This window comes from Citrus clementina, unplaced genomic scaffold, assembly GCF_000493195.1.
Source record: "Citrus clementina cultivar Clemenules unplaced genomic scaffold, Citrus_clementina_v1.0 scaffold_7, whole genome shotgun sequence".
NCBI lineage: Eukaryota > Viridiplantae > Streptophyta > Magnoliopsida > Sapindales > Rutaceae > Citrus > Citrus x clementina.
Window position 1 is genome coordinate 20712207 of NW_006262075.1, and position 72089 is coordinate 20784295.

Genomic DNA, 72089 nt, shown 5'->3' on the forward strand with positions numbered 1-72089 from the left:
CAGGATCTGCTCGACCACGAGAAGGCGAGCAGAATCCCAATCCTTGAAGAATTAAAGGCACGCAAAGGCTCGTCAAGTCTAAAAGCCTGTTTATGGCGAGACCAGAAGCCAAGCGTGCCAGGATCTGCTCGACCACGAGAAGACGAGCAGAGTCCAAAGCATTCGAAAAAATCTTCTAAGGCATGCAAAGGCTCACCAAGTCTCAAAGCCTGTCTTATGGCGAGACCCGAAGCCAAGCATGCCAGGATCTGCTCGACCAAGCGAAGGCGAGCAGAATCCCAAGCATTGAAGAATTTTCAAAGGCATGTGGCAAAACCATGTGCCAAGCCAGAACCTGCTCGACCAGACAAAGACGAGCAGATTCTCAAACGAAAAATAACTCATGATTACAACACAAGAAAGTAATCAAAAACATTTCTATTAATTTGTTAATAATTAACAAAGCAGATGATCTTCACAAACATTGTTCGTTACAATACAAGAAACATGTTTAAGAAGACAGTGGGTCCGCAAGCCGCGCAGCCTTAGTCAGCTGGTCCACCTCAGGTGCTGGGGGAGTATCTCCAGTTGCGTCTGGGGGGGTACTCGCCTCACCAGCATCAGCAGGGATCACACGGGGAGGAGAGTTTTCCTCCTCTATCACCATTGGCGCCACCTCTTCGGCATCCTCCTTTGCAGCCTCCTCGTTCATATGTTCGGCGACACCGGCTGCAAGGTCGTCCATCTTTAGATCAGGATGCTGCTTCCCGAGGACGGCCATGATGCAACGATAGGAATGCCGAAATCCCTGGTCGTACTGGTTGTCAGCCTCCTTCTCCAAGTTCTCGACCTGAACCCGATGGGAATCGCGGAGGGATTCGAGCTGAGCCTCGTACATAGCCTTCTGCCTTTGAAGATCCTCCTTGACCTTGGTCAGCTCCTCCTCGAGGCCTTTTCCAGTCTCACGCGACTAAGAACTGCTAAGTTTCTACTGCTGGTCCATTACATTACCCAACACCCGAAACTGGGGGACCGGTGTTTGGGAGAAATACGTCGACGAGACCAAGCATGATGAGCAGATATCTGATGGCAGAGTTCTGCGAACCGGTGTGTCCCGTAAGAGCCTGGTATCCTGGGGAGCAGGAGCAGAAATACCCTGCTCATCCACGAGCACGTCAGCCGCGAGTCCAATCTCCTGTAAGAAGCATAAAGCCATTCCTGCTGTATTCCTGCTAAGGGTTGATTCGAGGAGACCCGGTCAACGACAGTTGGCGAGGCATGCTCTCCAGCCCGAGAATCTAGGCACGAAGGCCACGCAACCACCCACGACTACGGAAATGGGGAATCCACGTTCGAGAGGTGGGAGGATAACAGACGTAGACTGCGGAAAACTGGGATTCAGAGGAAGCCTATGAAAAGGTAGCCAACGAAGGTAAAATGGTTAGCAATTTTGATTCTAAAAGAGAGAAAACAACCTAACAACCATAAGATTTGTGGCAAGCGTTCCCCGAACCTTCATATCTGACTTGAGCGTCGGAGGGTTTGCGCTGGGAAAACAACCGGCGTACTCTGACCTGTCTGTGTGCGCAGGAACCTCTGGAGAAGAAGCTTTACGAGGAGAGATCCTGGTCGTGGTGAAGTTGATCGAGCAAAGACCCTGGTCGTAGAACGAGGAGAACCAGAATCTCGCATCAACAGATAGAATGATCTAAAATCTAATTTTTTTAAGAAAAAATAATGAACTATTAAATAGGGTTTTTGTTTTAATCAATGCTAGAAGAAGGCATGTCTTGAAATTTAGGAAAAAAAGATACCTGAACTCTCAAAATCGATCTATGTACACATAAATCACAACATTTTAGGATGGATAAATAAATTTTATTGCTCACCATCGAATAAATAGTAGATTCTGCTTTTTTGAAATGTTTACTTTTGTGAAGCAAGCAAGACAATAAATTATTAGGACAAATTGATTTTTGAGACCTAAAATCCTGAGTAATGTCCCTTTCCCTAAAATTTATCCCAATGGAAAGACATTGATGGAAAATTACTAGACATTAAATAAGAGTGTACTAACCTAGAGATGATGAACTCAAAGATCTTGCAGCAGCCACTCTCTTTCCAACAAAATTGGGACAAAAACACCAGTACTACACTTTCTCTTGAGACAAAAACACTTTCTCCAATATTAACCAATCAGAAACCTCCACGTATCAAAACTCCCAAGATCTCTTATTGGCGCCACCCTTAAAATATTCCATATTCCATATCCCAAGTCACAACAGAGAATCAAAAGCAGAGCAGCTACATCAAATCCTCTGTTTTCTTCGGGAAAACAGAGGATTTTGACTTCGATTTTGATCTAGAGATAAACAAACAAAATGAAGTCAGAAAATTTAACGATGGCTCTAGTGAATCTTGCAGGAATAATGGAGAGAGCTGATGTGTCGTTGCTACCAGGAGTGTACAAAGAAGTTGGTGCTGCTTTGCATACAGACCCCATAGGCTTGGACTCACTCACTTTGTTTAGATCCATTGTGCAATCCTCTTGTTACCCTTTGGCTGCTTACTTGTTTGTGCATCACAATCGTGCCCATGTCATTGCTCTTGGTGCTTTTCTCTGGGCTACCGCCACCTTTCTTGTTGCTATTTCCATTAATTTCTTTCAGATCTTTTTTCTTTTTTTTTTTGGTACTTTTCAAAAGATTACTCTTGATTAAATGGGGTTCCTTATGTTTCCGCGTGGCGTTATTTATATTTTGAATTGGCTATGTGGGTTATGATTGACAGATCTGAACTTGTTGGCTTGTTTTGGGGGTTACATTACATATATAGAGTGTTAAGCAAATAAAAGCACCAGGTCGGCCATGCTACTATTTCCACCCCAGCATGAATCACCTCAGCCAAATGGTACGAGCAGAACAGGGGTAACATGAGCTGATCAGAGACGAATATCGACTAGAATCAAATACCGAGCCGGTACCCGTCCCCCGAAAAGCGGAAACACAATCCCACAGAATCCCGTTAGTTGCGCTTTTCCCAGAACCGTTGAAGGACACGCGAGATCCACGTTTGCCCACAATGTAACAGTTAGAGTCCCATGAGGGGCTGCCACTACCCGAAAAAAGATGGAATGAATGGCAAACGGAAACGTGGGGACAGCGGCTATAAAAGAAGAAGAAATCGATAAAGAAGAAGAAATCGATGAAGAAAGAGAGAGAAAAATCGGAGAGAGGGAAAACACTGCCAAATTGAAATCAGGCAATTTTATTACAAACTTCGAGCAAATTAGAACCACTCTTGAATCAAAATTTAACTGTTTTCCCGTAAACACCTTGTGCTAACTTAGGCATCGGAGGGTTTATGCCGGCAAAACCACCGGCGTCTCTGATATGTTTTTGGTGAACGCAGGTCTAGTAAGGAAGAGGAGAGCGATTCCAACCCCAGTGGTTCGAGCAACAATCGATAACATAAACGTTGGTGACAGAATCTGGTCGGTCCAAGGGCGAGCAGATTTCAGCATCAACATTTTGACGCCGTCTGTGGGGAGCTGGATAAAAAGCTACCACCGAATTAGTAGTTACCGGAGAAACATCGAACGATTAGACATGGATTTGTCAAGGAAAGACGCTTTGAGGGAGGATAACGAATCGGGGGAGACAGTCACCCTTCAGGAAATTGCAAATGAAGCCCGAGAGAGGGTAATGCAAGATCGATTGGAGCGGATGGAGAAACAAATGGAGACTCTCACAGCCATATTGTTTGAGCTGAGGGACGAGCGGAGAAGGGATTGTGAAACCCCCGTGGGAAGAGACGAAGTTGGAGCAGAACTCAGCATCCGGGGACGTAGAGTCGAGGAAATCCCTCCGCCCCCAGATCAACCTAATGGGGTGCATCCCCATAGAAGTACTGGTCAGGTCCCAGGGGAACACGTGGATGAAGGGAGAGACCAACCTCGCCCCGGACGGATACTGGGAATTAATGGCCGAGGAGCCAGTGTTGATGAAGGAGAGCTCAGACAGCGGTTGCAGAACGTCGAGCAGGAGCAAGACCAGATAGCTACACGTGATCCTGATCGTGCTATAGAATTGGAGGGGGAGGTGCGCAGATTGGCGCAGGTGATAGAGGAGATGCAGGGCAAGAGAAAGCCCCCGAGCTAGAGGATAATGCTAGATGAAGAATCTCCGTTATCAACTGAGATCATGAGTACCATAATCCCAAGAGATTTCCGCTTCCCCGACCTCAAATACTCCGGGCGAAGTGATCCGCTGGTGCACATTGAGCGTTTCAACGACATGACGGGTGTGCAGGGGCTGACACCAGCTCAGAGGTGCATGGTGTTCCTGTTGACATTAGAGGGACGAGCCCGAGAATGGTACCGCAAGCTGCCCCGAAGAAGTATAAAAGGGTATGAGCAGATGTGCCAGGAGTTGGCCGAGCAGTTCCGAGGGGCAGTGGCCCCAGAGGACGATATGATGGAACTGATGGGGATGAAACAGGAGGAGCATGAATCTCTTTGAGATTTTGTAAAAAGATATCACTGAGCCGTGCTGGATCTGGGAGCTTTTAATCACCCGTAGGCGTTGAGGGGATTAAAAGAAGGTGTAAGAATCGGCCAGCTGTGGTATAACTTAAGAAGCCCCCTTGTACAGAATTACTCGTCGGGGTATGAGCAGGCGAGGCGAGATATAGAAATTGAAGAGGAGAAATCGGCAAGAATAAAAAGTGAACAGCTGGACGAGCTGAGGCGAAAGGAACGGAGAGCCCCGACATGGAGCGGGTCGGGAAAACGAGCTGGAGAATCTTCAGTGATGGGCGGAATATCGGCTCGGTCCCGCCCTTACCCCATAGCTCCGAGATCACAGCAGTTCCAGCACAACCGGGCTCAACCTCCGCGTCCCCCATTTCCGGATCGGCAACGAGAATTCCGGCGGATGGCCGCCCACCCCTATCACAACACTCCCAGAGCATCACATGCAACCAATTTCAGGGCTAGTCGACCAGATCAGTTAGCGATTGTGCCAGCCCGAGGTGACATTCATGATAACCGAGCAGTTCAGCTGATAGACCAGAGCTTGGCGTATAGACTGTACACTCTGTTAAAGATCTCCATAGAGGAATTGTATGAGAGGATCGAGGGACAAGGTTTACTGTACCCTCCAGCCCCAATAACAAAACTGACTCACCGACGGGATAAGAGCAGATTCTGCAAGTTCCACGATACTCACGGTCACACTATCAGCCAATGTCGGGACCTGAAGATTCTGGTGGAGGATTTGGTGAGGAACCGATACTTGGACGAGTATGTAGATGGAGTGTCCCCTGTCATGGAATCACAATATACACGGGATGAAGGGGTTGAGAGGGATTTGGAACGTGAACAGCCGACCATTCATGTAATAGCAGGAGGGCTAACATTGGCCGGGGATTCGAACAGGGCACGGAAGAACTATGGGAGATATGCCCTGACTAGCAAAGAAGTGCTTTTCAATTTACCGGCAACCAAGAAGGCAAAAGTGCGGCAAGTTCCCATTATGTGGACAGATGACGATGAAGAGGGTATCTTATATCCACATGAGGATGCATTGGTGATCAAGGCAATGGTGGCCGGTACAAAATTGCGACGAATACTAGTAGACACAGGCAGCTCGGTTGACATCCTGTTTAAGTCGGCTCTAGATGATATGAGGATCGCAGACTTGAAATTAGAGCAGACAAATACATCCTTAAAGGGATTTGGAGGGGGACGGTTAACTCTCATGGGGATCATCGAACTCCCAATTACTATGGGGACAAAGCCATTTGAAAGAACAATGATGCTGGATTTTGTCGTGGTAGAGGAAAGAAGCCCTTACCAGATGATATTGGGGAGACCATTCATGAGGATAAGCCAATGCGTTGTATCCACGCATTACTTGGCACTGAAATACAGAGTAAATGGGGTGGTTGGCGTAGTAAAAGGCGACTAGAGGATGACAAGGAGTTGTTATGCTACAGCGGCCAAGGAGACGTTGCAGGTTATCTCTCTAGATAATCGAGGAGACTCTAAAAAGGGCCGCCAAGAGCCTGTTGAGAAACTGGAGGAAGTTGCGGTAAGCAAAATACTCTACTAAATCTTCAATTTGATAAGTTATATTTGTCAAATGCATGGTGGCTTGGTGCACATGCATATATTTTGTATTTTTGTAACGCATTCAAATTTCAATAAAGATGAATTCAGTATGGAATCCCCCGGCTAATAAGCCCACAAAAATCTTACTAAGGCAAGTAAGTGCCTACTTCTGCTCGGTCAACGAAAGACCAGCAGCTAAATTTACGAAGATTCTACTAAGGCAAGTAAGTGCCTACTTCTGCTCGGTCAAACGAAAGACTAGCAGCTAATCTACTAAAGCGAGTAAGTGCCTACTTCTACTCGGTCAACGAAAGACCAGCAGCTAAATTTACGAATATTCTACTAAGGCAAGTAAGTGCCTACTTCTGCTCGGTCAACGAAAGACCAGCAACTAAATTTACGAAGATTCTACTAAGGCAAGTAAGTGCCTACTTCTGCTCGGTCAAACGAAAGACTAGCAGCTAATCTACTAAAGCGAGTAAGTGCCTACTTCTACTCGGTCAACGAAAGACCAGCAGCTAAATTTACGAATATTCTACTAAGGCAAGTAAGTGCCTACTTCTGCTCGGTCAACGAAAGACCAGCAGCTAAATTTACGAATATTATACTAAAGCGAGTAAGTACCTACTTCTGCTCGGTCAACGAAAGACCAGCAGCTAATCTAGTAAGGCAAGAAAGTGCCCGATTCTGCTCGGTAAAACGAATGACCAGCAGCTAATCTACTAAAGCGAGTAAGTGTCTGCTTCTGCTCGGTCAAACGAAAGACCAGCAGCTAATCTAGTAAGGCAAAAAAGTGCCCGCTTCTGCTCGGTCAAACGAAAGACCAGCAGCTAATCTACTAAAGCGAGTAAGTGCCTGCTTCTGCTCGGTCAAACGAAAGACCAGCAACTAATCTAGTAAAGCAAGAAAGTTCCTGCTTCTGCTCGGTCACCAAAAGACCAGCAGCTAATTTATGAAAATTTTACTAAGGCAAGAAAGTGCCTACTTCTGCTCGGACAACGAAGGGCCAGCAGCTAAATTTATGAGACTTTTACTAAGGCAAATATGTGTCTGCTCCTGCTCAGTCACCAAAGACCAGCAGACGATTTTAAGAAAATTTTTACCAAGGCAAACAGATGCCTATTCCTGTTCGATGCACTAAAGAACCAACAGGCGAAACCAGATAAGAAAGCCAATAGAGAACATTTAAGAAATTTTTTATATAAACGTTCAAATGTTTACAGGGCAAATGAAAAACTACAGTCTTCACAAAAATAGACCTAAGGATTAGGAGGATCAACGGCCTCAGCAGGTGAAGGGTCAGCTACCTCGGGAGGTGGAAGATCAGCAACATCGGGAGGAGGAGGCATGGACCCCTGCCCCACTTCAAAAGCACGCTGCCCAGCTTCACCCTCCTGCTCCCCATTCAAAGGAACCTCCGCCTGCTCCTGCTCATCCTGCTCCTTATCTCCCTGGCCGGCCCCAGTCATATACCTCTCCACCCCAGATTCCAGCTTGCTCATGTCGAGCTCGGGGTATTCTTCCTTGAGTACAGACATGATGCACTTATAGCTGAAAGCAACCCCGGAGTTATACTCAGCATCCAACCGATCATCCACATCAGCGGATTTACCTTTCTCTTCAGCCAGCTGGTCACTCAGGGATTTGATCTCTCCCTCAAGGGCGGTCCTCAGAGTATCTCTTTCACTTTGAGTAGCTTGAAGATCGGATTTCAGATCACCCAGCTCACCCTCAAGCTTGGAGGAAGTAGACTCAGCAATCGCAACTTTCTCCTCAAGCTCCGTAAGCTGCTTGTTCAGCTCGGCCAGCTTCTCCTTGGACCGATCAGCAGATTCGGCTTTCTTTTTCAACTCCTGGTTATCAGCTTGGAGCTTCCTCTCATGACGCGCGGACCCGGTCTTGTAACACGAAACCATTGTGGCCAGTCTGAAGGAGACTCTTTGAACAGAAGCAGCTAACTCGGAGAGGTCCATGCTCTCGATGTCCTTCACCATCTTAGGCCCAACCGATCTTTTGTAATCTTTCTGATATGAGCTCAGGTAGTCACCTTGATCCCGAGATGGAAGAGGAGAAGATCGGTCTCCAGACTGCAAGCTGACCTCAGGACTCTTGTCGGAGGTTTTCTCCCCACCACTCTTACGGGGTGGGGGAGGGGGCAGAGCAGGGACATGAGCCTTGGAGGGACCGACGCTGCTTTTCTTTGGAGGAGGGGGAAGGTTGCTGGAGCTACTCGGAGCCCGACCACGCTTCCTGCTCATCGCGCTGAGGATCTTGTTATCCATTCCAGCTGCTATGTCTACTAGGCCCGAACCGACCAGGTTTGTTGGCGACAGGAGGTCTTGGCAGGTAGACGCGTTCAACAGAGCAGTTTCCACCTGAAGCAAAGGTCGGTCTTCAAGCCCCTTTATCAAACCCCACGACTCTGAAAGAACAGACAAGGTTAAAGAACCCAATAAGTAACACGTCGAGAAAGAGTATAGGCAAAAAATGAACGACCTGGGGTGACAAAATGTGTTGGAAGGTAAATATCACCACCCAACGAACGAGCTGCTGGACACTAAGCTCCTCCAGCAAAGAAGAATTTGTTCTTTCAATTTTTGCACGAGGAGGGGAAACCAGTGATTGACTTTCTCTTTGCGGAACTGGACATGAAGTAATACCAGCCCGCCTCCCTTGGGCTGCTCCGCAGCTGATACAGATGTTTCACTTCAACAAGGGAAGGTTCCTCCGACCCGCACCTCTCCCACAACACAAACATTGCCGAGAGAACCCTCCACCCGTTCGGGTGTAGCTGACCTGGGGTCAGGTGCATACCCCCCAATATTTTGACAAAATAACGCTGAAGGGGCAGCCGAGCTCCTAGTTTGAAACTCTCTAGGTGCATTGTCACATACCCCCGTGGAGGCCGACTAGGAACATCACCCTTCCCAGGAACTACAAGGAAAACCTCCTCAGGAATGTCGTAGAGGTTCCTAAGCTTGAATAAGTCAGTTTGGGTGGTGGCACAGGCTATGTAATCAATAGGGTAGGAATCAGCCTCCACCCTATGGCCAAGATTCCTTTTCTTAGCAGGACCGCTCGGTCCGGAACTGCTCCCCTCACCATCGCCAACTCCTTCAGGGATCCCAACCCCACCAGAGCTGTGGTTCTCACCAGATCCCGACGCAGGTCCACCTCTATTCCCTAAAAGCTCTAGTTCGGGAGAGGAAGAAACAACCAAGGGGCATGGGTACTCAAGGGTATTCCTGCCATGGGAAGGACCTACATTACTGGAGGGACCTAAGAAATCGGTGGGTATTGACACGTTGAGGCCTGAATCCCCTGATTCTTCATCATCCTCATCAACAATTAATTTTCTTTTTCGGTTTGACATATCGGAACCTCAAAAGAAACAAAGAAAACTCGAGTATATGGACACAAAAAGGGCAACACAGAACCCAATCAACAACAACCAGAGGAGAAGTTAAAGGCAATACCTGGATTGAACTGGCACTGATGGCGCGACCGTGATAGAGAAAAAATCCAGCGAGTGGATACTCCAGACACGAGAAGTGTAAGCAAAGTTCAGAGAGGGAGTTAGTTAACGACGAAGAGATGAATAACAAAGCGATGAAGATATAAGTCTAGGGATTTGAAACGAAAAGGGGGAAATGAAAGCATTTAAGTGATAGAGACGCCAGCTCACTCACCGTACATCAAGGACAGATAGCCCGTCGTTTCAAATTTCAAATACGAAGAGTCGGGAGATGCCACGTCACCAATCGTTATAAGAGGTCAGGCTAGATGCAAGCCCAGATACGCAATGGACATACTCATTTAGGCCCATGATCAGGTCAAAATCTCCCCTGAAGAAAAATGATACCTCAGGTCCAACCCGGTAGACGGAAGACCAGATGAGAAGCCCCCGGATTGGTAAGATTTGACTATCAATTTCTACTCTTGACTCATTTCACTCACAAGACCAGAAACTGGGGGACTGGTGTTAAGCAAATAAAAGCACCAGGTCGGCCATGCTACTATTTCCACCCCAGCATGAATCACCTCAGCCAAATGGTACGAGCAGAACAGGGGTAACATGAGCTGATCAGAGACGAATACCGACCAGAATCAAATACCGAGCCGGTACCCGTCCCCCGAAAAGCGGAAACACGATCCCACAGAATCGCGGTAGTTGCGCTTTTCCCAGAACCGTTGAAGGACACGCGAGATCCACGTTTGCCCACAATGTAACAGTTAGAGTCCCATGAGGGGCTGCCACTACCCGAAAAAGGTGGGATGAATGGCAAACGGAAACGTGGGGACAGCGGCTATAAAAGAAGAAGAAATTGATGAAGAAAGAGAGAGAAAAATCGGAGAGAGGGAAAACGCTGCCAAATTGAAACCAGTCAATTTTATTACAAACTTCGAGCAAATTAGAACCACTCTTGAATCAAAATTTAACTGTTTTCCCGTAAACACCTTGTACTAACTTAGGCATCGGAGGGTTTACGCCGGCAAAACCACCGGCGTCTCTGATCTGTTTTTGGTGAACGCAGGTCTAGTAAGGAAGAGGAGAGCGATTCCAACCCCAATGGTTCGAGCAACAGTCGATAACATAAACGTTGGTGACAGAATCTGGTCGGTCCAAGGGCGAGCAAATTTCAGCATCAACATAGAGTGAATTAATTTTTACAGAACAAAAAAATACTATACAATGTAAAGTCTGCCTGCTTGTTTAGTTTAAATCTTTGCATTTTCTAGAACAAACGAATGCTGTAAGAATCTACGTTTTCCTTGGCTTGACAGAATGCATATTTGATTTTTGGTTCATTAGGTGGCAGTCTCAAGAGGTTTGAATGGTGTAGGACTTGCCATTGTCACACCAGCCATTCAGTCTCTTGTTGCTGATTCCACTGATGAAAGCAACCGCGGTATGGCCTTTGGATGGTTACAACTAACAGCAAACGTTGGCTCCATCATTGGTGGACTATGCTCAGTACTAACAGCTTCAACATCATTCATGGGAATTCCCGGTTGGAGAATTGCTTTTCATCTGGTAGGACTGATAAGTGTTATAGTTGGCATATTAGTCCATCTATTTGCTAAAGATCCTCGCTGCTCAGATGGTGAGAGTAGAGCTGAAGATCAAAAACCGCATAAGCCCTTTTTATCAGATATGAAGGACTTAATCAAAGAAGCGAAGATGGTTATTAATATCCCGTCTTTCCAAATAATTGTGGCTCAAGGTGTATCTGGATCATTTCCTTGGTCAGCTTTGTCATTTGCGCCTATGTGGTTAGAACTCAGTGGTTTCGCCCATGGATCAACAGCATTTCTGCTGACCCTCTTTACAATTGCTGGTTCTCTTGGGGGTCTATTTGGTGGATGGATGGGGGATACTCTTGCCAAACGGTTACCAAATTCTGGGAGAATTATTCTCTCTCAAATCAGTTCTGGCTCTGCCATTCCTATAGCAGCTGTTTTGCTATTGGTTTTGCCTGATGATCCATCCACTGGATTCATGCATGGTCTGGTCTTGGTCATCATGGGATTGTGCATATCCTGGAATGCTCCCGCGGCAAACAAGTACGTATGCTTGACCACATTGTTATTATTCCCGTTGTCCTAGTACTAACTAGAACCAGGTTTTTTGTTTTAGGGTTGGGTGTGGAAGATAATGAAGAGCAACAAACCATTCTTCATCATTTATCATGGCAGAAAAGTTTATGAAATATCCATAGGCCAGAACAAAACTCCAATAGTTTCACTCTAAGTTATCTTAATCATCTTCTAACACAGTGCTTAACAGTAGATGTCCACTAAAACACAACCAAACCAAACAATGGTTGAGGTTTCTCTTTGAAGGAGTAAATGGTGCAGTGGCTGCAAAAGCATCGTTTCAACAGAACGTAGCTTCGACAATTCCCCCTAACTTGCACACTTTTTAAGCTGGGAAACTTTGATCCACTCTAGGTCATATACTCATATAAATGCTTATTAAATCACCGTGATCACCAGGTCTGGGATAACCATTTTGCTGAAATGTGAGTTTTTAAATTTCTAAAGAAACGCAAAAGGTTCAAAACTTATTTCAGAACCTGAAGGTATATTAGTCTTGAGTTTGCAAGTGAGTATGTTGGGCGGAGTCTTAGTAGAACTGGTAACATTTTCGATAAGCACCGTATGACAGCAAGAAAATCAGACACATGGACTGCATCAAATTGTCAACAACACAAGACAATAAACACGCTATTACAAGGGAAGAACTAAATAGGCATGGTTCATGGATTATTTTAGTTTTTTTTTGTTTCGCAAAAATAAGCAATCTTCAATTCACTAGACTTCTTTGCTTGACTAAGAAGTGTCGACATTCGATCATAATTGTTAAGACTTCTTCATCAGGTAACACATCCTAGGAAAGATCTGGATGGTGATTCCTTTCCTTTCTATAGGAGTCCTGTCTGAAAATCATTGTGATATTATATATGTTGTTTAATGTTATTCCATAGCATTTAACCACTGCCTATAGTCCAATTTTTGCAGAGATAGTTCCTGAGAGATCTCGAACAACCATCTACGCATTGGACAGATCATTCGAGTCCATACTAGCATCATTTGCTCCCCCTGTGGTTGGACTTCTGGGTCAGCATGTTTATGGCTATAAACCAGTTCCCAAAGCAGCATCAAACTCTGCGGAGGTTGAAACAGATAGAGAGAATGCAGCATCACTAGCCAAGGCACTCTACACTGCAATTGGCATTCCAATGGCTATATGTTGCTTCATCTACTCCTTCCTATATTGCACGTACCCAAGAGACCGTGAGAGAGCGAGGATGGATGCATTGATAGAATCTGAAATGCAAAAGTTAGAAGCAGATAACGTTCCTTCACTGGGGAATTACTATCAACGTCGGTTTTCAGAATCAAAAGAGCTTAGTGAAAAGGAAGTAATCGATATTGACATAGAATATGAAGGAGAGGAGAGCACTGATTTGGATGATAATGATAAGAAGTCTTTGCTTCCCCATCAAGCAGCACTCTCAAACTTACAACACAGATGAGTTTCTCTGGCAGAGCTGAATTTTGTGAATAAAATAAAGCAGATGCTGTAAAAAACTTCAACAACAGTATTTACCGAATTGATATACTATTTTGTGGAACTTTTATTAAGTTTATGAACTCGAGAGAAATTTTGAAAACTTACGCACCCGGTTAACTTGTTTTCTTGTTATGATGTTAATCCCTTGATTATTCATTTTGCAATTCAAGCGTGTTAATTCCGGTCCAAACCTCTAAGCTTGAATAACAATTTATGATGTTATAAAGCATCATAAATGATCTGGTGAATACTGCACCGCACAACTGAAGCAATTTATGAATTGTTTTTGGATTTACCAAAGCAACAGCACAGGGGATCCTAATAGAGTCTAGTGCAATAAAACATTTATACTTCTTTGGGTCCAAACTTTCGGCGGGGTGATGGCGCAGTTGGCTAGCGCGTAGGTCTCATAGCTTTCTGAGTAATCCTGAGGTCGAGAGTTCGAGCCTCTCTCACCCCATAAATGTTTTTTTGGGTTTGTTTTTCATTTGAGGAAATTTAACTGTTCTTTTCATTACATGAAGTAACATGAAAGCCTTAAATTAATTGACCATTTTGTTATAAATTTATTTATTGCTTGAGATTTCTGAATTCCGATGTTCTCCATAAACTTGCCTTGAGAGCAATGAAAAAAACATAGTAGCACTTCAATTTTCAGTCAGCCATGCTGCATAAATTAATGTCATTTCTCGGCTGTATTCACTTCTTAGTTAGGAATAACGCGGCTTTCATATTGAGAGATTGTTACCTAGTGGCTTTCATTTGCATATATATGCTAGGAAAAGTTAAGAAGAATGCACCTATCATAGGTACACACATTTGCACATAATTGCATTCAAATCGGGGAGGTAAAGATTAAAGAGGGACCAGATCCCGAAACATTACTAATTTATTGCTTTATCAAAAAGAAGTTGAAAAATGGCTCTGATATTATCCTCATGCATGGCCTTAATTATTAACAATCCTCTACTCTTTCTTCATGTTCATACCAAATGCTGGGTTCGCTGTAAAGCCAAACATCTATCTTATACCTTTGCTCGGTTTACTTTGAAACCAAAATGTTATCTGGTCAATCAGCAAAAATGATCACATTTACAACAAATGGCAATCAAGTTTATCTTAGCTTATAGACAACTCAACAATCAAAAGGTGCACTTTGCCTGATCACCATCAATACTACCTAAGCATAAATTAGTGAACTTGAGCCCATTGCCTGGGAATCTCAATTCCTCAGTCATAAAACATGGGAGACGAGCGGGATCCAAGTGTACGGGACCTACCAAAATGGGATATTTTAGTAATCTCCTATACGGGAAAGAATAATAAAAATAAAGTGCCAAATTTCAGTGCACATAAATCAAACTATTGGTCTCTCATGGTCACATTGGTGATTATTAATTCTATTACTGGGATAATGATCTATATAGTTCTAGTTCTGGATATCCCCACAACACTAACATTTGCCTTTTATAAGGTAGAAAAATGATTTAAAAATAATGATTGGCATCTCAAATTTTAAATTTCATCTCAAATGATTTATTATTTATTGAATGGTTGGTATTTTTTTTTTAATAAAATATAAGTGAAAATTTAATTGTCTCAATGATCAATTGATAAATACCATTTCATTTGAGATATTTTTTTGAGATGTGTTGCACTAGTCATGATTTAATATTGTGGACCCTTGTAACGTAGAAAATTGATGAATAGTCAAGTAAAGTTAAATGAAGTCAACTTTATTAACTGAAACCGTTAAGGCTCCGTTTGGTACAACTTTTCAAGTAGAGATTATTTAAATAGAATTTTTGTTAGTGGAACTTTTATAAATAGAACTTTTGCTAATAAAATTTTAGTTGTTTGGTTGTCAATAAGATATTTAATTAAAAAATTTATGAAAGTACTTTAATAGGCAATCTTTTTAAAGTTATGTTATAAAAAAATAAAATAAAATAGCCAAATAATTAGAATATATTTTTGATATTTTAACATTTAAAAATAAATTTTCAACCTTTACTCTAAAAAACTCAAAATTTAAGCTTTTACTAGTAGAGACAAAATAACTTATTTAGAGCATCACCAAAAAAACTCTTCAAATAAGATTTTATTACTTATTTAAAGAACCACATCAATATTTAAGACTCCAAAAGACACTTTTATTAAAATTCATCAAATAAAAAATTCTTTAAATTTGGAGAGTTGCTTTCTCCCGCTTCAATTTATATTTTATTACTTTTCATTGAAGAAAGAGAGAGAAATGCTTTAATTGATATTGGCTTTTCCTTTAAAAAAATAATTATTTGATTAAAATAATATTAATTTATTTCTATTTGAAGAGTCTTTTAGAGAATAACATATTTGTTCACACTTCTATTTGCTACATAGGTAAGCAAATAGATATTTGAAGAGTAAGATTTATAGAGGCTTTTGGATATGCTCTTAAACTTCAAAAATTCTATTAGAAAAATAACCAAACAACCACAAAAATTATTATAAGATCTTATAAGATTAAATAAATACTTATGATCATTAAATAAGTAATTACAAACATGCACTAAACCCATTCCAACTTTTCCTACTTAAGACCATCTCCAATGTGACACCAAAATTAACACCAAATCATCTTTTACATCATTTTTGATGTAAAATGCTTCTCCAATGTAACACCAAAATGGTGTTATCGGAAAAAAAGTCTCAAATATCCTTACTATTTTTTCTTATTTACATATATGTCCTATTCTATATAATATTTTAAGTTATTATTATTTTTTTGTTATTATTTTTATTTCATTTTTTAATTTTTGAATATTATACTAATATTTTAAATTAAAAAATTCAACACAAAAATTAATAATAAAAATAAAATGCCAATAACATTAATTACTAGCTTACATATTACAAAATTAAAAATACAAAATTAAATTAACACAAATTAAAAAAGCTACTACTATTAGCATAAATTAGAACAATTATTTAACAATCTGGGAGATCATTATTAGATCCTCTAATATCATTAAAATATTGGCCAATATTATTGGAAGTATTTTGAGATACTTGGCCTTACTGAGATCTTCTCTGCAAAATCTTAATTTGTTCATTTTGAAAATATTGATGTAAGCTCGGATCACTTATCGATTTTAAATCTTTAAGTAAAATTTTGTTTTCTTCACGATATGTGACCATCTCCGAAATGCACTAATTGATCATTTATGGGATGAATTTAGTAATTTGAATAACTACAATATTATTATTGTTATTGTATTTTTCTATATTAATGTAATTGTTAGAGTGCAATTTATGCACTAGTTTTGCATTGTTTACTTCCCTTAATATCTATGTTTTGCACTTAATAATAATGATTTACTTGTGTTTTACTTTTGTAGGTGCAATTCTATTGATTGGTGATAAAATTGAGCTAAAAGATGATGTTTAAGGATGATTGTTCTCTTGGAGAAATTATGAGCGTCAGAAGAACTTTGTTGATAAGGCGTGGGCGCGTGCTGTCAACTGCGGACCTGCAGTTTTTAGTTTAACGTGTTTTGTATTTTTGGTTATTTTTGTAATTACGAATTTAATATTCAGATATTAGTATTTTATTTTAAATAGAATTCTAAAAGAGAAGAGAGAGAGAGTATTTAAGGGAGGAATCTATTGTGAAAAGGGGGGGATTTTTGGATTGGAGAAAAAAAAGAGAAACCCTAGATTTAATTTTTCTCTCCTCTCTATGAAGAACTAAACCTATTTTTCTGGTTGAAGGATAACGAAGCTTTGATTCATCACTACTGTGAGATCTTTCTTGTGCTTTAATTGTTTTATTGCTTTTTGGGTATTTGTTTATTCTCTGAATTAGTTTCATGATTATGTTTGTTAATTAGGTAATTGGCCACTATTTAATTATCAACTTAATCTATTGTCAATTAAAGGATTCATCGTATGAAGAATTTAATGCTTGTGACAAATAACATAGCAGAGAGTTGTGTTGTGAGAATAAACAATCTAATTTAAATGAATTATCATATGTGTTGATTAGGATTTGGGTCTCTCTGGTTTTTCAGGCCGTCAATTGATTAAATTCTATGATCGTATCTAGGGTTGTCTATTGATTAGGGAAATAACCAACGGTCGTACCTTGGTTATCGACTAGTTAAGGAGAGATTGGCTATTAGAGGGTCTCAGTAGCTATAACCGGTCTATTCATGAGTAATAATAATCTATATTTGAATCAATGATCAGTAGTCGAATCAAGCTGAGTTAATTCCTTCAACCAGAGCTTTCTCCAATTTGAATTACAACTTTAATTTGCATTCTTGTTATTTTAATTTGATTTTTATTATTGTCAACAATTCCCCCATTTTACGTTTTACGTTTCAAAAGGATTTAATTAATTACCGATCTCTGTGGACACGACCCTGCTCAATCACTATACACAATTTATTTAGAGTAGGAATTTATTTTTGTTGGCTTCGACACCCATCAAATTTTGGCGCCGTTGCCGGGGATTGGTGTCATTTATTTAATCCTTTTTATGTTTTACTTGGTGTATGGTTCGTTTTTCTCGTACAGGTACACTTTCGTTTGATCCTGAAATTGAGAAGACAGCTCGCCAGGTGAGACAGCAGACGAAGCGAGCTAAGCAACGATCCTCGTCGCCTTTGCTTTCTGAAACAGATACAGTGCCTGATTTAGTTGAATCATCTAGCAATTCAGAAGAACAAGTGATGGATAGACCTGCACCTGTAGAAAGAACTCTTAGAGAGTTAGCTGAACCAGACTTGAATCAGCAACCACTCTGCATTCAATATGTAGATTTGGAGGTAAATTTTGAATTAAAGTCTGGTCTTATTCATTTATTACCCAAGTTTCATGGTTTTGCAGGTGAAGATCCTCATAAACATCTTAAGGAGTTTCATGTTGTGTGCTCAAGTATGAGGCCACAAGGCGTGACTGAAGAGCAGATTAAGCTGCGTGCTTTTTCGTTCTCTGTAGATGGGCTAGCTAAAGATTGGTTGTACTACTTGCCTCCTGGATCGATTACAACGTGAAATGGTTTGAAGAAGCAGTTCCTTGAGAAGTACTTTCCTGCTTCAAGAGCTGCCAACATCAGAAAAGATATTGTGGGATCAGACAACTTCCTGGGGAGACTTTGTATGAGTATTGTGAGCGATTCAAACAATTGTGTGCCAGCTATCCTCAGCATCAGATTTCTGATCAACTTTTTATTCAATATTTTTACGAAGGACTATCATTGATGGATAGAAGTATGATAGATGCTGCTAGTGGAGGCGTGTTGGTGAACAAGACCCCTACTCAAGCAAGGGAGCTGATATCAAATATGGCTGCCAACGCACAACAATTTGGCAGCAGACAAGATGCCACTTCAAGAACGGTGAATGAGGTAAATATTTCTTCTGTTGAACAACGTTTAGATAAACTTACTTCTCTTGTGGAAAAGTTTGTTGTAGGCAATGTGCAACAGGTGAAGACTTGTGGCATTTGTTACAATATGGGTCATTCAACTGATATGTGTCCTACACTCCAAGAAGAACCCGTTGAACAAGCCAATGCAGTTGGAGGATTTCCAGGCATGCCTCAGAGGAGGTATGATCCTTATGCACAAACATACAATCCGGGATGGAAGGATCATCCCAACTTCAGCTATGGAGTTAGGCCGTCAGGATTCCCACAACAGTATCCACCAAGACAACCAGCACCTCCACAATCAAACTCCAAGTTAGGTATATCTCTTGAAGAAATTGTTAAATCACTTGCGACTAACACTCAACAATTTCAGCAGGCAACTACAGCAAGCATTCAGAACTTGGAGAACCAAATGAGTCAATTGGCAACTACAGTGAGCCGTCTGGAGTCTCAAGTATTAGGGAGATTGCCTTCACAATCTGAGGTGAATCCAAAGCAAAACGTTAGTGCTGTCATCCTTAGAAGTGGGACGGAGTTGCAAGAGCCTAGTAAGAAAGTGACAAAGCATGTAGAAGATGAGCTTGAGAAGAATGAATTGATGCCTCAATCTCAAGATGCACAACCCACCAGAGCGAAACCCCTACCTATTGTGATACCTCCTCCTTTTCCAAGCCGGTTTGCAAAATCCAAGAAGGAGGAACAAGATAAAGACATCCTTGAGACATTTCGCAAGGTTGAGGTAAATATTCCTTTGTTAGATGCTATAAAATAAATACCTCGATATGCTAAAGTCCTTAAGGAACTGTGCACCTCCAAGAGAAAATTAAGAGGAGATAAAAAAGTTCACATGGGGGAGAATGTTTCAGCAGTTTTCCAAAAGAAACTACTTCCTAAGTGCAAGGATCCAGGTATGTTTACTATCCCTTGTAAAATTGGTAGTGTTAGAGTTGAAAAGGCTATGTTAGATCTAGGAGCTTCTATTAATGTCATGCCTCGTTCCATTTATTCATCTTTGAATGTTGGTCCATTAAAAGAAACTGGCGTGATAATTCAACTAGCTGATAGGTCTAATGCATATCCTGATGGGTTATTAGAAGATGTCTTAGTACAAGTTAATGAGTTGGTTTTTCCTGCTGATTTTTATGTACTTGATATGGAAGATGATAACTCCTCTAATTCTGTCCCAATTTTGCTAGGAAGACCTTTTCTTAAGACTGCTAGGACTAAAATGGATATACATAAAGGGACTCTCACTATGGAGTTTGATGGAGAGGTTATAGAATTCAATATGAATGATACCATGAAATATCCTAGTGAGGAACATTCGGTATTTTCTGTGGATGTTATTAACCCTATAGCGCAGGAAGTTTTTTACAAGGAAAAGACGAAGACATTTCATGATAGAATGATTTTGAGAAAGGAGTTCTCTGTTGGTCAAAAAGTTCTTCTTTTTCATTCTAAGCTTAAACTTTTTCCGGGTAAATTACGATCTTGCTGGGTTGGACCTTTTATTGTTACTAATGTTTTTCCTCATGGTGCAGTTGAGATTCGGAGTCCGACCTCTGACAAAGTTTTTAAGGTTAATGGTCATCGCTTAAAACCTTTTTATGAAGGTTTTTCGGTGAATATTGTGGAGAATGTGGCTCTCGAGAGTCCCAATTATGGAGATTGATGCATAAATGTGTCTAGCCAAAGACATAAAACAAAGGCGCTTTTTTGGGAGGCAACCCAAATGATTTTATTTGTTTTGGTTTTTGTTATATCTTCTTTTAATTTTGATTAAAAAAAAAAACTTTTGCTTATTTTGGTCAGAAGAAAATTTTTGATAAGGCGTGCCCACGTCTTAGCTAATAAGTACTTCTGTAATTTTTAAAGTAACATAGTTTTAAGGCGTGCCCACGTACTTAATAGAAAAGTACTTCTGAAATTTAATGCGTTTGCTTATTTTGGTTAGAAGAAAATTTTTTATAAGGCGTGCCCACGTACTTATTAGAAAAGTATTTCTGAAATTTTTAGTGTCTCAAAGTGATTCATCACTAAAAAAAAAAAAAAAATTATTTATTTATTTATTTTTCGTTCCTTTCTTTCTTTTTATTTATTTATTTATTTAAAAAAAAACCAAAAATCGAAAATCACTGTTCACTATTCACTGTTCACAAAATCCCTAATTTTCCAGAACTTGTTTTCTTCTCCAGCCGCTTGCAGCACACCAGCAGCAAACCAGCCCGCCGGAAAACGCACCATCTCGTGAGCGCAACACCAGCATCCCGTGTCTCGCAGCCCAGCAGCGCGCAACGAAGTCCCACCAGCGAAAGCAGCCGCGTGCAACGCAGCAAGCCCCAGCCATCACCATTGTGCGAAATCAGCAGCAACCGTGCACGCAACACATCCCGCGAAGCAGCAGCAGTAACGCCTAGCAACGCAGATCCTCAGCTCCAGCTCGCGCGCACAGCGCAAATCAATCCAGCAATCACCCTCGCGCAGTACATCAGTCCCGCGCGCGCAACGCAACGCAGCACCAGCGTCAGCCCAGCTCTCGCGCACAACACAGACCACACAGCGCGCAGATCCAGCAGCCCCAGCGCGCGCGCGCAACACAATCAGTGCCATCCCGCGTCCATCAAGCAAGCTCCAGCCGAGCAGCAATCGCAACACAACCAGCCTACGACCTGCATTCCAGGCGCGTGAATCGAAATCCGTGACAAGATGGAGCAGAATTTGGCCGCATACTTCAAGAGTGTGGGATTTATCCCACCATTCCCGCCAAGCCCATAGACGTTATGAGGATCAAAGCTCACAATTCAGGGAAGTTTTTGCCCTTAATCTTTTATCCTTACGCTTTAATTTTTATGTGAGCTTTGATTATCTTACATTGGGGACAATGTCAGTTCTTGGTGTGGGGGAGCGATTTTTGCATTATTGATGTCTGGAATTATTGTTTTCACTCTACTCATCCTTAAATGATTTTGGAGTTAGTATGCTTCATATATTATTAATTTTCTTTTCCTCTCTCTCTCACTACTCTTTTCCCATCTATCTCAAATTATTTACATCTATTTTTATTCTATCATACTCTTTCATCACTCACATTTTATCTTTCACTTTTCATATTACTACATACATCTTTCTCACTTCTTATCATTTTTACCTTTTCTTTTATATATCACTCATACCTTCTTCTCATTCTACACCACTATTGATGGTTGATTCATTTGAAGAGTGTACATGATTTGATGGCAAATTTATCAACTTTGTGAGGATTTGAGCCTATGAGCAACCACTTTGCTCTAATATTTTTGTTGTGTGAATATCAATCTTAGTTTGTTTATTCTAGAACTTGCTTTGTTATGCATGTTGCAGCCGCATTACGGGATTTTATGCATTAAAATGATAAGGGCAAACCCTTTTCCATTTTTCTATTCTCGCATTTTTTTTTTCTCTACCCGAAGACCTTTATTTGCTATCTTTGTTTGAGCCTTAACCATTACCCATCTAATTTTCTCCGTCTACTTAACCATTTTTCTTCTTTTTGAGCCTTAATTTAAGGAGATTTTTGGACTCATTGTGTGGATATATTTTGTTGCTTTTTCTACCTTGTAATAAAGTTTCTCAATTAGATCAACAAGCATTATGCTTGAATTAAATTGTGCAAGGTTCGTTTCTTTTGTTTGATTCAAAAACAAAAAAAAAAGAAAAAAAACAACAAAAAAAAGAGAAAAAAAAAAAGAAAAAAATGTTTACATTCTTGGTGACTTGAGTAGAAATAAGCATTTTGATATCATAAGTTCATTCAATGAGTTCATTCTTCTCATTTTGATCTCTTTTTCTTTCGTAAACCTTTCTTTTTCATTCAACCTATTTAACCCCATTACAACCCTTTTAAGACCCTTAGATTTTTGCATTTTATTCATGTTTTGTGGATTGAGATGTGATATATGAGCAAGCTTATGGTAATAGCATTCTTTGATTTGATTTGAGTGAATAAATGACACCCTAAACACTTTGAGTACATGGAGTGAAGTTATTGAGAGGGCTATTAAATCTTGTTGCACTTGAATTTTGAATGGATCTTCTTGGTGGTTGAATGTTCTTATTCTATCTTATGAAGTTCTATGCTTTAAAATCCTTGTCTCTCGAATGTTGATCGACTTAATTTCTTGAGGTATGCTTACTTAAAATTGTTTTTGGATGAGTTGAGATAAGAATTGAGTGGAGATTTGAGATTAATCTTGAGTTATATGCTTGAGGACAAGCATCATCTTGGTGTGGGGGAATTTGTTAGAGTGCAATTTATGCACTAGTTTTGCATTGTTTACTTCCCTTAATATCTATGTTTTGCACTTAATAATAATGATTTACTTGTGTTTTACTTTTGTAGGTGCAATTCTATTGATTGGTGATAAAATTGAGCTAAAAGATGATGTTTAAGGATGATTGTTCTCTTGGAGAAATTATGAGCGTCAGAAGAACTTTGTTGATAAGGCGTGGGCGCGTGCTGTCAACTGCGGACCTGCAGTTTTTAGTTTAACGTGTTTTGTATTTTTGGTTATTTTTGTAATTACGAATTTAATATTCAGATATTAGTATTTTATTTTAAATAGAATTCTAAAAGAGAAGAGAGAGAGAGTATTTAAGGGAGGAATCTATTGTGAAAAGGGGGGGATTTTTGGATTGGAGAAAAAAAAGAGAAACCCTAGATTTAATTTTTCTCTCCTCTCTATGAAGAACTAAACCTATTTTTCTGGTTGAAGGATAACGAAGCTTTGATTCATCACTACTGTGAGATCTTTCTTGTGCTTTAATTGTTTTATTGCTTTTTGGGTATTTGTTTATTCTCTGAATTAGTTTCATGATTATGTTTGTTAATTAGGTAATTGGCCACTATTTAATTATCAACTTAATCTATTGTCAATTAAAGGATTCATCGTATGAAGAATTTAATGCTTGTGACAAATAACATAGCAGAGAGTTGTGTTTTGAGAATAAACAATCTAATTTAAATGAATTATCATATGTGTTGATTAAGATTTGGGTCTCTCTGGTTTTTCAGGCTGTCAATTGATTAAATTCTATGATCGTATCTAGGGTTGTCTATTGATTAGGGAAATAACCAACGGTCGTACCTTGGTTATCGACTAGTTAAGGAGAGATTGGCTATTAGAGGGTCTCAGTAGCTATAACCGGTCTATTCATGAGTAATAATAATCTATATTTGAATCAATGATCAGTAGTCGAATCAAGCTGAGTTAATTCCTTCAACCAGAGCTTTCTCCAATTTGAATTACAACTTTAATTTGCATTCTTGTTATTTTAATTTGATTTTTATTATTGTCAACAATTCCCCCATTTTACGTTTTACGTTTCAAAAGGATTTAATTAATTACCGATCTCTGTGGACACGACCCTGCTCAATCACTATACACAATTTATTTAGAGTAGGAATTTATTTTTGTTGGCTTCGACACCCATCAGTAATGTTTAATTTTCATAATGTACTAATTTAGTTAATTAAATGCACATTTAATAATTTTCTATATTTTTTTGTTAATCGATAGAAAATTACTTATTACTTAATTATCTATATTAATAATAATATTTATTGTGTTAATTGAATTAATTCTTGAGAATTAAAAGAATAAAAAGAAGAATATTTTTTTTGGTGTAAAATTTGGTGTAAATGGGTTGGAAATGAAATAGTAATTTGGTGTGAAAAAGATACATTTTTTGTGTTGGTGTTACACCAAAATGATGTTAAGCATTGGAGATGCCCTATAAGGCATTGCATGGCTTGTGTATTTATAGAAAAACTCCAAAAAGTCTCTTTGATTTTCAATAAAGTCCTAACTTCAGTTTTTGACATTATCAACAAGGCTTTCATGAGTATCAATATGAAATTTTATGTAAAATTATGTTACATTAGTCCAATCTAAAGCTAAAACATTTTTCAATAAATTAAAAAGCTTTAATGAGTATAATATTTTTCACACTTACTCCTTAAGAGAATGCAAGAATTTGAAATCAATTAACTTGCTGCCCATTCATTTAATTAAGTGGGTATTTTTTTAATCTCGAAACGTTATTTTAAAATTAAAAAAATAGTTAAATACGACAAAAAAATTGTTAGGACAAATTTATTTTTGAGACCTAAAATCTCGGTTATGTCCCTTTGCCTAAAATTTATCCAAATGAAAAGAAACCGATGAAAAATTACTAGACATTAAATAAGAGTGTACTAACCTAAAGATAATGAATCCCAAAGTTCTTGCAGCAGCCACTGCCACTTTCTTTCCAACAAAGTTGAGACAAGAACACAACTACTGCACTCTCGCAGTCTCCAATATTAACCAATCAGAAACCTCCACGTATCCAAGCTCACAAGCTCTCTTATTGGCCGGCCCCACCCTAAAATATTCCATATTCCAAGTCAAAACTGAGAATCAAAAACAGAGCAACTACATCAAATCCTCTGTTTTCTTCGGGAAAACAGAGGATTAACAAGATGAAATCAGAAACTTTAACGATGGTTCTAGTGAATCTTGCAGGAATAATGGAGAGAGCTGATGAGTCATTGCTACCGGGAGTTTACAAAGAGGTTGGTGCTGCTTTGCGTACAGACCCCACAGGCTTGGGCTCACTCACTTTGTTTAGATCCATTGTGCAGTCCTCTTGTTACCCTTTGGCTGCTTACTTGTCTGTGCATCACAACCGTGCCCATGTCATTGCTCTTGGTGCTTTTCTCTGGGCTGCTGCCACCTTTCTTGTTGCCATCTCCACCACTTTTTTTCAGGTCTTTCCTCTTTTCTATTTCTTTTTCCTTCTCAAAAAATTATTTTTGATTAAATGGGGTTCCTTATTATATGTTTCTTGTTGACGTTATTTAGATTTTGAATTGGCTTTGTGGGTTATGATTGACAGATCTGGAACTTGTTGGCTTGTTTTGGGGGTTACATTACATATATAAAGTGAATTCATTTGTACAGGAAAAAAAAAATACTATACAATATAAAGCCTGCCTGTTTGTTTGAGTTTAAATCTTTCCAAGTTCTAGAACAAACGAACACTGTAAGAATCTATGTTTTCCTTGGCTTGACAAAATACATATTTCATTTTGGTTCATTAGGTGGCAGTCTCAAGAGGTTTGAATGGTATAGGACTTGCCATTGTCACACCATCTATTCAGTCTCTTGTTGCTGATTCAACTGATGAAAGCAACCGCGGTATGGCCTTTGGATGGCTACAACTAACAGGAAACTTTGGCTCCATCATTGGCGGACTATGTTCAGTACTAATAGCTTCAACGTCATTCATGGGAATTCCCGGTTGGAGAATTGCTTTTCATCTGGTAGGACTTATAAGTGTTATAGTTGGCATATTAGTCCATCTATTTGCTAAAGATCCTCGCTGCTCCGATGGTAAGAGTAGAGCTAAAGATCAGAAACCGCATACGGCCTTTTGGTCAGAAATGAAGGACTTAATCAAAGAAGCGAAGATGGTTATAAATATCCCGTCTTTCCAAATAATTGTGGCTCAAGGTGTATCTGGATCATTTCCTTGGTCAGCTTTGTCATTTGCGCCTATGTGGTTAGAACTCATTGGTTTCTCACATGGGTTAACAGCATTTCTCATGACCCTATTTACAATTGCTGGTTCTCTTGGGGGTCTATTTGGTGGATGGATGGGGGATACTCTTGCCAAACGGTTACCAAATTCTGGGAGAATTATTCTCTCTCAAATCAGTTCTGGCTCTGCCATTCCTATAGCAGCTGTTTTGCTATTGGTTTTGCCTGATGATCCATCCACTGGATTCATGCATGGTCTGGTCTTGGTCATCATGGGATTGTGCATATCCTGGAACGCTCCCGCGACAAACAAGTACGTATGCTTGACCACATGGTTATTATTCCCGTTGTCCTAGTACTAACTAGAACCCAGTTTTTTGTTTTAGGGTTGGGTGTGGAAGATAATGAAGAGCAATAAACCATTGCTTCATCATTTATCATGGCAGAAAAGTTTATGAATATCCGTAGTCCAGAACAAAACTCCAATAGTTTCACTCTAAGTTATCTTGATCATCTTCTAACACAGTGTTAACAGTAAATGTCCACTAAAACACAACCAAACCAAACAATGGTCTGGGTTTCTCTTTGAAGGAGTAAATGGCGCAATGGCTGCAATAGCATTGTTTAAACAGAGCATAACTTGCACCCTTTTTGAGGTGGGAAACTTTGATCTACTCTAGGTCATATGCTCATATAAATGCTTATTGGAATATAAATCACCATGATCACTAGGTCTAGGATACCATTCTGCTGAAATGTGAGTTTTTAGTCCGAAATTTCTAAAGAAACTCAAAGGTTCAAATCTTATTTTGATCATTTCAGAACCTGAAGATATATTACTCATGAGTTTTCAAATAAGTATGTTGGGAACTGGTAACATTTTCAATAAGCACCATATAACAGCAAGAAATCAGACTAATGGACTGCATCAAATTGTCAACACCCTATTACAAGGACAGAACTATGTAGACATGATTCATGAATTATTCTAGTTTTTTTCCCGAAAAATAAGCAATCTTCAATTCACTATACTTCTTTGCTTGACTAAGAAGTGTCGACATTCGATCATAATTGTTAAGACTTCTTCTTCAGGTAACACATCCAAGGAAAGATCTGAATGGTGGTTACCTTGCAGCATTATGTTCTTTCCTTTCTATAGGAATACTGTCTGAAAATCATTGTGATATTATATATGTTGTTTAATGTTATTTCATAGCATTTAACCATTGCCTACAGTCCAATATTTGCAGAAATAGTTCCTGAGAGATCTCGAACTAGCATCTATGCATTGGACAGATCATTCGAGTCCATACTAGCATCATTTGCTCCCCCTGTTGTTGGACTTCTGGCTCAGAATGTTTATGGCTATAAACCAGTTCCCAAAGGAGCATCAAACTCTGTGGAGCTTGAAACAGATAGAGAGAATGCAGCATCACTTGCCAAGGCACTATACACTGCAATTGGCATTCCAATGACTATATGTTGCTTCATCTACTCCTTCCTATATCACACGTACCCAAGAGACCGTGAGAGAGCGAGGATGGATGCATTGATAGAATCTGAAATGCAAAAGTTAGAAGCGGACAACGCTCCTTCATCGGAGAAATACTCTCAACGTCAGTTTTCAGAATCAAAAGAGCTTAATGAAAAGAAAGTAACTGATATTGACATAGAACATGGAGGAGAGGAAAGCACTGATATCGATGATAATGATAAGAAGTCTTTGCTTCCCCATCAAGTAACATTCTCAAACTTACAACACTGATGACTTTCTCTGGCAAAAGTTGGACCTTGTGAATAAAATAGAGCAGATGATGGAAAAGCTTCAACAATAGGATTTAGCGAAATTGATATACCATTTTAATGGCAAAAGTTGGATCATTTTGAAAACTTATGCACGCGGTTAATTTGTTTTCTTGTTATGATGTTAATCCCTTGATTGTTCATTCTGCAATTCAAGCATGTTAATTCCGGTCCAAACTTCTAGCTTGAATAACAATTCACGATGTTATAAACCATCATAAATGATCTGGTGAATATTGCAACTGCACAACTGATATATTTCTGAAACAATTTATAAATTATTTTTGGATTAACCAGAGCCACAGCCCGGGGAATTGTATTGCTCAGCCTAATACAAATTTCATTCGAAAAAAACATCGGTGGGGTGGTGGCGCAGTTGGCTAGCGCGTAGGTCTCATAGCTTTCAGAGTAATCCTGAGGTCGAGAGTTCGAGCCTCTCTCACCCCACAAATAGGTTTTTGGTTTGGTTTTCATTTGAGGAAATTAACTGTTTTTTTCATTACACGAATTCACGTGAAAGCCGTAAATTAATTGACAATTTTGTTATCAATTTATTTATTGCTTGAGATTTCTGAATTCCGATGTTCTTTATAAACTTGCCTTGAGAGCAATAAAAAAACATAGGAGCACTTCAATTTTCAGTCAGCCATGATGCATAAATTAATGTCATTTTTCGGTTGCATTCACTTCTTAGTTAGGGATAACGCGGCTTTCATTATTGAGAGATTGTTGCCTAGTGGCTTTCATTTGCATATACTAGGAAAAGTTCAGAAGAATGCAACTATCATAGGTACACACATTTGCATATATAATTGCATTTAAATCGGGGAGGTAAAGATTAAAGAGGGACCAGATCCTGAACCATTACAAATTTATTGCATTATAAAAAAGAAGCTGAAAAATGGCTCTAATATTATCCTCGTGCATGGCCTTAATTATTAACAATCTCTACTCTTTCTTCATGCTCATACCAAATGCTGGGCTCGCTGCAAAGCCAAACGTCTATCTTATCCTTTTGGTCGGTTTACTTTGTAACCAAAATGTTGTCTGGCCAATAAGCAAAAATGATCCCATTCACAACGAATGGCAATCAAGTTTATCTTAATTAGCTTTTAAACAACTCAACAATCAGAAGGTGGAATTTGCCCGATCACCATCACTACTACCAGAGCACAAATTAGTGAACTTGAACTGTTAGTGAATCGAATGAAGCTGGAGCAGAGCATGATGTTGCTGTGTAGCTAACTGTAGCAGATCAATTCACTAAGCTGACCCGGTAGAGTTAGTTAGCTGGTTGAGCTGAAGTGCAAAATTAATTATGCAGCAAATGGTTATGTGATGTAACAAACTCGTGTGTGTTGAGCAAATTGTAGCTTAATATAAATATCAGTCTATATTCATTAAGCTGTAATGCTTGAGTAATATGAAACGCATATTATGCAACCCAAGAGAGGGGTGAATTGAGATTTTAAAATTTATGCAATACAATTCGCACAACAATTTAATCTATTGCCTTAATAAAATAAAAAATAATAAATTCAATCAAACACAATATTAAAAGAGTAAGGGAAGAGAAAACAAACACAATGATTTTTACTTGGTTCGGCTATCCCCGCCTACGTCCACGCCTCCAAGCTCGCCCGGCTTGAGGATTTCACTATCCAAGCCTCCGAAGGCTTCAAATGTTTACAATTGACTTTCAAGGTGTCAATGGACTTTTACAACAAGAGATTATCTCCCCAATCTCTTCACCCCAAGTGTTTCTCACACTTGTACACTTACAATTTGATGAGAAATGAAAATCACAATAATGAAACTCTCTTTAAGAGTGGATAACAAATTATAGCTCAATGATGATTCAATAAATGATGATTTGCGAAATAGAAGCTCAATATATGTTATATGATCTTATTTATGCTTGCATTTATTCTTAAAATGAAGTTGGAGTTCAGTTTTTATAGTTAAAGCCCGAAAATTAACCGTTATAGGTAAATTCTCGCGCCCAAGCGGTTAGCTGCTTGATTTATCCGGCTAGCCGCTCATGAACAGTGATATTATCGTTATTTTTGAATTTTGCTACAGTAATATTGTTCACTAAAATTACACTTTTAGCCCAAAACTTTCTATAATTATACTACGGCCTAAAACGTCATAAAACTTTACAAATGAATCCAATTTCAGAATTTCCTAACAATAGTTGTCTTTCCAAAACTTTTTGAAATTATGATATGGCCCCAAAGATATTATTATTTCGTAAAAAGGTCATTTTCAACATAATACCCATATTTTTTAAAGTTCTCAAAATCTTTCACTTTAGTCCAAAATGTTCATAAATTATAGTATGACCCAAAACATTTCAAATGTTTGTAAAAACGTCCAACTCCGAAATTTAATAATAATACTTATTAAAATCAAAGATTTCAAAACTTAGTATTTAAGTCCAAGTTACTCAAATCCACAAAATACTTTACTTTAAAAAAATAAACCTTTTAGTTTATGAAAATTATTTAATTAAATTAATCTCTTGAGTTTCTCAACTGCTAAATCATGCATTAATTAAATCATACCGGCTTTACAAGAATTTATCGCACTAATTTGTTCGTTGAGCTCTAAACTTTATTCTTGATTTCGCGGTTGTCCGTTGAGTGTCTTGAGCTTGATTTCACTTGATTCACTTGCATAAATATTACCCTTAAAAAACTAGTGAAAATGTGAAATACAATATTTATTAAATCACTTAATACATATGTTTGTTATCATCAAAATTACAATATGTGTAGCCTTTTAGGCTAACATAATAAAGGTTCTACAAACTTCTTTACAGAACTTTCTTTTATTTTCTTTCATTTTCTAACTTGCCAAACAATACAAAACACCTTTTCTTTCATGGTATCAGAGCCATAAATGGCAAATACAATTCAAAATAACAACTCCTTTAGTTTTGTTACGCCTGTAAAGCTAGATCAAAACAACTTCATTTTATGGCGCACACAAATTTTAGCATTGATAAAAGGAAACGGTTTGGAAGGGTTTATCAATGGTGATCGAGAATGTCCTAAGCAGTTTCTTTCTTCTGGAAACAACAATGGAGCTGAAATTTCAACTGAATATGGATCCAGATCTATTAATCCAGAGTTCATAGCTTGGATGAAGACTGATCAACTTCTGCTGAGTTGGATGATGTCGTTGATATAACAAAATCTACCTGCTATTGTGATTGACTCCACAACCTCAAAACAACTTTGGGAGACACTTACTAGTATGTTTATCTCTCAATCACAAGTTAGAATTCAAACACTTAGAATGCAGATTCAAACTATTAAGAAAGGTGCAATGCATATGTCTGATTACTTTGCAAAAGTAAAATGTATAGCTGATACTTTAGCTCTAACTGGAAAACCTGTTGAGTTAAGTGATCTTGTGATGCATGTATTAACTGGTCTTGATTCATTAGATTATAAATCTTTAGTCACAGCTGTTTTAGCTCGAGGTGAAAATATAACATTAGATGAACTATATTCTTTGCTATTAAATCATAAAAATAGAGTTGAGCAAAAGAAAGGAAAAATTGCTGGTGATGTGATGCACAATATGACAACAAATATTGCTTAGAAGAACTCATATGCTGGAAATAATTCTGGATATGGAAGTTTTAATGGATATAGATATGGTCAGTTTAATAATGGTGGTAATTCCTCTGAAATTGTTTGTCAAATCTACTTCATACCTAGTCATGTAGCAAATAGATGCAAAAATAGGTACAATTAATCTTTTATTCCACGGAGAAACTGTGGCAGAGGTAATATGAATGGTGGCAGAGGTTTTAATCAAGGGCAATATGGTAGAGGAAGAGCTTTTAATGGTAATGGTGGCTGAGGTTTTGGAGGTTTTGGTTCAAATGTTGGTTTTGGACAAAATACTGGTTTTGGCTATGCACCCAGGGGTTTTGGTTATCAAGGAAATATAGTGTATCCAGATAGTAATCCTTCTGCTTATTACTCATGCACTCCTGGACCATTTAATTTTGTTTCTGGTCAAGGAAATAATAATCTTGGACAGTTAAGTGCTTAATCTTCCTCAGCTATGCCTTCTTTACTTCCACTAGAACACATTGAAGATCCTTCATGGTATATTGATAGTGGAGCAACAAATCACATTACAAATGATCTAGGTAAACTTCTGGATTCACAAGTTTATACTGGTATTGAAAAATTGTTTGTTGGAGATGGAAATGCATTAGCTATTACACATGTAGGATCAATTGTGCTAAATACTTCAACTTCTAAACCTTTATTTCTTAACCATGTTCTTCATGTCCCTGCTATTACTAAGAATTTGCTTAGTATTTCAAAATTATTGGCAGACAATTCAGTTACTGTTGAATTTCTTGGTGATTTGTGTTTTATAAAGGCCAGGAACATAGGGAAAATTTTACTTGAAGGTGTTGTTAAAGGTGGCTTGTATAGAGTCTCTTCACATGCTGCTGTTCATTCAGTCTTTCTCAGTTCAGTTGGTCAAAATAAAATTCAGTCTCTCTTTGCTTGTTCTCCTGTTTTTAATTCTTATCAGTTCACTGCTGTTTGTTCTTATGAGTTGAATAAAAAGTCATGTTTGTCAGTTGTTATAAAGAGTTCTATTGATGTAAATCTTCTTCATAGAAGATTATGACACCTAGCATGTTACACTCTCAAAACTATACTCAAAACTTGTAACAACTCTACTGCTTATAATAAAATTGAAGGCTTGAAATTTTGTTCAGCATGTCAATATGGGAAAAATCATATGCTGTATTTTGATTCAGTTTAAACAAAAACTTCAGCACCCTTACAACTGATATATGCAGATCTTTGGGGTTCTTCTCATGTCTGTTCTATCCAAGGATATAGCTACTACTTATTAATCTTAGATGATTATAATAGATTTACCTGGATATTTCCCTTGTCAGCCAAATCTGATGCTCTTGAAGTGTTTACCAATTTCAAAATTTTCATTGAAAAACATCTTCAACTTCCAATCAAAACTGTCCAAACTGACTGGGAAGGGGAGTTCAGAATATTTTCCTCATTACTCACCGCTTCTGGTATCCATTTTAGACACCCTTGCCCACATATTCATCACCAAAATGGAAGAATTGAGAGGAAACATAGACACATAGTTAATGTAGGTATGACCTTATTAGCTCAAGCACATTTACCACTTAAATTTTGGTAGAATGCATTCCACACAACTTTCTATTTGATAAACAGACTTCCAACTCCAGTTCTAAACAACATTCTCCTTTCCAAAAGTTATTTCATCATCAACCAGATTACTCAACACTTAAAACCTTCGGTTGTGCTTGTTATCCAACTCTCAGACCATACAACAGACATAAATTTGATTTCAGAACTGCTAGATGTATATTCATTGGCTACAGTTCACAATACAAGGGATATCAGTGCCTTCATTCTTCTAGGAGGGTTTATATTTCAAATCATGTCACCTTTGATGAAAATTCTCCTTATGAGTCTGGAGCAGATTTTTCTTCACTTTCTTACAGTTGTCAGTCAACAAAAAATTCTAAGTCTTCTTTTAATTCCTTTGTTTATTCTATTACTCTGTTACAAGTACCTTTAGCAGCATCATCAGAACACCATCAAAATTTTCATTATTCAGATGCTCCTACTCCCTCACAAAATTCTACCCTATTTTAGTTTTCTGATCATTCCAACTCATATATAATTGCTACTTCTTATTCACCATCACATAATGCACCTCCATATACATTGCCACAACCTGCATCAACTGGTTATCCAATGATAACCAGGTCAAAAGCAGGTATTTTCAAGCCAAAAGTTTATTAGCCCAGAAATCAGAACCAACTTATATTTCCCAAGCACTTTCTGATCCTATGTGGTATAAGGATCTGCAAGAAGAATATCTAGCACTTAAAACTAATCATACCTAGGATTTAGTTTTACCTGCTACTCCAGTGAAGATAGTTGCCAGCAAATGAGTGTTTCGAATAAAGTATAACTCATATGGTTCAATTTCAAGATATAAAGCCAGGCTTGTAGCAAAAGGGTTTCATCAGACACATGGGATTGACTACACAAAAACTTTTAGTCCAATGGTTAAAGCTTCAATTGTTAGAGTTATTTTAGCTTAGCAGTATTGAATCAATGGGTGGTTAGGCAGGTAGATGTCAATAATGCCTTTCTAAATGGCATTTTAATTGAAGGTGTGTACATGGCTCAACCTGAAGGTTTTGTTGATTCAACTATACCTAATCATATCTGCAAACTGAATAAAGCTTTGTATGGCTTAAAACATGCACCTAGAGCCTGGTTTGATAGGTTCAAAGATGCAATGATCTCTACATGGCATTTCCAGCATTCAAGGTCTGATAACTCTCTATTTTATGCCTAGAACAATGGTCATCTAACTATTGTTTTAGTCTATGTTGATGATATTATCATCATTGGTTCCAGTCCATTATTGATTCAACAAGTTATTCAGAGTATGAATCAAGCTTTTGCTTTAAAAGACCTGGGGGAACTTAATTATTTTCTGGGGATTGAAGTCAGCAAGTCTTCATAGAGGGTTTCCTTGACACATGCAAAATATATTGCTAATATTCTGGATAAACATGGTATGATAGATTGCAATCTTGTACCTACTCCAATGTCTATTGGTTATTATCTCATAAAAGAATCATGAGAGCTAATTGATAATGTTTCTCAATATAGAAGTGTTATAGGAGCTCTTCAATATGTCACTCTTACTAGACTTGACATTGCTTTCTCTATAAACAAGCTAAGTCAGTTGCTTTCAAGTCCTAGGACACAACATTGGGGAGCATGCAAAATGTTATTGAGGTACTTAAAAGACATTATACATCTTAGGCTGCAATTCTATAACAAAGGAGCTCTGCAACTATATTATTTTTCAAATTCTGACTGGGCTTGTGATCGTGATGATAGGAAGTCAGTGGCTGGCTTTGCTGTTTACCTAGGTCCTAATTTAGTCTCATGGTCATCAAAGAAATAAGCTGTTGTTTCCAAGTCCAGTACAAAAGCTGAGTATAGATCTCTTGCTCATGCTGCTTCAGAGGTTACCTGGATACAATCCTTACTTGGTGAACTTAACATCAAATTGAGCTCTACTCCTATGATGTGGTGTGATAATCAATGAGCAATTGCTTTAGCTTACAATCCAGTCTATCATGCTAAAACTAAGCATGTCGAATTGGATATACATTTTATCCGAGATAAAGTTACTGCTAAAGAGATTGAAGTATGTTTTGTGCCCAATCAAGATCAAACAGTAGATGTGTTGACTAAGGCTCTTACTTTCAAACAATTTAGTTACTTAAGAAGCAAGCTTAATGTTCATCTTAAACATTTCAGCTTGAGGGGGGATGCTAGTGAATGGAATGAAGCTGGAGCAGAGCATGATGTTCCTGTGTAGCTGACTGTAGCAGATCAATTCACTAAGTTGACCTGGCAGAGTTAGTTGGTTGAGCTGAAGTGCAAAATTAGTTATGCAGCAAATGGTTATGTGATGTAACAAACTCGTGTGTGTTGAGCAAATTGTAGTTTAATATAAATATCAGTCTGTATTCATTAAGCTGTAATGTTGAATAATAAAGGTTCTACAAACTTCTTTACAAAGCCTTCTTTTATTTTCTTTCATTTTCTAGCTTGCCAAACAATACAAAACACATTTTCTTTTATGAACCTATTGCATAGGAATCTCAATTCCTCAGTCATAAAACATAGGAGACGAGCATGATCCAAGTGTATGGGACCTATAAAAATGGGATATTTTAGTAATTTTCTATATGAAAAAAATAAAAAATGTCAAATTTCAGTGCACATAGTCAAACTATTGGTCTTTGATGGTCACATTTGCCTTTTTTAAGGTAGAAATATGATTTGAGAATAATGACTATGGAATGTATTACATGGATATTATATTTTGTTCTTTACCCTCAGATTTTATTTAAATCACTATGGAATGTATTACTACTGCTCGGATGAATGTTCTTTGGGAACAAGAGCTCACGGAAGATTTTCAACCTTTTAGGGGTATAAGACAAGGGGATCCTATCTCGCTTTATATATTTGTTCTATGTATCGAGAGGTTAAGCCACGATATCTGCCATGAGCTGAATTTGGGAAGGTGGAATCCAGTATATTTTTTTGGTCATAGAATCCAGTATATTTTTCTGGTCATGGAACCCCTCTCACTCATTTATTCTTCGCAGATGATCTATTATTGTTAGCTGAAGACTCGCGTGAACAAACTATTATCATTAATTTGGTTTTGGATGCCTTTTGCGACAGCTCAGGAGCAAAGATTAATAAATCTAAAACTCAAGTCTTCTTCTCAAAAAATATTTCTGCTGCCGAGGCTAATAGTAATGGTTCCGTTCTTGGTGTTTCAATCACAAATAACCTTGGGAAGTATCGTGGAATGCTCCTCCTTCACTCTAGGGTATCCAAGAATACTTACAGGGATATTATAGATAGTGTGCAACAGAGACTATCCGGCTGGAATGTTGCCCATTTGTCTTTAGCTGGAAGAATCACCCTTGCTCAATCTATCATTCAAGCCATTCTTATCTATGCCATGCAAACGACCAATCTTCCTTTGACAGTCAAGTCTAAGATTGATCAAGCATGCAAAAGATTTATTTGGAGTGGTGTTAAAACCCTCGCAGATGAACATGGTTGGCTGGGATATGATGTGTCAACATAAAAGGTGTGGTGGCTTTTTAGGATTCTCGAGTTGATGAATAAAGCACTGTTACTGAAGTGGGTTGGAGCATGATTTCATCACCACATAGTCTGGTCAAAGGTGCTTCTCACTGAGTAAAGCCTGGACCCTGCTAATCTCCCTCCAACTTTGCCAACGAGGAACGAGTCTTATGTTTGGAAATCCATTGGGAAAGTTTTGTCTGATATCAGAATGGGGATTCGATGGAGTATCGGGAATGGTCAAAAGGTCCGTTTTGCGAGGGACTGTTGGGTAACAAATTCTCAACCTTCACATTCCTATGCTCTTATTGCAATTCCAAATGGGAACTAGAAATGGATAAGTTTTAGCGATCTACTTCCTAGTAATGTCATCCCCATAATTGCTTTCGTTCGCTCACCAATATAAGAGCGAGGTGGGGACAAAGTTTACTTGGCTGAATCTGATAACAGCACATTCACAGTGAAATCGGCTTACCATGCAATTTCAAAGAACAAGAACAAAATGGAGGATCGGATTTGGAGCCTGGCTTGGAGTTGGAAAGGTCTTCAAAGTATACGAATCTTCCTTTGGCTGGTTATGCATGATCGGTTGAAAACAAAAGCTGAATTGTCCCAGAGGCACTTCCATTGTCATAATTCTTGTGATCGTTGTGGTTGGTGCCTTCAGGATAAGCCGCCCACTATTCGAGACTGTTCAGAAATGACCAAAACTTGAAGCACCTTTTACGAGAATCAAACCAGAAAGCAAAATAAAAAACTGAACAAAGACAAGAGCAATCGATCTGTAATCATAAAGAATAACAAGAATAACAAGATGATATAACGTGGTTCGGCAACAAGATGCCTACATCCACGGTTGAAACATCTCTGCTTTAAGCTTTATTAGAATGAGATAAGTTACAGAAGATTATCATATTACAGAGATTACAACTTCTCAAATGAGTATTTTCTATCTCCCTCACAAAGTATCTCACAATGTGATAAAAAACTTAATCACCTATTTGCTGACCTTTTTCTCTTTTTATACACTTAGTAACACAGAAGGAATAAGCTGTTAGTTATAATAACAGCTTTAACAGCCAATGGTCCCATTCATGCCAGCTCAGCATGCCACCCCATTCACTCTTAACAGAATGTAGCTACTACGGGCTTCACAATTCTCCACCTAGTTCTGTTCTGTTAAAACTTCTTTCAGACATTGAATCAACAACTATAGCTTAACTTATAGACTAACCACACCAATCAAATTCAAAGCAGCTTTGAACTTGATTGATGGCAGGGGCTTCATAAGCATGTCTGCAGGGTTATATTCTGAGGGAATTTTAACCACATTTACCACTTCCTGAGCAATTTCATATCTGATGAAGTGTAGCCTTATATCAACATGTTTTATCCTTTCGTGGAATTTTGGGTTCTTGCTTAATTGAATAGCACTAGAGCTGTCACGATCAATACAGACTGATCTTTGCTCGAGTCCTAACTCTGTTACTAACTCTTTTAACTAGATCGCTTCTTTCACAGCTTCTGAGAAAGCTATATGCTCTGCCTCAGTAGTTCATAAAGCAACTACTGACTGTAGAGAGGCCTTCCAACTAACTGCCCTACCACACAAGGTGTAGACATATCTAGTGATTGATATCCTCTTATCCAGATCACCCGCGAAATCTGAATCAACATATCCCAGTACTTTGTCTGAGCTCCTGTTAACTCTTCCATATACTATACCAAGACTAACAGTACCCTTAAGATACCTTAACATCTATTTAGCTACATGCCAATGATGTTTTCTCGGATTTGCTATAAATCTGTTTAGCACTCCAATTCCATATGCCAAGTCAGGCCTGGAGCAGACCATGACATACATGATATACATCATACCACACTTGAGTATGATATTTTCTTCATGAGCTCAACCTCTGCATTTTCTTTAGGCTTTTGCTGTTTCGAGAATCTGAAATGAGCACCCAGTGGTGTTGAAATTGGCTTGAAGTATTTCATTCCAAATCTGCTAAGAACCTTTTTCACATATCCCATCTGAGAAATGAATAAAAATTTTGAATCCCCATCTCTGATAATATGCATTCCTAATATTTTGGTTGCTGGACCTAAATCCTTTATTTCGAATTCAGAGCTCAGTTCATCCTTAAGCCACTCTAGTTCTTCCTTTTGTTTACATGTTAAGAGCATGTCATCAACATAGAGAAGAAAATAAATGAAATTTCCAGAATGTAGAGTCTTGTAATACACACGACTGTCATATTTACTTTTGTTGTAACCATGTGTGATCATAAACTTATCAAACTTCAAATACTATTGCATAGGTGATTGTTTTAATCCATATATGCTCTTATTTAGCAAACAAGTCATGTCTTATGTTCTAACTTCAACAAATTCCTCTAGTTGTTCCATTAATATCTTCTCACTGAGATTGCCATGGAGAAAAGCAGTCTTAATGTCCATTTGATCCAATTCTAAGTCATTGTAAGCTGCAATGGACAACATGATTTTTATTGAACTGTGCTTAACCACAGGGGAGAAAACTTCATTAAAATCCACTCCCTCTCTTTGAGTGAATCGCTTTACTACAAGTCTAGCCTTGTATCTAGTTGGTTCAACATCTGAGACTCACTCTTTCAACTTATAGATCCATTTACAGCCTACTAGTTTCTGGTCAACATATTTCTTTACTAGAGTCCAGATGTTATTCTTCTTCAGAGAGGCCATTTCTTCTTCCATGGCAGCCATCCATTTTGTCTTATCCTTGCTTCTCATAGCTTGTTTGAAGTTGTCTGGTTCTTTACTTGTTATATTTCCAACTACCACCAAAGCATAGGATATAAGATCAACTACTCTATATCTCTCAGGCATTTTGATGGTTATTCTCTCTCTGTCCCTTGCTAGTTGGTATCATTCTAGTTCTGAATTTGTTTGTTTTCTCTGCTGTTTTTCTTCATTAAGTGACTCCACCTCCAGCTTAGAATATTTTTTCTCATCTGTATTTGGAGTAGTAATTTCGGTTTTAACTTTTGACTGTGTCAATGCTTCCTCATTAAACATAACATCTCTACTAAAAAAAGTTCTGGTAGGTTTCTCATTGATACTCCAGATTTTGTACCCTTTAATGCCCACATGATAACCAATAAAATAACCTTTTACAGCCTTTGGTTCCAGCTTTCCCTAACTAATATGTGCATAGGCAGGGCAACCAAAGATTTTTAAGTTACTTAGGTCAGGTGGTTTACCAGACCAAACTTCTTGTGATGTTTTAAATTCTAGAGCTAATGATAGACTTCTGTTAATAAGATATGTAGCAGTAACAACAGCTTCAGTCCAAAAATGCTTTGAGAGATTTGAGCTCAACAGCATGCATCTGACCTTTTCAACCAAGGTAGTATTCATCCTTTCAGCAATGCCATTTTGCTGTTATGTGTTCCTCACTATCTTGTGCCTTACAATGCCATGCCTTTAACAGAATTCATCAAATTCATTGCTGCAGTATTCTAATCCATTATCTGTTCTGAGTCTCTTCACTTCCATCCCAATTTAATTCTCCATCAGAGCTGTCCATTCCTTGAATTTATCTAAGGCTTCACTCTTATGCTTTAAGATATAAACCCAAAGCTTTCTTGAGTAATTATCTATAAAGGTGACAAAGTATCTTGCTCCACCATGAGATGGAACTTGAGAGGGTCCCCATATATCAGAATGAACATAGTCCAAGGTTTGTTTAGTTTCATATTTGCCTGTGTTGAATTTTAGTCTGGTGGCTTTACCAAACACACGTTTCACAAAACTCCAGCTGAGAAACATGATCATGACCAAACAAACATTGTTTTTGTAGTTCTTTTATACCCTTCTAACTCATATGTCCAAGTCTCATGTGCCAAAACTTGGTTTTATCACTACTTATACTAGCATTTACTCTAGGCTGAGATACTGACCCAACTAGAACATATAAACTATTTCTTATAATACCCTTCATAATAACTTCACCCTTATTTAGGATATGAATTTGTCCATTTTCAGCCTTAATGTTACAGCCCATATTATCAATCATCCCTAGAGAAATTAGGCTTCTTTTCAATTCAGGGACATACCTTACTTGTTTCAGCTCCCTGATTTTTCCATCAAACATATTAATACTGATAGTACCAATTCCAGCAACTCTGCAAGCAAAGTTGTTCCCCAGTAAAACTTTCCCCTATTTGGGCACATATGAAAAGAGCACCCAGAATCAAGAATCCACTCATCTGTGAGTTGTTTTTTTACAGCAATAAGAACATCTGCACCTTCAGTATCTTCTTCATCTTCAGATGCAATTGCTGCTTTTCCATTTGAATCCTTCTGCAACTTTTCAAGTTTTTTCTTCTCGAAGTAGTCTTTGATATAATGCCCTTTCTTTTGACAGAAATAACACTTCCTCTTATTCTTCTTTTTTGTCAGCTTTTTCTTTCTGATTCTTGTTTTTCTTTTCTTTGTTCACTTTCTTTTATGATTTTGCTTTGGCAACTAATTCATCTCCAGTAGCTTCATCCTTGTCATCTGTTCTTTTCTTCAAGTCTTTATATTTAAGGGCATTCTTGACATCCTTCAAGGTGAGAGTCTGTCTTCCATAGAGCAAAGTATCCACGAAATGTTCATAGGAATCATGTAGTGAGCTTAACAGAATAAGGGCTCTATCTTAATCTTCAAGCATAATATTGACATTTTCAAGATCGAGTATCAACTTATTGAACTCATCAAGATGATCATTCATGGTTGTCCCCTTCTTAATTGAAAACGTGTAGAGATTCCTCTTCATATATAATCTTTTATCCAAAGATTCTTTTAAGAAGAGTTCTTTCACTTTTGCCCATAAACCAGAGGCAATCTTCTCTTTGGATACTTCTCTCAACAGTTCATCTGACAAGTGTAGTATAATTATGCTGTAAGCTTTATTATTTATCTTCCTTGAGTCTCCACCTGAATTTGAAGATCCTTCTTCTTTTTCTTTTCTAGACTTTGTTTCTTCTTCATCATCAAGGGCACTATCAAAGCCTTGTTGAATCAAGATGGCTCTAATCTTTAGACTCCATAAGTAGAAGTCATTCTCACCGTTTAATTTTTCAAGGTCAAACCTAGTGCTGATCATTCTTGAAGATCAAGAACAGAGGGTTTTATGACTCTGATACCAGTTTGTTAAGAAATGACCAAAACGTGAAGCACCGTTTACAAGAATCAAACCAGAAAGCAAGATGAAAAACTGAACAAAGACCAGAGCAATTGAACTGTAATTGTTGGTTAATTTTTAACTCAATTGCTATTTATGTCAATGTGCAAGTGGACACAACAAGTAATAAAGTGATGAGTAGTCGAGATCGTCTCCTCAGGGATTGATGTTATTAGAAAGGCTACAGCAATCACGATAGAGCAAACTTCTTTTGTTCCAAAACGATTCTAATTAAAAGGGAATTACTACTTAAATAAACAATGAAAGAAAAACAAAAATAAAACAAACCATTGCAGTAATAAAACAAATTAAATTAATTGCGTAAGAAGAATTCAATGAGAATGAGGTAGCTGAGTGATCAAACTCTCTTCATGGACTGATTGTTTTTTCTAAATTAACACCAGTTACTACAATAATTCCTACAACACTGGGCATAATTATTTTGCATCCTCAGTTGTCGCTTGTTAGACTTCTCATACCCTTAAGCATCCTAACAATGACCAGTTGCTATTCCACCTAAGGTATGACATTATGAACATACACTCTCTCTACCTTACAAGGTGAATTCCTATGTCTAGTTCTTCACAAATCTTAATTCAAATATAACCCTTTTGGGACTCAAGTAATCTCAGTCCAGGAAACTTAAATTAAGATAAAGTATTACTCTAATAATTTCCACTAAGACATGCCATTTTGCAGCTCTATCTTAACTTGAACCATTAAATGGGTGGTCAACTGAAATAATGATTATAATAATAGCTATTAGAGTAAAATGCTACAGGAATCTTGCAGCAACTCATCATAAGAACAATCAAAAACTCATTTAGATTGTTTGTCACTCAACTACAATCAAATTTAGTTCATACTTTGAAAAAAAAAAACAAACAGCAAAATATCGGCCATGGAATACATCGGTTCAATCAAAAAGTAAGAAAGTGAACAAGTAAAGAATGATGAAAATTGAATCCACAATAGCTCTGCTGGTTTATCTTCACTGGTGCAGACTTGCGTTTCCGTGAATTTTGATTTTGTTCTCATTTTCCCTTTGATTTCTCCAATGTTAATTCGCCGCCCTTTTTCATATGATGCGTACCCTTTTTACATCTAAAAACTAGGGTAAACAGAAGCTTAAGGCACGCATAAGCCAGATTAGAAAACTGCAATTCTGCACATATCCCGCACTAAATTTTCTATGTCGTTGTTCCAGGATTGCTACAACAATGGCTACAGCACCACATTGTTCCAGATTTTGTTTTAATTCTTATGCAGCCATGTTCTTCCTCATTTTTACAAGTCTGTCACAACATTATTCCTTCCATGAAAAATAAGCTTCTGGACACCTACAATTAAGCACATAATTTGAGCACGAATTACTCTAAATCAAGCAAAATTTACTAAGATTAAATTGAAATGAATGTTTATGCGAAATATAACAAAACCACAATGAAAACACATAATTTACTCCCTAAGTATTATTGATTTAAGTCTAAAAGTGTCATGATAACTCTCATTTCATAGAGTTATCAGTAATCATAAAGAATAACAAAAATAACAAGATGATATAACGTGGTTCGGCAACAAGATGCCTACATCCACGGTTGAAACAGCTCTACTTTAAGCTTTATTAGAATGAGATGAGTTACAAAAGATTATGAGATTACAAAGATTACAACTTCTCAAATGAGTATTTCCTATCTCCCTTACAAAGAATCTCACAATTTAATCAAAAACTTAATCACTCATCTACTGAGCTTTTTTCCCTTTTTATAAACTTAGTAATAGAGAATGAATAAGCTGTTAGTTATAATAACAGCTTTAACAGCCAATGGTCCTACTCACGTCAGCTCAGCATGCTACCTCATTTACTCTTAACAAAATATAACTACTCCAGGCTTCACAGAGACTGTACGGTGGTTAGAAAGATTTGGAATTATTTTCTTCCTATGAACATCCGTAATTCTTTTTACTCTCTAAACCTGAGGGATTGGATGAAGTAGAATTTAGAGAGTAACTGGAGGCTTAATTCAGGTGTAAACTGGTGCACTTTGTTTGAGGTTGCTATCTAGAGGTTATAGTTTTGGCGCAATAGTTATATTTTCAATCACACTTATTGGGATAATGTCATCACTTATAATGATATTCAAATAAGAGCTAAAGAGATTCATCGTTTGTTTAACACACCTCTATTTATAGGTAGTAGATGTATTGAGAAATGGTTTGGTTGGAGTCCACTATTCTGGCATTTGTGTAAGTTAAACACTAATGGGACTAGAAAGTTTCTGGTGAGGCAAGTGCTGGAGGGATTCTTCGTGATCAGAGTGGGAAATGGATTAGTGACTTTGGCATGAATATAGCATGTACTCAGTTACAGTCGCGACGCTTTGGGGTCTCTATCAAGGTTTGACCATGGCTTGGCAGCAAGGATGTTGTTGGTTTTCTGTTGAAGTGGATAGTCCGAGCGTCACACAACTTGTTTCTAATCCTGTGGCTCAAGCAAACGAGTATACACACCTGCTTCAAGCTATAAAAGGCCTCATCAAGCAAGATTGGCATATCACCATTTGACATGTTTATCGTGAAGTTAATAATGCAATTGATTCCTTGGCAAAATATGCTCTTTTTATTCCCTTTGGTCTTCAGATTTTTCCTGATCCCCTGGTTTAGATTCCAATATTACTCATGATAAGTATGGGGTTGTTTATTCCGCCTAACTTTGCCTTAACTCTTTTTACAATCCCTTTGTATAAAAAAATAATGATTGATATTCCAAATTTTTCATTCTAAATTTTATGTCAACTAATGTGTTATTTATTTAATGATTGGTAATGTTTTTTTTTTATAAAATTTAATTGAAAATTTAATTGCCTCAATGATCAATTGATAAATACTATATCATTTGAGATACTTTTTTAGGACGTGTTGAACTAGTTATGATTTAATATTGTAGACTCTTGTAACATATAAATATGATAAATACGCAAACAAAATCAAACGAAGTCAGCCTTGCTAGCTAAAACCGTTAAACCCATTACAATTTTTCCTGCATATAGCATTATATAGTTTGTGTATTTACAGAAAAACACCAAAAGTCTCTTTAGTTTGCAATAAAGTCCAAACTTCAGGTTTTGACCTTATCAATAAGGCTTTTATAAATATAATATGAAATTCTATATAAAATTATGTTATATTAGTCCAATCTAAAGCTAAAATATTTTTCAATAAATAATAAGGCTTTTATGAGTGTAATATTTTTAACACTTGCTCCTTGAGAATGTAAGAATTTGAACTTAATTAACAAAGTAACAAATTGCTTATTCATTTAATTAAGTTGGTAATTTTTTTAATCTTAAAACCTTATTATAAAATTAAAAAAATATTTAAATATGTTATAGTTGCAAATACTAAAGGATTGACCAATGAAGTCTTATGATCATACCTACAAAACACATCTAATTATTCCTTGTAGGAATTCATTATCAAATTGACACAAATCCAAACAAACAAAGATACATACCAAAAGCATAGTGTCCGAAAGGCTAAATTCTGAAAAATGACCACCGAAAAGCCCACAAAACCAATAAGTTTGCTTGATCGAATTGATATGAAAGATGATGATCTAGTTTTAGTTTTCAAAGATCTGCCCACTTTAGGGATCTTGAGTTTTATTGATTTCCCCCAGCCTGTATATGTACCCGTACCCATACCCTAACCTTAATCGGCCTGAACACGGCCTCCAAACTCCTGCTTTCATTATCATTTATTAGTTACAAATATGTTATTTTAGATGTCATCTACAGTCTACTTCTTCTTTTTTATTTTTGCCTCTGTTTTTTCTTCATCACATCTCACTTCCCTTATCATGGCTCACCTACCTCGTCCACATAAATAATAGAACTTTTTCCATAATTCAAGGCTTTACCAAAACTGTTGGTCGAGAATTATGGGATCAGAAGAATGAACATGCCAAGACATAGAAGAACGAAAACAAGAGCAAGAATTAAGAACACAACTTCAGTCCCACTAACACAGTTAACAAAATGCTTGTTCAAGAATTATTTTAAAGTAATTTTCCTTGTGTCATGGTTTCTTTCTTTTTATTTTTTATCTTGTACCCTTTAAAGGCCATTACTTGTAAAGAAGCTTTAAAGGCTATTAGATGTGAGAAGCTTCAAAGGCTATTAAGCTTTCATCATCTTTAGTAGGAGATCAACATTCATCATCCTCTTCCATATACTCTTAACTCTTATTAATTCTTTCTTTCTTTCTTTCTATTTTGGTTTTTTTCTAAATTTTTTCAAAACCTTGCAATCATTAATCAATTACTGTAAGAAAGCATCAAAAGCTGTTAAGGAGATCACTAATCGAAAACAAAACTAAATAAATCTAAAGTACATCAAAATTTGGCATGCCTAAATTTTTTTGAAATGATGATTTTTTAAGTTTATTGTAATTTTACCAATTCCTTTGTTAATTTATTATTTATGTCTAGGATTGGTGGGATAAATGGGAATTATTGGTATACATCTAATAACGGTGGGATAAATGGGAATTATTGGTATACATCTGATAATGGTGGGATACATGGGAATTATTAGTATACATCTGATAACAGTGGGATAAATGGGAATTATTAGTATACATCTGATAATGGTGGGATAAATGGGAATCATTAGTATACATCTAATAATAATTTAAGCGTTACACAAGCTTTGGGAAGTTTCAAGGGCAAAGGTAAGGAAAAGATTTTAGCATAGACAAATTGCGTCTTCAATTAGTTAAATGAGTATGCCTTGCAATTCTATCAGATAGTCATTTATGAGCTGTTGGAAAAGAGATGTTATGAAAAAAAAACAAGATCACGCATAAGGAATTGCATCCAAGCAAGGAGCTGAAATTACTTTTTTGTGATTTTGGTTATGTTGCTTACATGTCCCTTTGTATTTTTGTTCTGTAGATATGTATAATGAGAACCAGGAGACTTTTGATACAAGGAAGATTGGTTGGTACCACGATTAAAACTATCTTTGCTTGTGCCTCTATCCCAATATTCATTTTCTAATAGTTTTATTGACGTTGCCACTGATTTAGACTAATTATATCATTCTAGATAGTCTACTTTGATCGGAAGTTAAGTACACATATTATTAGGTACACCTAATCATTTGTGTTTAAGAATGAAAGACGTCTACTTAAGATTTTGTGGTCTAGAATTATTTTTTATAATTATAAACCCAAAATAGGGTGAATTGAGTTTTTAAAACTTAAACTAAGCAAATCACACAACAATTTAATTTAATGCCTCAATTAAATAAAATAAATAAATTTAACAATGCTAAAAAATAAAAGAGTAAGGGAAGAGATTTTTACGTGATTCGACAATCACCGACTACGTCCACATCTCAGGCAAACCAAACTTAAGGATTTCACTATCCAAACCTTCGAAAGCTTCAAATTCTTACAATTGACTCTCAATGTGTACAACAAGAGATTATCCTACAATCTTTTAACCCAAGTGTTTCTCACACGCAAACTCTCACAAATTTGTTAAAGAAATGAAAATTACAACAAATAACTCTCTTTTAAAGTGGATATACAAATAATAGCACAATAAAGATTTAATAGATGATGATTTGCGAAATATAAGCTCAAAATATGATGTCTGCTTTTGTTCTTTCTTGTACAAATTTAAAAAATTGAATTGGATTTGAGTTTATATAGTTTTGACACAAAAACTAGCTGTTAAAGAAAAAATCAACAAGTAGCGGCTAACCTCTAAAACTCTGTCTTCCCACCATATTTTTTATATTTATTTTTTATCCCCAATACTTTTAAAAATTAAAATATAGTCTAAAACTTTTAGAAATTACACTATAACCTAAAAGATTTATATTTTTGCAAATAGGTCTAAATTTAAAATTTCACTAATACTCGTTATTTTCAAAACTTTTTGAAATTATGATATGCTCTTCAAAGAGGTTTTTCATAATGCTTATTAATTTCAAAACTTTTTCAATTTAATACAAAATTTGTAAAACACTCAAATCCACAAAATATTCATCTTATAAATATGAATCTTTTGGTTTATGAAAAGTAATGATTTATTAAATAAAATCTTGAGTTTCTCAAATGTTAAACCATGCGTATAATAAATCATATGAAATTTACAAGAATTTGTCACAATAATGACTCCGTTGAGCTAAACTTTGTTCTTGATCAAGCTGTTGTCCGTTGAGTGTTTTAAGCTTGATTTCACGTGATTCGCTTGCATAAATATTATCCTTCAAGAACATGTGAAAATGTGAAATATAATATATATTCATATCACTTAAGACACATGTTTGTTAGATTAACAAAAATAGTGTTTGACTACTTTTGTTAAAGGTGCAAGTTATGTTTTAGGGCTAGTGAAAAAAATGGGTGTGACAAACTTATGTGCTGGAAAAAGAGTGAAGACTAAAGAAGAAAGAGTTAATGAAAAAAAAAAGTTGTGAAAACTAGTGTGTGGGGAAAGGAGTGAAAAGTTAATGGAAAAAAAAAGTGAGAATACTTGTATGATAGAAAGAAAGGGAAGAAAATCAAATAAAGAAAGGTTGGCAACAACGGAATTAGTAAACGCACTTGAAGGAAGATTACAAAATATGGAAACAATGCTTACAGCCTTAATTCAACAATTCCAATGCATCCTCGATCAAGAGAACAATAATATTCAACAGAAAGCTAATCTTCAAAGACAACCTAACAATCCAAGAGGCAGTGACAGAGGCCCAAGGAACTAGTTCATTCGAGATAAAGATTCAAACGATGATGACAAACCACCAATTGTTCTTGAAAATAACAATGACCATCAATGAAACGACTACTTCATTTGATGGCCTATTTGTCATTGAAGAATTTTTAGATTGGTTAGCTAAAGATTGAAAATTTCTTTGACTATTGGGAGACAGGGGAACATATAAAGTTTAAGTTGGTAGCCTATCGACTTAAAGGAAGGGCACTAACTTAGTGGGATCAATTACAGGCGACTCGTATCCAATAAGGGAAAAGTAAACTACAAACTTAGAGGTCGATGAAGCAAACGATGAAGGAACAATTCCTACCATTAGATTATGAGAAGATACTTTTTAGTATATATCAACATTATCGACAAGCCTATCGAATCGTAAAGGAATATGTCATTGAGTTTTATAAACTAGTCACTCGTGTAGATATCTGTGAATCTGAAAGATTTTAAGATTCATTAATAGACTTCATCCCAATATATGCGATAAAGTCTACAAGCAATCTCACAACATATTGTCCAATGCAATTCAACTTGCCTTTGAGAACAAAAACATAACCAAACAAAAGAGGATCTTACAATCCTCTATCCTTGCCAACTTCAGCACCATTATAAAAGATAGAAGGATGTAGAGGAAAGGTTGCAACACAATATAATGAAACCCCCAAGATGAATCAATCTTACAATCAACTAGCTACATGACCACATAAAGTACAAACTATCGATCAAGCTTGCACCAATAAGCTTTACATTGTACATAGAGGAGACAAATGTTATCATTGTGGATAAATTGATCATTATTCTAATCAATGTCGGCAAAATTGGCCAGTAAATTTGACCACGCATGAAGAATACGTTGAAGAAGTTAAATATTATCCCGAAGAAGAAGAATACATAGATATATCAAATCTTGATGAAATTAGCTCTAAAGATGAGGGGTTATTATTAGTAATCAAAAGGTTGGTGCATACTCCAAAGAAAGAAGAAGAAACTTAAAAACACAAAATCTTCAATATCGATAGTGAAAGTAGTGCGAATATGGTCTCCAAGACTATAGTTAATAAGCTGCAATTACCCACACAACCACATCATTCTCTATATTGGATTGCTTAGATTAAAGACGTAGGCAAAATGAAGCAAATCCAATAATGTCGCATTCTTATTTCCATCAGTAAATGCAAAGATAAGGCATTGTGTGATGTCATCGGTATGAATGCTTGTCTTATGTTACTTGATCGTCCCTGGCAGTTCGATGTAAATACCACTCATGATGGCTGACATAACACATACATATTCTACAAGGACATACACCCTCGCCTCGATGAGACAACCAAACAGTCAAGCACATACACTAATCAAAACCAACCTCCTTTTGCTTCCAAAGGAAACTATTGCTTCAATGAAGTACTGAAATCAGTGCAATACTTGTTATCTGAATTCAAAAATGTTATCCATGAGGAACTGCCTTCTAGGCTTCCTCTATTATAGGATATTTAACATCATATTGATATTGTCTTTAGGTTTAGTTTGCTAAACCTGCCACACCATCGTATGCGTCTTAAATAATATGAAATTCTGTAAGGGCAAGTCGAAGATCTCTTTAAAAAAAGCATGGTTCGAGAAAGCATGAGTTCTATTGCAATCCCTGCACTCTTAACTCTAATGAAAAATGAAATTTAGAGAATGTAGGTTGATAGTCGTGACATCAGTAAGATTACGACATATATTAATTTTCTATTCCTCAACTAGATCATATGCTCGATAGATTGGAGGGATGAAATTATTTTCGAAGATTGATCTACGAAGTGAATACCATCAAATTTGTATCTGACTAGGCGATAAGTGGAAGACAACATTCAAAACACATGAAGGGCTATGTGAATGGTTAATGATGCCTTTTGAACTATCCAATGCTCAAAGTACTTTTATGAGATTAATGAATTAAGTTTTCTAACTTTTCATTGAGAGATTTGTTATTGTGTATTTAAACAATGTCTTAATCTATAGTCATAGCAGGAATTGACATCTACAACATCTGCGAGAGGTTCGCAAGGCATTACAGCAGTATACGTTGTATGCCAATCTAAAGAAATGTAGTTTTGTAACAGACAGTGTAATTTTCTTACGCTTTGTTATGGGTTTTAACAAAATCAAGATTGATCAAGAAAAGGTAAAAGCTATCTGAGAATAGCCAACGCTGAAAACAATCATCGAAGTTCGAAATTTCCATTGGCTAGCAATATTGTATCGGAGGTTTGTAAAGAATTTTAGCAGCATTGCTGCACCCCTTATAAATTATATAAAACAGAAGCATTTGTTTAATTCGATCAAGGTGAATAAAGTTTTGCACTTTTTAAAGAAAAATTGATCAACACCCTAGTTCTTGCACTCTTAAACTTTGATAATATTTTTAAAGTAGATTGTGATGCTTTAGGAGTAGGAATTAGAGTCGTTTTATTTCAAAAAAAAGAAGCCAATAGGTTTTTTCAATGAAAAACTAAATAAGGCAAGACAAAGTTCGTTGACTTATGAGCAAGAATTATATTCAGTTATTTGTACATTGCAACAATGAGAGCCATATCTTATGCCGACAAAATTCATCCTTAACACAAATCATTAAGCTCTAAAGTTCACAATTTCTTTTAAGCACAAATTAGGATAGTTAAAAAAAGTTGTTGATGCTTTAAGTTGATATATTATGTTATTGACTTAGGCAGCCATATGGAAAGGGACAAAACCATTTCATTGGTAAAAGCATGATATTTTTACACATCATAGGCGAGATATCAAAAGATTCATCAAGAGATGTTATACATGCCAAACTGTAAAAGAACAAACTCAAAATATTAGTCTATGTATGTCGCTTTCTATTCTGAATGCTCTATGAGAAGATTTATCAATGGATTTTATCTTGGGCCTACTTAGAACACAAAGAGTTTTTGACTTAATTGTTGTTGTTGGCATTCATTTTTCAAAAATAGCTCATTCATTCTTTGCAAAAAGACATCAGATGTATTTCATATTGCTCAACTTTTCTTTCGAGAGATTGTTTTGTTACATGGATTACCAAAAATAATAGCTTCTAATCGCGACAGTAAGTTTGTTACCCATTTATGGCTTACATTATAGAAAAAGCTTGACACAACTCTGCAATATAGTAGTACATACCATCCATAGACCGGCAACCAAACTGAAGTCACCAATTGTACATTGGGGAACATCTTACGAAATCTGGTAAAAAAAAGCCCACGGCAATGCGAGAATGTTTTACAACAAACTAAGTTTGCCTATAACAATGTTCCAAATCATTCTAGTGGCAAATCACCTTTTGAGGTAGTTTACATCAACCCTCCATTGCATACTTTAGATTTAGTTCCTTTTGCCAAAACTTCTCGGCATGAGCCATTGTTGATCATTTAGTTGACAAAATAACCAACATACATGGAGATGGAAAAAAAAAGTTAGAAGAATTTGCTGCCAAGTATAAAGCTACCATTGACAAACACAAAAGGTTCTAATCATTTAAAGAGGGAGATCTTGTAATGGATCTATGCAAAGAGCGAGTTCTAACTGGTGAATACCAAAAACTCAAGTATAAGAAGATCGGGCCAATCCAAATCCTTCAAAAGATCAATGATAATGCCTATATTATTGATCTACTAGAAACTTATGAGATTTCAAGACATTCAATGTTCAAGATTTATATAAGTATCATGATCGCGAACCTATACCTTGAGCCACTTAAGGACGAGTTCTTTCTAAGGGGAGAAAATTGATGCAGCCACTAAATTAGACTAATTATGGTGTTCTAGATAGTCCATTTTGACTCGTAAAAAAAAAAGATAGTCCATTTTGATGGGTAGTTAGGGACACCTGTCCATTTTGTGGTTAAGAATGAAACAAGTTCATTTAAAATTTTATACTCTAGAATTGTCCTTTATATTTCTATTAGAATGTTAATGGATGGTCTATATAGTGCTAGGCATAATTTTCAGATATTAGCTCCTGTTTGTGCCATTGAATGCTCTTCAAATTGATCTTGTAGGATTCGTGAACTCCTAACTCTTGTTCTATGGATTAATTTTGAAAGTAGATTAGATCATTTGTTTTCATTAATTAAATTAAGCCCCAAAATTTGGGATGAATGATTTTCTTTTTCTTTTTAATTTTCATTATGATATGGTAGATGCTTGTTGAATGATTTATATTGTTATGTGTGTCAATGTGCAAGTATACACAACGAATAATATATTGATAAATATTTAGATCGTCTCCACAGGGATTGATGTTATCAGATTTGCTACAGTAATCTTAATAGTGCAGTTTTGTTCTAAATTAAAATAAGGCAATTTATAAAACTAATGAACTAATTAAACTAAAAATGCAGTAAAGAAAATTCTCACGTCAAACACAAAGATATAATCAATGGGAAATGAGTAGTTGAGTGAATAAACTCACTTAATGAAATTGACTATTTTTTCAATTACAGTAGCGTTGCTACAACATCTACTGCAGCCTTGACAAAATCTCTCATGCATCCTCAGCTGTCGCTTGTTGGATATCTTATACCTAATGCAACCTAACAATAACCAATTATTACGCTAACATTAGATATAATATTAAATGCTTTAGGTTCTATTTATGCTACAAGGTGAATCAACATGTCTAGTTCTTCACTAATTTTAGATCAAGCATGACCCTATTCAAATTGAGATTTACTCAACTTGAAAAACTCAATCTAAAACTAAGTATTGTCTTGATTTGATCCACTAAGTTAAACTGTTTTTAGGCTCTTTTTTAGGTAGTATCCACTAAATGGGTGGTCAGCCTAAATAAAGAATTGAAATAAATACAATTAAGACAAAATGATATAGCAAATACAGAGTAACACACATATATCAATTAAACATACATTAAGGTCGTTTGTCACTTAACCACAATATAATTCAGTTCATGATTCGCTATAGAACAACAAATAAAATTGTGTTAACCAATAAATACATTCCACTAATTAAGTAGAAACAAGAAAATGAGAAGAATTAAAGTCCGATTGGTCTTAATGATATCTTTTATGTTTCCTCCATGAATTTTTTGTTATAGTCTTATATCTATCTCTTAATTTCTATTTTCTTGTTGTTCCTTTTTGGTATTCTCTTTAGGTGATGACTCTCTCTTTTTCTTTTCATGTGTGCTCCTTTTATAACTTGAGATTAGGGCAATCAAAAGTGGGTGGTGCGTGTCCTCCAATTTTGGAAACTTCATATTGCAATCTTTTAGTTGTTGTGTGCGAAATCTAATTTTTCATTGCTACAACAACAGCTACATAATTTTCATTATTCGACATTTGTTTCAATTCTTTTATAGGCAAGTTCTTTCATTATCTCTGCAAGTCTATTGCAGCAATATTCTATTCCTAAATTTTGAGCTTTTGATCACCTACACTTATGCGTATGATCTAAGCACAAAAAAAAAAAAATCTAAAGCAAGCTCAATTTATTAATACAGTTTTAGGGTATAAGCCTAATAGTGCACCCAAGCAATCATCATGGGATGCTCTGAACACTAGTTCAAAGGGTGAGTTTTGTTTGGTTTATTCCTATTAGTTGAATTGACCCCGATGAATGATGTTCTATTTCCTTTTTAATTATAATTTTGTTTGAGGAAAGATGCCATTGCAAACTGTCTTCTTTATTCACATTTTTATACAAGTTTGGTAGAAGGATAGACATATTGAGCACTTATTGGTTATGCAATGTCAATCAAAGGGGACTTATGCATAACATGACCAAGATGCTGCAGTGAAATAATCATCAAATGAACTTAATAGGATTAATCATAATAATGCACCTAGTAAATTATCATTCAATGCTCTAAACATAGGCATTGAGGGTGAGTTATATCCGTCATTGTTAATATTATAAGTTTTTCCAATATTCATTTCTAACTATAGTTTTTGCATACCTAGTGATTTTGCTTTGTCTATAGGTGATATGTGCAAAATAACTATGTTTATGACATGTCCTCTAGGTACTCTCTCCTTCTCTCTTGTTGACTTACATAAAATAAAAATGTAATATGCACCCTTTTTATTTTTTTATTTTTTGGTCACCACTTATCTGCTTCTTTCATTTAATAGTTCAAATTTATACTTTTTTTTAGATGATGATTGTAGGTTTTCCTTGGTTATGTTGTTGCATAACTCTAACTGCATGGTACCTGCTTAGGTTGTGACTTATGGTTAAAGTGTACAATGTCACTATATATACCTTCACATCTCAGTTGAACAAACTTTTATTTATGCTATTATTGTTAGAACACTTTTTTTTTAAATAAGACACTTCTATTTTTCATCAGTAATATGCCAAATACAATTGTGCATATTTCAATAATACATTCTTAAGAATTTTGTTTGGGTTTTGTTTCGATGGAAGCCTTAGGGATAAACAACATGATTTCGCTTATTAGACTTGGATAGGATATATAATATGTTGCATTAGACTGGAAGCCTATATGGTTTAACAATTATTCTATGTATAGTTACTTATTTAATGAGTTGACTGGTGCATATAAGCAGTGAATGGTACTGCAGGTACATCAATTGAAAAGTGAAGAGCAAACATTGTAGCTACTTTATTAGTTGTATAGGCAATCAAATTATGTTGTAGATTTTTGCTGAATAACTTATAATGCAGCTGTGCTTTAGTTAAAATTTTATTTTTAAGTTAGTAGAACTTTTGACTTTGTACACAATTTTCAACCAATTCATCCTCTTGCTTCCTTTAAATAGAATGGATTGATTGACTTATTAATGAATGCTAGCCTAGTATGTCCTATCTTTTTTACTCAATTTATGATGGAAAGAGACTGATTAAACTCAAGATTTATTGACTTGGCTTTATGAAGTTCGTTTTGAAAATATATATTACTGCATGATCTTATATACTTGATTAGTTACCTTCTTCGATGTAAACGTAATGTTTTATGTGGAAAAGTTGTCTAGATCCTTTAGTTTCTTTTTGCTATTTTAACCAGCTACAAGCTTGACAATATTGTTACTTACGAATGATGTCTGATTCTAAGAGATAATAGAATACATCATAGGTACTACACCAATTAATACATGTATCATATGTATGTATTTTATTTTAGAAAATCACCATGTAAATATAAAGCCAACAAATTTTTGTCTTGTGGAATTTGATTGACTAAAATTTCACACATTTGATGAGTAATTCAAAAGTGTGTTATTAATGAACTAAATTTTTAATTTACTGAAAATTTCTAATTTTTTTTATTATGAATGCCCTGGTTGTGCCTACTCTACTGTGAAGCTATAAATTTTTAACAGGAGCAATCAATTTTAATTGAGTGAACTTGGAAGTACCAAAAATATTAGTCGACTGAATTGCTATTGATTTATATTAATTGTCTATAACCAAAAAAAGAAAAAAAAAGAAAACGGTAACTTTCATTCCTTAATTTATTTATAAATATTGTATGTAAATATGATCAGGAAAGTAGGCTCTAATTTTGCATTCACCTATCTACATGAATGAAATAGGTCAAGGTCTGTTTTTCCCATTTAGATTTTTAGATTTCTAATTTGTTGATGTCAAAGTTGAAGAGAGTTACATCTTCAAATGAGGCTCAATGTATCTAATTAATTAAAAATTGTTACAGGCTTTGTTTGTGTTTAATGTAGGTAAATATTACTTTGTTATGCTGCTAAGTCATGACTGCTACCATTTTTCCTTTTCTTGATTCCAGTTTATGTTTGGTGCAATTGCTTAATGTAGGTAAGGTAGTCGTGACTACTACTTTTCTTTATTCCAACTTATTTCAGTTTATGTTTACTCGTTCTGTAAAGGTAAAGGTATAGGTATGGTGATTTCCTAAGATTAGTAACACATACCTGTGATCCATGGGTGCATTGATTCATGTTTAATTGATACAGTGATTTTGATATATGGATGTTGTGTAATAATTTTTAATCAGGACATTCTTATTTTAGCAAAGTGAGAAAATAATTAATAGTTAAAAAAACATAAATTTTAATACATCAACATACTAAAAAAAAAAAATCTTCAATGCATTGAAATTTGTGTTTGTTTGTATTCCAGTGGCATTCTCATTTTGTTAAAGTGAAGATTCCCTCATTAAAGAGTGGCTTTGATATTGCATAAATTAACAAGTGTACCAATGAGCACAAGTGTTAAAATAATGAGTTAAGTATCATCTCACAAAAATTGCTTATCTTATTAGTTATTGAAATTATTATGACTCAAATTTATTTGAATAATCAATTTAAAAAATTGAAATAAAAAATTAAAAAATATATATAACAACTAAAAATTAAATGAAGATGCAAACAATAATAAAATTCTCCAAAAGATTATGATAGTAGGACATTCGACTTTACCATAACCAATCCAATTTTTATCCTCTGTTTATGTTATTAAATGCCCTCACATATTAACCCACTAAATCTATATGTAAATTTAAAAATGTCTCTATGGAAATTCTTAAATAAAATTGCACGAATCGAGTTAGTATATCTCTGTCTCCCATGTAATTCATAGAATCCATTACACGGAGTAAAAATACATAATTCACCTTTGGTCTTATTATGCAATATGTACCCTCAAATTATTCAAATATTGGCTAGATATTTAAAAATATTAAGCACAAATCATGGAATAATGAACTAACAAAATGATAAATTTAGGAAATTAAGTCATGAGAATATAAAGAGAATCTATAAATATAGTTGGTAACATTCAGGCTAAAAGAAAAAAAAAAAAAAGACACTCGGTTGTGCCTTCAATCAGTTTTTCTTACTCTCGAATTCTCTTGTGTGGGTGGTCTAATTCTCTTCAATTATGTGTGCAGCTAACTTCTTCAATCTTTGTAGCCTTTTAAAATGCTTAGCCCCTGCTTCTTCTTGTCCTAATTGGATTCAAATCGCAAGCCATGCACACATCGACTTTTAGCTTAAGCAATTCACACGCATGCTTGCTACTTTTATCTTTAACTTAATAATTCAGTTCTCCACTTCTTTGTCTTCACAAGCTAGCCACTAATTTTAACTTATTCCCTTTTAATTTTTCATATATTCCTTTCCCTCTCCAATTCCTTCAAGTATATTATTCCCGAATGCTTCGATGTAATTCCTCATTTTAGCTTTTTTACTAGAATGTACCCTATTTATGCCTACATTAACAAAATAATAAAAATTAGATAAATACTTTTGTATTAACTAGATTCTGTGGTAATTTGCAAATCTAGCTAAACACAATAAATTTATAAGCAACAAAATTTAGTGCCTAGCGTAATCGAGGTGCATTGTTGTTTGGACCTTGTATGAAGCTTAATGAAGAACAATTGTATGGGTTTGTTGGAGAGAGTATAGGTCTAGAGAGAGGAAATTTTGGAAGCTTATTTTTCCTACAAAAATAGAGAAAATAGGTTAGAGGTGGAGCCAGCAACAACTAGCAACCACACTCTGACACTCAAGTTAGTTTTAGGCTAATTTTGAGTGTCAAGAGTTTACCAACCCTCAACAATGGAGTGAGCACAAGGTTGAAGACGAATCTTGACCTCTTTTATTTTTGTGTGTTTGCTGCCTAGTTAGAAAGATGTAGAGCTTGATTTGTATTAACCCTTAAGAGAAAAAAAACCTCTGCCTAGGATCTTAATCCAAGATCAGCACAAGTTGATTCGAAAATTAATCTAATTATACCAAGATCAAACTAAACTAATTTGAACAATCAAGAACTCAATTAGAATTAAAATGAAAATAGAATACAAATAAAAAACACAACAAGAACACAAGATTATGTGGTTCAACCTTTTTCAAGATCTACATCCACGGGTAAAACGTCAAAGCTAGCTTTATTGATTGATTCAAAGAGATTACAAGAACTTAAGTAAAGATTATAGAGCTTAAAAACAAGCCTTTTCTCTCTCAAGTCTCTCACTAGAATCCTCCAGAATTGTCACTAAATAAGCTTGATAACATAGTTTTATATAACAATAGCTCAATAAGACCTCACTAAGGGTGTGTTTGGAAGTAAGGTTTGGTAGCTATAGCTTAAAAGTCACAACACTAAAGTGTTTGGTAAACACTAATTGCTATAACTTGAAAGTTATATTAATATGATTTTTCACTTGTATAATAAAAAATCTTTTAGATCTTTAATAATTTTATCAAAATTATTATTTAAAATTTATATTCACTATAAATTATTAATTTTTTTCATAATTACAACTTTTTTTTTTCACAGTAACCGTAACTTAAAAACTACAGTACCTCAATTCCAAACAGACCCTTAAGCTATTATGTGCCAAGTCACATGATAAGCAAGAATATGTTATAACCAAAATGGCTGGATCAATTGTCGTTTTGAGTTTAAGTAATCATGCTTACATCACGTGGCTTCCGTAGGCACGGTAGTTTATTGTTGACCTCAAGAGTACTCGGTGTAAGTCAACCTCATTTTGACAACTCTCTTATTTCTAACCTTCATCAACACGTGGCATTCTCCTATTGCCCTCTCATTTTCCCCAAACAACTTATAAGACAAAAATAAATAAGCATAAATAAAGTGACAAGCATTAAAACAATGTATACGAGTTGTAAGCATATGATATTAGCGAATGATGCTAACGTGGCTGGATTTTGTTGCTTGTTCTCATACCCCGAATTGTCTAAAGTATTTAGTGTTTACTTAGAAATCTGGAGTACTTGATAGTATTCGCCTGCATTATTGAGGAAATATGATGTGATTTAGTCTTAAGATTGAATCCCTATCACCAATCTCATTGGAAAGTAAATAATTTTTCTTCTATTTTATATTTTTGTTGGTTTGAGTGATTCTAAGTAAAAGTTTAGTGATTGCACTGCTCGCATTCTTATTTCTTATTATGGGCATTGTTTCTCCTTTTCAGATTTGGTGCCATTTTAAATATTTTCCAGCTCCTGCTTGAGTATTGCGGAGAGTGTTTGTTGAATATTAAGGTTATTCTTTGTGCACATTAGTAAAGTTTCTAGAAATGAGTTTCAAATCACCTGTATGGAACAGGTACTCCACCTTTACGTTCCTATTAATTGTTCAAGTGTTCTTTTCTTCATGGTATTTACAATTTTTTGGGAATATTTAAAACCTAAAAATTTCCTTTACTAAAAATTAAGTTATCATTTACTGGCAGGCAACTTAGAGGTTAAAATCATATCGTCAAGAGTGTGGTAGTTAATTGTTTTCTTCAATCTTGATTGATAATAATTGTTTTGTTGCTTTTGCTTTTAAGATTTTATTTTGATCATGTCCAATACTTATAGCCCATTTGAGAGTGTGGTGAGGTAGCTGAGCTGCCAAAGCCCAACTACTAAAGTGTTTGGTAACACTTGTAGCTAGGCTTTGGCAGCTTAGCAAATTTTTTTCCCAACTTCTACTCCACAACTGTACCTTTTACTCCATAGTAGCTGCACCTTAAAAGCTACAACACCTTACTCGCAAACACACCCTTAATTACTTAAAAAAAGCCGAATGGTTTCTTGATATGAGTTGTCTACCTAGCTGTCTAAGATACTGCTATAGAAAGCCGTTCATTTTAATTAGGTAATCTTCATAATTTGTGGAGAATAATGCTTTTTTTTTTTTAAGTTTGCAATTTGTTTTTGATAGTTTATTTTATCTTTTGATTTTTTTTCCCATGGATTTTGCTCTACACACACACACACACACACACATACATACATACATACATACAAGGAATAACAAAATTCTACTAGTATAAGGATTAATCAATATTTTTTTAACCCTATTCTAAAAGGTACTTACTATATACATTGGAGAAAGCTATTAAGCCATATGGCTTAATAGCGTTTTGTCATTATACTATTAAACTGGCTTAATAGCTTTTCCATACTTTAATAAAGTCATTAGTACTCTATGTGTGTGTGTGTGTGTAAAGCCCAGGAAAGCTATTAAGTCGTATGATTTAATTGTAATAGTTGGAGCCCAACGATCCAATATCTATTGTCTACTTTAGGCACACTACGATTTTGTATTAGGTTTGGCAATCACAATGCATCTACTTAGTTAGGAGAGCCCAAGGCATATAAGATAGTCCAAGAATTCACTCACCAGCTTATAAGTTAGTCCAAAAATTCACTCATTATTGATGAGGGATATTAAATCAACAGTGTAATGACATTATAATAGTTTTTCCAAACTATAATGAAGTCTCGGATTGTGGACTAAATCAATATTACATATCCAATAAAGCAATTAAGTCATTGGACTATCAAATCATATGATTTTGATAGCTTTCTTGATCATTACACTATTAAAAAATATGGCCTAATAGCTTTCTTGAACTTTAACAAATCTAGGATTCTAAATTAGAGCTATATATATATATATATATATATATATATATATATATAGAGAGAGAGAGAGAGAGAGAGAGAGAGAGAGAGAGAGAGAGAATCATTCTCTAATGAGGATATCCTTAAAGAAATTTGATATATTAGAGATTGTGTTTTTTGTCTGTTAGCGTATTAAAATATATGTTTTTATTAATTAATGGTATCCGTACTTTGTTGTGTGTGTATAGTTTATTCTTAACTTTAATATGGTTAGAGATTCCTGATTGAGACATTTCTTTCTCTAAATGAGTTTTCAATTAGAGATTTTTAACCATATTAAAGTTATGAATAAATTAAAAAAAAACACAAATTTCAATAGACTAAAGGATTAAATGTTCTACATTGAAATTTGTGTTTTCTTTATCTTTTAGTTTACTGATAATTTTAATATGACTCTTTATATGTATGTATGTATGTATATATATAGACAATCAATCAGGTTCCAATGAGGGTTCCTGCACTTTGCTCATGAAGTGTAGGAACATTATTAACTTATATGGTGTGAGCCAGTGCTTATGGATGGAAAAGCTAGGTTGTTTCTTCTATTAACTTGTCGTTTTTCTTCGTGATCCTCTTGTTGAGATGCTAAAAAATGTGGTGGAGGTTGCAGCACCAAGTCAAACCCCATTCACTACAATCTGTGCCTGCCATTGCCAAAGCTTCTATTGAAACCGGCATGATTTTGTTTAATCAAGCAATGATACTCAAATTAGCTGTACAAACATAATTGATTCTTAGAGAATTTCTGTCACTCTCGATGTAGATAATTAGATAAATAGCACCCAGAATAATATGATTTTTAGAGTATTATCAAAAGATTTTACTCTATAAATATATAAAAATAAAAAATTACTCTCCAAATACTTATTTACTTACCTATGTGGCAAATAGATAAGTGAAAAACTAAACTTCCTCCTAAAAAATTTTCCTAAAAATAAAAAAATAATTGTAGTTCTCTTTCTTCAATAATGACAAAATAAAAAATAATTAAATATTTATTAATGATGGGGAAATCAATCGTCCATCTAATTTAAAAAATTTTAATTAAAGAGTGATTTTCAAGATGTGGTTCTTCACAATGAGAAGTAAAATTTTATTTGAAAAACCTTTTAAATATACTCTTATATATATATGAGTCGGAGGAAACAAACCAATCGATTCTTAGTATGCATCACGAGGCTAAATGGAATAATTCAAATGGAAGTTTGGACTTTGAAGGGATAAGTGGAATTTTATGAAAATTAAATAAAGCAAATTAAATGCAATTCTTGTGATCATAATTCTATTGACTTTTTTATATATATCATCTAATCTCTTCAATATTACAGTATTATATATACATGATAACAAAATTGAAGATGCTTTTTTTTTGTGTAAGTTATATTTTTTAAAACTAATAATTGTAAAAAATAATACAAAAATGAGTAACATACAAGTGGACCATATGGGATCAATGTCTTATTTTCGCCTTGCTCATGAAAGCCGTAATTAATTGACCACTTTATTATAAATTTATTTATTGCATTAGATTTCCGAATTCTGATGTTTTCTACAAACTTCCCTGAGACTTGATAGAATAATTAAATTATGTTACATGGTAACACTTCAATTATAATTAGTTATGTTATATTAACTGATCCTATTTATCTTTATAAAAAATAATAATAATAATAATCTCATCAGACGGCTGCATTCGTTCCTTTCTTAACGGATAAAAAAGCATTCATTTGGAGAGATTCTTACCTTCATTGGTTTTTTTTTTAATAATAATAATAAATTTACATAGTTCTTATTACAAGGAAAAGTTGTGAAGAATCACGTATCATAAGAACACACAATTGCCGCGCGAGTTGCGTAATTGCATGCAAACTGGGGAAGCCATGATCCAGAATCAGGTGGGAAGTAAAGAGAGACCAGATCCTGAAGCATTAATTATTTATTGCTTTATCAAAAAGAAGTTGAAAATGGATCTGACTCTGATATTTCCTCATGCATGGCCCTAATTGTAAAGAGCCTATCTCATTGCTTTTTTTACCATGTGCTTACTAAATGGTGGGTTCTCTGTAAAGCCAGCGGAAACATCGTAAACCTTTTTTCGCTTGCGTTTATTTTGTAACCAAATAACAAATCTAAAATCAAGAAATCCCAAAGGCTATACAATATTTTTTATATTTGTATATACGTTTCTTTACTCTCGACCGAAAGAGTTTAGTAACTAAAATGTAGCCTCACGCAAATAAATGATTAGAAACAAAAATTAACAGAATCCATAATTAGGGAATCTATTGGCGTCGAGTTAGAAATTAACAGAATGTATAGAGCAAATTACAACCAAGTCCCAAATTAGCCATCATATGAGCAATGTAGTTACTTTTTCTACTTATTTTCTTTCTTGTTTCAATGTTTTTTCATGAATAAGTTATATGTTATTTTGTTCAAATTCAATTATTTTTAATTTTGTATTGTTATAACTTAAATTTTTAAAAAATACAAATTATCTAAATAATTAATATACGGAAGGATTCTCCTAATTTAAAATTTTGATTTAGAATAGTGACTCAATTTTTTACTCATTAGATTCCCTCAGTCTAATCTAATGACAGATAAATGGAAACATAAACAGAATAATGAAATTATTTAGTTCGAAATTCTCGGACTATAAGTAGGGCAGTTGGATTGCCTTTAGTTCTTTTTAATTTGTTTGCAGCTTATTGTATGCAGCAAAGTTGTAGCCTTTGATTCCTATCCAAAGGCCACCATATATACATACACCATGTGTATATATATAAGTATATAACACATTTTTAATGAGTGTTCTCACATTTTATTAAAGTGGAGGAAAGCTGTTACGCCATATAGTGTAATAATATAATATCATACTTTAATTGTAATGCTTAATACAGTATTATACAATATAGTATAATAATTTTTCTACACATTAATAAAGTAAGGGAATCCTCACAATATATGAAAGCATACCGAAAACATGGCCTAAGAAACTCCAGACAAAGGAAAATTAGGATGAAAGCGATAATCAAACCAATGACTACCAAAGATCCAAGGAAAAATCCAGAGAAGCATTTCAAAAAAGTTGAATGACTCATGGAGATGGAGTCACTTTCAACAAATCATCATTATTCATTGTTTTATTAGTATTATTATTGGTGTGACGATAGTTTCAATATATTGTGGTATGATGAATTTGAATGGCAAGTAAGAAAATGGGAAAGGATGAGAGGCCAATTTCCTTCTACAGATTTAATGTAGTGACTAATAGCTTGCTTGCTTTCCTCTATTCGGCATGTTAGAAGGTTAGATAAGTCAGAAGGCTAGACAAGTTAGATAAGTCAAGCCTAGGAGCATGAGTCAGCAGATTGTTAGTTTAAATGTTTTGATAAGATTGTATAGTTATGTCATTGTAACTGCTACTGTAACTTCTATGTCTGCACTAGTCTATAAAATTTGTGGCTGTAACTCAAGTATGTATGAAATACAAAAAAATAATTCCAGATCAGTTTCATGATTTTCTTTCTCCGCGCTCAGAGCGCATATACTGCTCCTCCTGAATGAGTAAGACCGATCCTTTAGCCAAATAAGTTTCAAAGATTGAGTTAATAAATCAGAATTATGGAGTCGTTGATGCTTCACCAAATCCTTCATTTGTTTTGAATTAATGCTAATTACCTTGTTCTGGTTTTAACTGAGCTCTTTTTGTATGATTTTTTTTTTCTTTTTAGTTACATTTATCGTTCAACAAATAATTCGAGAAAATCCTAAATGTACAACTGTGGTACTGAAAGCAAGCCCAATGGCAACCAGGCACCAGCCTTCTTCAGCTGAGGGGGTAGCGTCAAGTCCCGATATTATATTCTAGTATAAGAATAGAAATTTAAGGTGTGCCATCCATAATAAAATCAATCGTGGTTAGTGGCAAACAGATTCTAAGTTATAAATGTCTATAAACTTCTGATTGTAAAAAGATATCAGAGAGTGTGTGTGTGTGTATGTGTGTGTGTATATATACTGACATCTTTTTACAAAAAAATATGTATGTATATGTTTCGGAGTATGAACAAAATCTTTAGAGGAAAAGCTTCGTTTTTATACTTAATATAATTTCTACATCATCTATGTGAGCGTATTCATCTCTCTCTCTCTCTCTCTCTCAATCTTCAAAAACTCCTCCTGCGTGCTGACTTGTGCCTAATTTCCTTTATTCGTAGAAATTATTTTTAAATTTTGTTTTCGTTTCTTTTTCCATTTTTCTTTCTTTACGTGCGAAGGCATCTCGATCTTTTTTCTGCACATATCTACATGTCCACATGGTGGTTTGGACTACTTTCTTTAATTGTTTTTTCGAGCGTGCAAAAACATGTTTTTTTTTTTAATAGATTAATCTGAATCTCTAAGCTCTAAATCTGAAGAAAGCACACTTTGTTAATCAATCTTAGTATAAACTGAATTCATTAAAAGTCTGAAGAAGTATTATGGGGACACTTTAATGTGAAGTGTATGAATTTTAGGGGAAGTACTATTTTTCTCTCGGCTCGTTAATTCGATGATATTTTTTTTACCGAACTTGTTAATTATGATTAATTACAATTTAATTGTAATAATGGCCTTTTTATTTGAAATCCTATATGAGCAAATTAAATTTCCATTTATTTGTTAAAAGAGCTTATGAGAAATTTACCCAAAAATCACAAGCACGGACGTTACTTTCGGGCTTTTTTGTGCACTGTTCGGATTTACAATATGATTCGCCAAACTTGCACGATGAAAAAGTCAAAATTCTGATTAAAGTTTCATTCTATCATCTCAATTGTTTCAGAAATATATGAGAATTTAAATTAACAACGACCATCTGTCAAAATAAATAATCATAAATAATTCACGATGGCCATAGTGTGCCCCGAGAGCGTGCTTCTCTTATCGAACACAAAAATAGTTAATCAGCTTGACTCTACATTAAAGACAAAAAAGAAGTGAGCATTATCATTGACTCGACTGAGGTGTGAGGATAAGAATTCTGTGATCTACGACCTAAGATTTATAACATTGAATAAGTAAGCTTCTCTTCATTTTGATAATCGGAATCTCCAACAAATCAAGCGGTGGAATTTGCTTGATCACCATCAATGGTAGAGCTCGAAATTAATGAAGGCGGGGAGCGAACCATTGCCTAGGATTCTCAATTTCTTGAGTCATAAAACATGGGAGCCGGAGCAGGATCAACGTGTATCGGCCCCATCAAAATGGGTTATTTATTTTAGTGATTTCATAGATGGGAAAGCCAAAGAAAAAAATTGTCAAATTTCAGTGCACATAAGTCAACTGTTTCAACTACTGGTCTCTCACCGGCACACTGGTGATTGATTATTATAATTCTATTTTTGGGTTTTAGACCTCGTTACAGCACCAACATTTGAGTCAAAATGTTTGTCAAATACAAACAAATATTGTTATCATTGCCTTCTTTAATTCATTCTACTTTTGGATTTTGTTAGGCTAGTGATCTTATCACGCGATTTTGGAATCTAATATTCAATCATATTGTAGAGAAAATGTGCATTACACCCAAGCAGATTTATGAAAATTTTATTCGATTCCGTCCTGATGTAACATTGAAGTCCCCATATTTCTTAAGTGACATATCAAAGTCGGCCGTAATATCTCACATCATCTAATTAATTAGAAAGTGCTAATAAAAGAATACGCATTAATGAGTTTGTTGTTATAATTAAAAAGCATCTAAAAGTAAAATCACTAAGTTTAGGTTTTAATGTGATATCAAATTGGAATAGGTTGGTTTGTATGATATGAAATTCTATGTAACATTATGTCTGTCACGTTAATCCAATCTAAAGCTAATTTTTCGTCAATATAAAATGGCATTTTAGGTCATGCCAAAGCTACGAAAGTTTCACACTTGGCTCTTCAGAAAATGAAAGTCTTTGAACTTAATTAATTACCAATTCAATTATTTTATAAATTTTAAAAATAGTTAAATATGTTATAGTTGCAGGAACCAAGGATTGACCAATGAAGTCTTATGATCAAAGCCTCGAAAAACACCTAATTATTTTTTTATTTTAACCCAAGTTGTAAAAATTCGTTATCAAATTAAAAAGCTCAAATTGACACAAATCCAAACAAAGATGCATATAGTTAATTAATTAATTAATAATTTCACTCCATTATTGCTTAAGAGAGAGTACTGAACAGAGTTAGCAAGCGGCTCCGAAAAAGGCCATGAGAAAGAAACCGCGTTAATGAGAAAGCGTTGCCTGTCTGCTTGACCATGTGACTCATCTCATCTTTGTTCTCTCTTTACTTTTGCATTAAATTCTTCAACTGTGTGGAATATATAAGCCCTTTCCCCTTTCTCTTTCTTACATAAATTTTGGATCCAAACTATACCAAACCTATCATACTCTGAAAAGGCCGGAGAGGCTTTGAAATCAGGATCCAAACTTTTTTTATTGGAAAATAAGGATCCAAACTTGGATCTTCAAGTTCACAGAAAATGGCTCGACTCTCGTACTTGAGTTTCAGAAAAGTACTCTATGTTTATCTTATTCTGTTCCTTTCTGCTGCTTCGATTCTTCTTTCGGCTGCTGCGGTGTCCTCATCAAAGAATGAGCTTCAAAGAAAGCAAATTCTTGGCGGCAGCATCAGAAGAATGTTATTAGATGCTGAAAATGATGAAGATTTGCAGCAGCAGAAGCCAAAGAAAAAGAGCAGCAGCAACAGCAGCAGCAGCAGCAGTGGCAGCAGCAAGAACCAAACCAAGCTGATCAAAGCCACAAATTCTAGCAACAACAAAAACCAAACCAAACTCACCAAAACCAACAACCTGTCGAGCACCAAGAACCAAACCAAGCTCATCAAAACCGCCACATTGAGTAGTGGCAACAGCACCACTAATCTTAAAAAGCTCAATTCCACATCATCAAAAGATCAAAAGCCCTCAAAATCTTTAGATCCCATCAAGCTTAGTAGCTCCTCCAAGAACAAAACAATTACCAAACCCACTTCCCCAACAAAAAGCCAAGCTTTAGTTGACAAGAAGCTGAGTGGCCTCAAAAAGACCACAAAAAAACCCACCAAGCCTGTAAGCTTGCTTGATCAAATTGACACTGAAGATGATGATTTGGTTTCAGATATCAGAGATCTGCCCGTCAAGTTTCAACAGACTTTGTTACCAGACCTTGAGAGAATCTCCACAACGTCAAAAGCTTACATTAACAAATACAACAAAGAAATCACCAAAGGGTTCAAACCCATTGTGGGTCACAAATATGCTGCCACCATTGCCTCAATAGTCTCCTTTGCTTTCATTTTAATCCCTCTAATTTTAGTCTCTCTCATTTTCAACCACTTCAAAGCTTATTTTTCCCTTCAAAAAATCTTGATTTTCATCCAAGTTTATCTCTCAATCTACTTCTCCATCCTCTGCTTGTCTTCACTTGTCACTGGGCTGGAGCCTCTCAAGTTTTTTTACGCTACTTCGCAGTCCACGTACGTTTGTTTACAGGTGATGCAAACACTGGGTTACATTTTTTATTTGCTGCTGCTCTTGATGTATTTGATTCTAGTGTTTTCCACTGAGTGTGGGCTGGGCTCGAGGTTGCTGGGCTTGGGCCAGACGTTTGTGGGCTATGCTGTCGGTGTGCACTACTACGTGGCCGTCTTCCATAGGGTGGTGTTGCGTCAACCGCCCAAGACTAACTGGAAAGTTCATGGGATTTACGCCACGTGCTTTCTTGTGATCTGTTTGTTTGCTCGCGCTGAGAGGAGGAAGAAGGCTTACTTGGAAGAAGGTGGTGAAGAAGGCAAGAAAAGTTAAATTAATTTCAAGAGTTAAATTTTTTATTCAATAAAAATGATGTATAATCTCAGCCAATTAAAAGATGAAGAAAATTGTAATAATAAGAATTTTAATTGGCTAAGAAAATGCATTGCCTTTTTTTCTTTAAAAAAAAAAATCATTTGGGTAGGTTTTTTGGGTTTATTTTCATTTTGAATGTTCAATTGATATATAGGGATGTATAAACCATTGTGATGACAACAAACAATGGTATAAATCTAGAGAAACGAGAAAATTTGGTAATTGCATTGTATTTGATTTCGTTATAAATATTTCTCTTTGTTGTTGAAATTTGAATAATATATAAATAGGAAAAATAAAGATTGTTATTTGATTACAAATATAGATAGCATAAACAAGATCTATATGATTTTACTAGTTTTTTTCCATAAATATTATTAACTATTTTGACATTGTAATTGAATTTTTTTCCATAAATGAAATTACTTTACCCATAATAATAACAATAATGATATGTCCAAAAATGATATAAAAAATGGTATATTATCATTAAAAGATAAATAATAATTAATTACATGAAAAACAATTATTACAATATCACAATTTGATTATCTTTTGTGATATTTGTACTAAATTCATATATCAGTATTCTAATAATAAACGGGTAATTTTTAAAAACCTCCCCTGAGCTTAGAGGCTTTTGCAAGTAGATGGTGAAAATTATTTTATTTGTAAAAGACCCCCTACCGTTAGTTAAAATTTTCATTGACTAACTGTTGACTTTAAAAAGACAATATTACCTCCAATAATAGTTTACGTCAGTTAAAATTTCCTTAAAATCTTAAAAAAAATAAAATTACAAACTTAAAAAAAAATATATTTTATATCAAATAATTAAGATTTGTAATTTTATTACAAACTTTAAAAAATTACATTTTTATATCAAATAATTAAGATTTGTAATTTTATTACAAACTTAAAAAAAAGTTTACGTCAGTTAAAATTTCCTTAAAATCTTAAAAAAAATTAAAATTACAAACTTAAAAAAAATTATATTTTTATATCAAATAATTAAGATTTGTAATTTTATTACAAACTTTAAAAAATTTACATTTTTATATCAAATAATTAAGATTTGTAATTTTATTACAAACTTTAAAAAAATTATTTTAAGATTTGTAATTTTATTTTTTTAAGATTTTAAGGAAATATCAATAACTTGATTATGGTGAAAATAATTATTTTAATTACTTATGAAATTATAAATATTTAGAATTATAAATATTGGGGGTAATATTGTCTTTTCAAAATCAACAGTTAGTCAATAAAAATTTTAACTAATGGTAGGAGACTTTTTACAGATAAAATAATTTTTACTATTTACTTGCAACAGCCTCAACCATCCGCAGAGATTTTTAAAAATTACCCAATAATAAACTAAAAAGAAATCTTAGAATCCTCTTTTGATATTTATGAGAGCTGGCAGTCTGGCACAAATGTTTATGTTCGTAGATTGGATTTACTTGTGAAAAGGAGCTTTTTCCCAGCCCTTTGTTGGCGACGAAATCTAGCACTTGGTCACGTGCCACATGGAGAGTATTTGTCACGACCGGTAAAAAAGCAAATTGTCGGTCTCCGTATCATTGGAGCGTGTTCTGTGCTCAGTTTTGTTCAGGTGGGAGACTGTACAAAGCTGGAGCTTGTTTCGGTCATTTAACTCGAGGAGCTACCGACGGTTTTGATGTGCTGTGTCGGTGGATATTTTGCCTTACGGTACAACCGACAATAGCTTGCTGACATGTTATTGTTGACAAAATTTGATGCTCTTTCGCCTCTTGTTAGAATTAGAATTTAGAAATAATGAGTTTTCATGTGGGGACAGACTGCGGAATTGCATCCCACATGAATTGACAATCACTATCATAAAAATCAAGAGGGTTTGATGAGTTTATATGGCCATTGATCAAAATAGTGAAATACCACGGTCCCACTATATATCAATTTCAGTTAGACGAAGATGACTTGACTAGATCTTTTATTAATTAATTTGTATGCTTATTTTGTAAAAGAGTAATGATATAGGCATAAATTTTTGTATAAATTTACCTTATATAAATTAATATGACATGATAAAATTGATTGTATTAAATATCTCTTGGCCCATATAATTTATTTTTATTATTTTATATTTTCATTTAACTAATAAATTAATGTCACATCAGGTTGTATAAGTTAAGTTTGTACAAGAGTTTGTGATTGTATCATCTGTCTTTGCAAAAAGTTTTGAAACTCTACTTTACATAATTGAGACGAGAGCCTTTTTTTAACTAGAAGTTATAAATGAAATGGCACCTTCCAATAAAATTAAGGGCTAATTGTGGAGTGTTGACTGTGACAATCACTACAATAAAATTAAAGGTTAATTGATGAGTCGATGAAGAAATGTCGAATTTTCAATGAGTCGATGAAGAAAAAAATTATTTACGAGGGCATTGCTGTTGGAAATAGAATTAAATGCCCTCGGAAATAAGATAGGATAAACCTATTTACTTTTATTTTCAACTGTAACTTGCCTTCAGAAATAAAAAATATACCATCAGAAATAAACTTATTTTGTTGTTTGATGACCCTCTTTATTTTATTTTATAATATTATTTTATTATTTTTTAATTATATTGTTGAAATATCTATATTAGGAAAGTAACATAACAAACGTAATGATAATATACAAAACATGTTAAATATAACTTCATTAATTTCAAAAATTCGTAAAATCACATTCACAATTAAAAAATACAACAAAATATCAATCTTATAGTATCTTTTACATAAAAAATATCCCAAATATATAGACAAAATTATATCATCATATCTTGAATATGTTCAATCATTCTATAAAATAACTTCTTTAGTTTCTGAATCGTTTGCCTCATCCTCACCCATCATCATTTCCTTCCGTCAAAACAATATCCCAGGTAAAAGAAAGAATTTTAATCGTTATTATTATTAAAATAGAAACTTTATAACAATGTAATAAAGAAACTGAGACTTATGAGAATCAACTAAAAACATTATAATAAAAAGCAACTCTATATCGAAGCATAGTCTCGATTTCATAAAATCTACTAATCATTCTTTCATCCACGTATATTAT

The 72089-nt window shown here is 35.3% G+C and overlaps 3 protein-coding genes and 2 non-coding genes across 6 annotated transcripts; all 5 read left to right on the plus strand.

Annotated features, from left to right (window-relative positions):
* The first annotated feature begins 2301 nt into the window (after nt 1–2301).
* LOC18037403 lies at nt 2302–28161 on the plus strand. Of its 2 annotated transcripts, XM_024181392.1 has the most exons (4): nt 2302–2320; nt 25074–25371; nt 25705–26456; nt 27380–28161. In XM_024181392.1, exons 2-4 carry the CDS (start codon nt 25084–25086, stop codon nt 27906–27908), a joined length of 1569 nt encoding a protein of 522 aa, XP_024037160.1. In that variant the 5' UTR covers nt 2302–2320; nt 25074–25083; the 3' UTR covers nt 27909–28161. The 2 variants fall into 2 exon arrangements, with proteins under 2 accessions (XP_024037160.1, XP_006428178.1); XM_006428115.2 differs by lacking the exon at nt 2302–2320 and having other exon boundaries at nt 24996–25371.
* Nucleotides 2361–13131, plus strand: LOC18037281. The gene is made up of 3 exons (XM_024181301.1): nt 2361–2646; nt 10903–11656; nt 12600–13131. Exons 1-3 carry the CDS (start codon nt 2361–2363, stop codon nt 13129–13131), a joined length of 1572 nt encoding a protein of 523 aa, XP_024037069.1.
* On the plus strand, nt 13544–13629 carry TRNAM-CAU. Its single transcript is given in 2 exon segments — nt 13544–13581; nt 13594–13629. It is a non-coding gene; the product is annotated as a tRNA-Met (tRNA).
* Nucleotides 28162–28307: 146 nt separating the features above from the next.
* On the plus strand, nt 28308–28393 carry TRNAM-CAU. Its single transcript is given in 2 exon segments — nt 28308–28345; nt 28358–28393. It is a non-coding gene; the product is annotated as a tRNA-Met (tRNA).
* Nucleotides 28394–67414: 39021 nt separating this feature from the next.
* Nucleotides 67415–69227, plus strand: LOC18037404. Its single transcript, XM_006428116.2, has one exon. The coding sequence runs from the start codon at nt 67631–67633 to the stop codon at nt 68951–68953; it is 1323 nt and encodes a 440-aa protein (XP_006428179.1). The 5' UTR covers nt 67415–67630; the 3' UTR covers nt 68954–69227.
* The last annotated feature ends 2862 nt before the right edge of the window (nt 69228–72089 follow it).

What these genes read in the sequence shown, in the direction of transcription:
- LOC18037281 (XM_024181301.1), top strand. Translation starts at nt 2,361, where the DNA reads ATGAAGTCAGAAAATTTAACGATGGCTCTAGTGAATCTTGCAGGAATA. An exon ending in TATTTCCATTAATTTCTTTC is followed by an intron (nt 2,647 to 10,902) that starts AGATCTTTTTTC and finishes TTTTGGTTCATT; the next exon opens with AGGTGGCAGTCTCAAGAGGT. An exon ending in AATGCTCCCGCGGCAAACAA is followed by an intron (nt 11,657 to 12,599) that starts GTACGTATGCTT and finishes CACTGCCTATAG; the next exon opens with TCCAATTTTTGCAGAGATAG.
- LOC18037403 (XM_024181392.1), top strand. Translation starts at nt 25,084, where the DNA reads ATGAAATCAGAAACTTTAACGATGGTTCTAGTGAATCTTGCAGGAATA. An exon ending in TCTCCACCACTTTTTTTCAG is followed by an intron (nt 25,372 to 25,704) that starts GTCTTTCCTCTT and finishes TTGGTTCATTAG; the next exon opens with GTGGCAGTCTCAAGAGGTTT. An exon ending in AACGCTCCCGCGACAAACAA is followed by an intron (nt 26,457 to 27,379) that starts GTACGTATGCTT and finishes CATTGCCTACAG; the next exon opens with TCCAATATTTGCAGAAATAG.
- LOC18037404 (XM_006428116.2), top strand. Translation starts at nt 67,631, where the DNA reads ATGGCTCGACTCTCGTACTTGAGTTTCAGAAAAGTACTCTATGTTTAT.